The 72,089-nt window shown below is 43.9% G+C and overlaps 5 protein-coding genes across 5 annotated transcripts; 1 reads left to right on the top strand and 4 right to left on the bottom strand.

Moving 5' to 3' along the window:
• Positions 1–6,127: 6,127 nt before the first annotated feature.
• On the bottom strand, positions 6,128–7,087 carry LOC308271880 (olfactory receptor 13C7-like; the record flags this gene model as incomplete). The annotated part of the gene is made up of 1 exon (XM_080708516.1): positions 6,128–7,087. The coding sequence occupies one exon, from the start codon at positions 7,085–7,087 to the stop codon at positions 6,128–6,130; it is 960 nt and encodes a 319-aa protein (XP_080564642.1).
• Positions 7,088–31,492: 24,405 nt separating this feature from the next.
• On the bottom strand, positions 31,493–32,452 carry LOC308272670 (olfactory receptor 13C7; the record flags this gene model as incomplete). The annotated part of the gene is made up of 1 exon (XM_080709556.1): positions 31,493–32,452. One exon carries the CDS (start codon positions 32,450–32,452, stop codon positions 31,493–31,495), a length of 960 nt encoding a protein of 319 aa, XP_080565682.1.
• Positions 32,453–39,937: 7,485 nt separating this feature from the next.
• LOC308272558 (olfactory receptor 13C7-like) lies at positions 39,938–40,894 on the bottom strand (the record flags this gene model as incomplete). The annotated part of the gene is made up of 1 exon (XM_080709429.1): positions 39,938–40,894. The coding sequence occupies one exon, from the start codon at positions 40,892–40,894 to the stop codon at positions 39,938–39,940; it is 957 nt and encodes a 318-aa protein (XP_080565555.1).
• An 8,510-nt stretch (positions 40,895–49,404) lies between these two features.
• Positions 49,405–50,361, bottom strand: LOC308272393 (olfactory receptor 13C7-like; the record flags this gene model as incomplete). Its single annotated transcript, XM_080709171.1, has 1 exon — positions 49,405–50,361. One exon carries the CDS (start codon positions 50,359–50,361, stop codon positions 49,405–49,407), a length of 957 nt encoding a protein of 318 aa, XP_080565297.1.
• A 12,805-nt stretch (positions 50,362–63,166) lies between these two features.
• Positions 63,167–64,126, top strand: LOC308272483 (olfactory receptor 13C7-like; the record flags this gene model as incomplete). Its single annotated transcript, XM_080709325.1, has 1 exon — positions 63,167–64,126. One exon carries the CDS (start codon positions 63,167–63,169, stop codon positions 64,124–64,126), a length of 960 nt encoding a protein of 319 aa, XP_080565451.1.
• Between the last annotated feature and the right edge of the window lie 7,963 nt (positions 64,127–72,089).

Below are 72,089 nucleotides of genomic sequence, written 5' to 3'. Positions count from 1 at the left end.
CTGAGGATTGTATCTGCAGGCTTTTTGCTGCAGGCAGAGGAGGCCTATGGAAGAGCCCTGCACAGGCCTGTTCTGGGATCCCCGGGATACCTCTCAGCTGGATGCCTCCTTGTGGGGAGGACGACTGTCCTGCTGGATCTCGCTTCATGGGCCTCTCTTGCAGGGTGGAGCTCCTGCTTCTTCTGTCCACTTCTTCCTGTTTCTTGGTCTACTATCTTGATTTGGTGAGCATGTTTCTGAACAGCTCCTAAAAAGGGTGTATTGTATATGCATTTTTGAGACCTTGTGTTTCTGAACATATAAATTTATTCTCCCTAGTAGATGACGGGTATTTTTTCTTTTTTCCAAAGACACAGATTTGCTTAGGAAAGCAGTTTACACATTCAAATGTGAAATTTGAAAGAAAATGTGAGTCATTTTTCCCAAAAAGAGACAGACTGGCTGGATGACTGATATTTTGTTGGGTATAATAGGGTCTTCCAGGAAAGCAAAAACAAATAGTGTGTGTGTGTGTGTGTGTTGCATGTATACATATATAAGTGTGTGTGTTTTACATGTATACATATACAAGTGTGTGTGTATGCATATAGATATATGTAAAGTAAATAACTGGCTCATGTGATTTGGAGGCTGACAAATCATCATCTGCACCATCAGCAAGCTGGAGACACCAGAGAGCCGGTGGTATAGTTCCAGTCTGAAAGCCAGAGAAATAAAACAAATGTCCCAGCTCAAAGGCAGGAGGAGTTCCTTCTTACTCATCCTTTTTGTTCTATTCAGGCCTTCAGATGTTTGGAGGAACCCCACCCACGATTGGAAGGGCAGTGTGCTTTACTCATTCCATGGATTCAGATATTAATCTTACCCAGAAACACATATCCATTAAAATATTTGTCCAAGTGAACTTCTTGCAACTCTACCCGTGTACTTCTTGCCTGTCACTACCCAGTGCCTCATTGCTGGCCTCTGATCTGCTGCAGTGAGGTCAGAAACAAGGGGAAGAGAAGGACCCACACCATTGCCTGGGCCCTAAGACTCTTGGGCACTCTCAGCGGAGCCCTTGGTGCTGGAAAGCCTGACCTACTCTGGACAGCTGTGTCCCATGGAAGCATTTGACACCTCACTGTGTTGGTGATGAGTTTCCCAGAGATGGCTGTCTTCTTGGTGGGGAAGATGTGTTGTTTTTTTTTTTTCAAACTTCTCTGGAATAAGGAGATAGTACCTGGAAGAAGAAAATTCAGGTATAAATCAATGAGGGTAAGTAAGAACTCTATAGCTCTTAATTTGAATTGTATATATGTATGAATAATGTATTTGATCAGAATCTAAGTATGTTCGGTCTAAATGTAAATAGAATCATGGTTTTCCCAATAAAGCACTGCTAGCCAGTTCCACCCTGTAGGACATCATAGAGTGCGCTTTCCCAAACACAGATGGCAGAGCCCCCTACACCATAGCGATTGTGGTACCTCTGCTTTGCCAAGTTACTCGATTTCCTCTACTATTTCTTCTGCCTTTGCTCTTGCCAAATTTTCCCTGGCAAGTAATTTCCCCCAGCATTAGCTTTTGTGGCATTTCCAAAAATTCTTTTGTTGTTTCCACGTCAGCACTTGCTGGCTCACCACTCACTCTCACTTTAGGTGATTCTTGACTTGTTTAAACTACCAGGTGCTAGCAATGAACTCAACATCATGGTCAGACCTAGCCTTTTGTTTTCTCTCTCTCTCTTTCTTCCTCTCTTTCTCCTTCCTTCCTTCCTTCCTTCCTTCCTTCCTTCCTTCCTTCCTTCCTTCCTTCCTTTCTCCTTTCTTTCTTTTTGTTACTGGAGATTGAACCTCAGCTAAGTTTCTGAGGATAGTCTCAAATTTTCAATCCTCCCGTCTCAGCCTCCCAAGTACTGGGATTACAAGCGTGCGCCACTATGCCCAGCCATGTCTGGTCTTCGGTTCCGTTCATTAGAAGTTTCTTGGTGTACACTCCATAACGTCTTCCTCCTCACATCTTAGTTAAGCTCATCACCTTCAGTGAAACAGCTTTTGTCACTTCGTTCTTGTTCTTCAAGATCATGGCTGTGGTGGATGGACGCGCCTGAGGGGGAGCAACAACCATCACTGATTTTGTGCCATCATAGTCCTTAGTCACTTTTGGTGACTTTTTGTTTACAGGATAATCATTGATATGGCCTTATACTGGGAAGATAAGCCATGGATTTTCTGTGCTTAGGGGATATAATAAATAAAGCAACATGAAATTAAACGAAGCAGAGTAGAAAATGATGCAATCAAGACACATGACAAACGCAAGCTGTATGGTCCATTGTTGTTGTAAAAAGACATACTCTTTATAGTAAACTTCTCTTATAAGTAGGTGTGTGCCCTAAAATAACAATAGAAAATATGGTATATTATATATATGAATCATTAAGAGAGTAATTTATTATCATTTTCAAGTAGTATGTATTGCATATAATTGCATGTGCCATTTATTTATTTATTTATTTATTATTTATTTATTTATTTATTTATTTTTGCAGTACTAGGGATAGAAGCCAGGGGCATTCTACCTCTAAGCTACACCCCCAGCCCTATTTTTTTTTAAATTTTTTTTGAAACAGGATCTCACTGGGTTGCAAAGGGCCTCACTAAGTAGCAGCTGAGGCTGTCTGCAAACCACGATCTCCTGTCTCAGCCTCCCAAATGCTGGGATTACAAGCGTGCGCCACCACGCCGGTCTGCTCCATCTTTATATGACTGGCAGTACAATAGGTTTGTTTATACCAGCATCACTGTAGACATGCAAGTGGTGCATTTCACTATGATGTTATAACTGCTATGATGTCAACAAGTAATAGAAATTTTCAGCTCCATTATAATTTTATAGGGCCGCTGTCATATACGTGGTACATAACTGACTGAGGTGTTGTTATGTGGCATATAACTATGTATGTATGTGTATATATATATATACATATATACATTTGTATATATATATATATGTATATAGGTAAACTGTATCACACAACTTAAATATATATTTCATGTATTTTTCCCTAGTTTTTCTCAGTGAGAAAGCCTAGGAATGATGACAAATTCAGAAACACTCCTAGCACCCAGATTATGGTTTCTAAATATCATTCTCCACTAAAGAAAGCAAGTTCTTAGAAAAAAAAATGGCTCTTTCCAGGTCTGCAGAGAAAGTGTGAATGTTGAGACTGGACCATCTTGAAATACCATGAAGTAGGGAAGTCATCATAGATACTGAGGTCTCAGGAGCCATGAGCTCATAATAATAGCAACATGAAGACTCCCTAGATCTAATCACTAATTTATGGAAACCACAGTTATCACAGAGCTTTAGTCAGCAAAAGGTAGACCCTATGAAACTTTATAGTGTTTCATAGTGGAAAACTACTTCTTACAAGAAATATAACTTAAAAGAGATGGTAGTGATGGGAGGAACAGAGGAAACAGAAAGAAAGAGAGAGAGAGAGAAGAGAAACTTAGATTAAAAAAGACTAATCATAATGTATAGTTTTATTCAGATCCTGGTTCAATTAAACAAATTAAAATAAAGCATGTATAAGCCTTTTTTGGAAATACAAATGTGGAATAATTGAAATCAAGAGTCATTGTTGAAGCCAGGCGTGATGGCACATGCTTGTGATCCCAGTTCTTGGGAGGCTGAGACAGGAGGATCACAGGTTCGAAGCCAGCCTTAACAACTTAGCAAGGCCCTCTGCAACTTAGTGAGACTCTGTTTCTAAATAAATAAAATCAGGCCGGGAGTTTAGCTCAGAGGTAAATGCCTATGGGTTCAATCCCTGGTGCCACACACAAACACACACACACACACACACACACACACACACACACACACACAAATCATTGTTGAGTTTTAGATGTGATAATGATAATTTATTTCTATTTTTACAAGAGTGTAAGTTACTTTTACAGGTAGATGTTGAATTATTCATTTATTTGCTTATGTTGGTGGTACTGGGGTTTGAACCCAGGGGCATTCTGCCTCTGAGCCACACCCTAAGACCTATTTTATAGATTCTGAAAAGCAAACAAGGTGTTAGTTGATAGCTGACGTTTGCCTGGTGCCACAGTTTAGGTTCCTCAGAAAGCAGGCTCTGAGACATAGCAGGCTGTAGGGGCAACACTTGTGGAGGGGAAGTGGAGGGAAAGGAGGCAACCCTGGATTGAGAGAGATATTGGACAGTGACATAGTCTCAACACAGGCCTCATTCAGTCCCATGGGGAGCCATGATGCTGGAATGTCTCTTCACAGTTGTCCCGAGTGGAGGCAAGACATTTAAATGCCTGGTCTGTCACTCACTGCTGCTTCCAGGAAGGGAGCATGACCCTGGGAGTCAGCTCAGCTAATTCCCCTTTTTAGCTAGTTCCCAGGGATGACTGACAGCTGGCAGGCATCCACTGGCAGTTCTTCCAGCAGCAGAAGGAACATGCCCTTGGTCCTGCAGAAGGATCCAGGTAGTGAACTAGGCACAGTTCTTTACTTCAAAACTTGCAAAATGAAAGCTGGGCGTGGTGGCACATGCTTGTGATCCCAGCATTTGGGAGGCTGAGACAAGATGACTGTGGTTTGAGCACAGCCTCAGATACTACTTTGCAACTCAGTGAGACCCTGTTTCAAAATAAAGAATAAAAAATAGGACTGCTCCTAGGTTCCATCCCAGGGACTGCAACAAAACAAAACAAAACAAAACAACCCCCCCCCACACACACACACACAAACAGAAAACAAAAAACAAACATTGCAAAATAAAGTATATTGACAGGAATTTTGGCTCTGTAAGGATATTTATTTTTAAAATTGACCTTGGTTTATAAGTTGGAATTGATCCAGAGTTGGTGCCGTCCTCTTAGCCATGGGCTCTGAAGGCTGTGAATGGGCTGTCTGCTCAAAGGGGAAAGACACATTCACACCAGGGAGAGATGATCACACTGGGTTTGACATGGTTAAACAGGAAAATGCACCTGAGCTCCTGCAGCCTGGAGACTATTTCAGGGGTCACAGGGGTCACAGAGGCAGTGACTCCTGTTCCTCCCATATTGTGCAAATGAGCTCTGTGGGGCTGTAAAGAATGCCTAGCCATGTCTCAGTCAGGAGGAGCTGGGCGCCCAAGCAAGGCAGGCCCAGAGCTGATGCTTCCCTGAGAATTTTTTGCTCGCAGTATCTGGGCCCCTTTGTGTGTCTCTGAAGGAAGAGAGCCTCGCACACTTTACTCTGGGCCTCCTGTCAGCTCACTGTGTGCTGGATCATCCTGTCAGCTTCCCTGTTCCCCTCAGTCAACTGCTTTGCTCCAGGCCACGGCTCCCATCCCTCCTGGTCCCCTTCTGCCACCTGAGATTCAGCTTCCTCATCCTGGTGGCAGTCTTCCCTCCATGGCTCCTCCCTCAGCTCTCTATACTACAAGGCTGGACCATATATTTAAAAGAGACTTAGTGAGAGCAGGAAAGCCAAAGTTGAAACTGGAGTCCAGCTGTGAGGCTCTCGGGCTGGATTTTCTTTGTGGGTACTATAGGATCTGGTCTACTTGCTCTTAAAGGAAGTACATGGATTCTACCTGGTCCCACAGTCTCAATTCCTCAGAGTCCAAGGGAAAGGAAAAAGACCAACTTCTCACCTTCAATCTAAACCCTGTCTCCAATAAAAACAAAACTTAAATATGTGTAATTATAGCCACAGTGAAGACTGTTATTTGTACTATGTCCTGATTGTAGTATATGATTCAGAATGATTCCGTATTTTCCTCACAGTGTTTTTAGTGCTTCATTTCAAAAGTAGATTGGTGACTTTACTTTTTTTTTTTTTTTATAAGAGTAAGGTATGCTAAGCACCTGCCCATTGCAAACAGGGACAAGCTTCTTCCAAAAGCAAATTCAGATTTGTACAGTGAAAAACCAGTGCCCCACTTTCATTCCTAAAAACACACTCCTGTCAGGTTTTAGGTCTCACCATTTCACTGTGCCCAGTAATAGCTAAAGCTCTCAACTCGTGTAATTCAATTTTCTGGTGACCACTATTTACGTACATCTTCTTTGGAGCGCAGGTTCATGGATGAAGGGTAAAGGACTACAGAAACATCTGTCCTCCACCATCACTGGGTGACAGGTTTCCGACTCACCAGGTTCCTCACAGCAGCCTTCACGTCCTTGTTCCTCAGGCTGTAGATGATGGGGTTCAGCATGGGGGTCACCACCCCATAGAAGAGGGAGATGAGCTTGTCTGCAAGGTCCTGCTTGTCCGCCCCCAGCGGGTCCTTGGACTTGGGCTTCCCGTACATGAAGAGGATGGTCCCGTAGAAGACGACCACGACTGTGAGGTGGGCAGAGCAGGTGGAGAAGGCCTTTTTCCTCCCCTCAGCTGAGGGGATCCTCAGGATGGTGGCAAGGATGAAGACATAGGAGAAACAGATGAACAGGACTGGAACTCCTAAAAAGATCACGTTGGCCACTGCCATGCTGATCACGTTGATGGAGATGTCAGCACAGGCCAACTTGAGGACTGCCAGGATCTCACAGGTGAAGTGGTTGATGACATTGTCTCCACAGAAAGGCAGTCGCATTGCTAAGGATGTCTGCACTGTGGCAGTGATGCTCCCAGCCACCCAGGAGCCAGCGGCCATGGGCACGTAGGCAGCCTTGCTCATGACCACCGGGTACCGAAGGGGGTTGCAGATGGCCACGTAGCGATCAAAGGCCATCATGCTCAGGAGCACACACTCAGTGGCCCCCATGGCAAAGGACAGAAACATCTGCACGGCACAGCCTGAGAAGGAGATGGTTTTCCTGGGGGTCAGGAAGCTGTCGAGAATGAGGGGGACTGAGGAGGAGGTGTAGCAGATGTCCAGGAAGGAGAGGTTCCCCAGGAAGAAGTACATGGGCGTGTGCAGGTGGGAGTCCAGGGTGGTCACCAGGATGAGGACACTGTTGCCCAGCAGGATGACCAGGTACATGAGCAGGATGAGCACAAAGAACGCTTTCTCCAGGCTTGGGTGGGCTGAGAGGCCCAGGAGAATGAACCCCGTCACGGGCGCGGTCTCATTGGATCTGACCATGGCGTCTTCTGGGTCACGTGCAGGAACTCAGAAGGTCACCTTCATGATTCTCTGACACCTAAAGTGCCTGGGGAGGCAGTGAGAAAACCCCTCCTTGCTAAGCAGTGGAAGAACAGCTTTGCCAATCTGCAGGAGTGAGTTCTCTTTGTTGGTCTGAATCAGATAAAGGCATTTGATCAATGTCTCCTTCGTGGTATCTGGCCATTCCAGAGAGAGGTTTGAAATGTCACTGACTAAATTTATTTTCCTAATCTTATGCAAAACAGGCATCATGCATTTAGTTCAAGTCATACCATGTGTGGGCAAATGATTTTATTCAGTTTTGTTAAGAAATATTGTATTTCATTTGAATTTTTGAGTCTAGCACTGGCAGGAAATCTAGTGCTCTTTGCCCTCAATTCCTAACCATTCCTCTCTAAAGCACTTTTAGAGGTTGCTTTCTTCTTCTTTTCTGGTTCTCTTTCATGACATCTAGGACCCTGAGTTATTCACTCATTTCTCACTCACTTGCCAAACTCTTCTGGGACACTTACTGAAAGAAATGGCATTCACTAATGCCTAGGAATCACTAAGTCTCCTTCCCTCGCTGGGCTTTCTTTCATCTAATATTCACTCTGGAATAGCTTATTATTAGAGATACAGCATCGCAGGGCCTAAATGATCTGACCACTGACATAGCTCTCCCTTTTTCCTTGAAGATGCCCCTATGCCATTTGGTCACCAGATATGAAGCCAGGGATGGAACTGGGCCCACAAGAGTGTCTATATCCTTCCTTCCTTCCTTCCTTCCTTCCTTCCTTCCTTCCTTCCTTCCTTCCTTCCTTCTGTCCTTCCTTCCTTCTCTTTTCCTTCCTTCCTTCTTTTCTTCCTTCCTTCCTTTCTTTCTTTACCTCTACCTTTCTTTGCCTCTTTCTTTACCTCCCTCCTTACCGCATCCTTCCTTCCTTCCTTCCTTCCCTTCTCTTTTCTTTCTTTCTTTCCTTCTTTCTTTTTTCTTCCTTTCTTTCTTTCTTTCACGGCACTTGGGATGGTACCCAGGGTCATTCTACCTCTGAGCTATACCCCAGCCCTATTTTTTATTCTTTATTTTGAAAAAAGGTCTCACTGAGCTGCAAAGGGCCTCACTAAGTAGCTAAAGCTCACTGTGAACCAGAATCCTCCTGTCTTAGCCTCCGGAGTGCTGGGATTACAAGCATGTGCCACTACGCCCGGCTTCTATATTCTTTCAAAAGTACTCTCTTACCTTTTCATAAATATGTTGATAAAGAAAATCACTTCACTGAGCTCTGGAAATAACCCAGAAGCCCCAAACAAGCAATATGTTGGAAAGCAGCAGCCGAAGGAATTTGGTCCTGGGATTAGTGGAAGTTGTCTTTTCTTAGTTTTGTGCTTGGGTGAAATCCACAAAGGACCATTCACTGCATATACTAAGAAATTTAAGCCCCACTCTTCCACAGGGATTATTCTAGTCCCACAAGTGATTTAAAGTTTTGAAACTGAAGTGGCAAAGTTAAGAAACTTTCTATTCATCTGGGATCATGTCCCCAAGACCCAATTATTCTGAGGTCCCTCCAGAAATACCTTTTTCTCTTCGTCCTTCTCTTCCTATCTATTCCGCTGAAATATAGGAAAGCACTAGAGAGGGTGATCACCTTGGCCCAATCAGTGAGAACTCTCACCAGAGCACATGACAGACCTAGGAAAACCCATTGCACAGGACATACCCTTGCAGTTCAGTGCCCTCGGCCATTTCCAAACTCAGAAGTTAATAGGAGCAAGTGATCTCAAAGGTCCATTCTTATCTGGATGCCACAAAATAGATGGTAAGCTCCTGCTGCAGTCCAGGCTTTGAATCGGCATTAGAAGGATCATAAGTGAATCTGATCCTGGGTCCTGCCTCTAGAGTGTCACATTCGTAGCAGTTGTGGGTTTGAAAAAGACTGGTTGATCACAGAAGTGGTGTCCTGTTGTTTGAAGTCTTTGCCTGTGTGTAAGTACAGGAGTGCTCTGTACCTGTGCTCTGCTTAGAGCATGGCTGGATACCCACTGAGGTCTGGTAACCTCCACCTCTTAGGCCCAGAGCTAAGAGCTGTGACTACCCCGGCAGCAACCAGAAGCATCTTCAGCTTGGACCATTATTTTCTGATATGCTCTAGTTTCTTAACCACATTCTAGTTTTCCCCTTCACATTTAATTTTAATTCTAGCAATGATGAGTGGTACGTGTATTGACTTCTCAGTCCATGTAGATCTTTGGTGTGCAAGAGAAACCTATCTAGCATCAAAAATAAATGAAAACTTGGAAAATTCCTTCTATCTCTTCTACAAATTAAACACTTTTGCCTTGTGCATTGGCTTCAAAGAAACCTTAGAAAAATACATGCCACATTCATTATTGTAAATCATTATGCCACGCTTCACTAAATTTTCCTGTGATGTCTATTATACATACAGAAGAATGTAAGAAGCATATGTTTATGGTTTAGGGAAGAAAAATAAAATACACACTGTGTGTTCCCTTCTCAGGTTAAGAATTAGATAGTGTTCCAGTACCTTAGTTAGTCACTATCCTTCTCCATCTTTTCTTTTTTTTTTAATTCAGTAATGGGAATGAAACCCAGGGGCATTCTACTTCCTAGCTACATACCCAGCCCTGTTTTTTATTCCTTATTTTGAAAAGAAACAGGGTCTCACTGAATTGCAAAGGCCCTCACTAAGTAGCTGAGGCTGTCCACGAACCATGATCCTCCTGTCTCAGCCTCTCAAATGCTGGGATTACAAGTGTGCACCACCACGCTCGATTTCTCTCTCTTTTCCTTCTAGTCTTTCAGGAACATCTCTTATTTACATCTTGAATTATTTTATTTATTTATTTATTTATTTATTTATTTATTTATTTATTTATTTATTTTGGAGTACTGGGTATAGAACCCAGGGGCATTCTACCTCCATCTTTATCTCTGCTTTTGGCTTCCAGGTTTCTGACTTTTGTCCCCACTGTGGAGTCCCATGGGTGAAGGGAGGGACCCGACCTATCATTCTGGCCTTTTGGTTATAATGGGTGAAGACTGAGCCAATAACTACTTCCTGCTATCAGAGCGCATCGTAGGGGGCTCCTTGGCCAGTTGAGGTCAGGTCATTCAGAAGTGGGCAGATGGGAGAATGGCTGCAGCAGGAATTGATTGAAGGTTACCCTGGACAGCTCGGTAATGCACATTTGAATGAATTTTACCAGACAAGGAGCTAAGAAAGAAAAGGCAAATCATGAGAATGGCAAATCATGAGAATGGGTCCTAGGAGGGGAAGAAGCCCAGAAGCTACTGGCCCTTGGAACCCTTCCAGATATGATGTAGACTGTCAGTATTGTGTGCTTAGATTCTCGCTTAACTTGGTAAGAGTTTAGATATTTTCCTCCATTAGACCAGATGTATTAATATAATGGCAGCATTTTTCCTGAGAGACATAAACCACCCTTGTCAGCAGTTTTCTTCATTAGACCAGATTCATTAATGTAATAGCAACATTTTCCCTGAGAAAGACACACACCACCCTTTTCAGCAGTGAGTAAGTATGGGTCAGTCTTGTCAATTGGAAAACATGCTATTGGGTCAGGAGCATCAGTAACAGATTTTAGAGAGTTTAATACTTATGTCTGGCATCCAGAGAGGGTCCGGTATCCAGAGAGGGAGTGCACTGTACTATGTAAGCTAAGGATACTGTAGTGTTATCTACCCACATTTTTTTTTTACTTATGTTTATACTTATGTAAGCATACTTAGTTTCTTTTTTCTGCAGTTTTTCTTTCCTTTAGTTCCATACATTTGTTTGTGCATTATAGTCTCACATCATAGGATAGTTCACACTGATGGTGACATACTTTCCCACAGCGCTTAGTTATATATTATAAATATCTTCTACATTAGGAAATATAATTTCCCAGACTTTAATAACTGAATGTTTTCTCTTTATGGATGTCCATAGTCTCTTCAAAAAGTGGATAAGACTAAACCCTAAAGCTGAATTGGAGAGCCAAAGATGTGTTCATTTGAGGCTTTTAAAGTATTAATGAATTTCCCCTAAGAGAGTATGTGCCACATGTCAGTCACTGGATTAGCTGCATCCGGGCTGTTTGGGCTGGCATTCTTACTTTGTATTATTAAAAATTTTTGAGGAAAAAAAAAGAAGAAAAAAGAAAAAGCACCACATTTAAATTCCACTAGTAAGTAGACTTTTTTTCTTCTTTTGCTGTACTGGGGATGTAACCCAGGAGCATTCTACCTCTGAGAGATTCCCCTAGTCCTATTTTTTTATTCTTTATTTTGAAACAGGATCTTACTGAGTTACAAAGGGCCTAAGTAGGTGAGGCTGGCTTCAAACCTATGCAATCCTTCTGTCTCAGCCTTCCAAATACTGGGATTACAAGCATGCGCCACCACACTCAGCTGTCAGTGGGACTTTTAAAACTTTGATTTTATTTTATGTACAGGTCTTCCCTAATATTTGTTTGGCTCTTTCTCTACACACACACACACACACACACACACACACACACACACACACACGCAATGTGAACTTGTTCTGAAGTCCCACCCTGTGCACATCATGTGTTCCGAGGATGATGTCACAATGGCCAGGTCCATTCTACTCAGTTGGTCCGTAATGAGTGGGATGAAGGAGAGCTTTCTAAGTCTCTCAAGCTCCTCCACTCCTGGGATCAGGCTCTACAGAGCTCTGAATGGGCCATTTTCTACATGGGTACCCTTGCAGGCCCCGCATGGGCTGAGATGGCTTAGGTGCAACCGGTGGGATGTTTCATGGGTTGCTGCTTGTGTGAACTCTGCTTGTCACTGCCTACACCTGGGGACTAGAGAGTGACCACCATGGACTGGGGGGTGGTGTCTATTGGGTTCAGGCCTTGTGCAGGCCTTGCAGGGTGGGGTGGGGTGGGCGCTTGGCAATAGAGTGGAGACAAGACTGGAGTCCATGGCAGGAAAGAACACAAAAAGAGGGCATTGGGCGGGGTGGGGTAGGGAACAACTGCAGCTGAGCTGCCTGGGACTTGGCTGGGCGCTGGGTGGGGGAGCTGTGCGCTGACACCTGGCCCTGGTGGAGGTGGAAAAACCACTGTGTGACACTGAGGAGTGGTGTCCATGGCCACATCCTTGTCACATGAATGTGGGCGTCAGGTCATGTACACAGCGGGCTTGATGGTGGGAAGAGGGTGAGGGAGGAAGAGGAGGGCGACAGGGAGGAGAGGGAGGGGGAGGAAGAGGGGGAGAACAGGGAGGTGAGAGGGAGGGGCAGGAGGGAGATGGGGTCCAGAATGGGGAACAGGAGGTGTGGAACAAGGTGTGGAAGGAGGAACAGAAGGAGGGAAAGGAGGGGGAGGAGGAAGAAGAGGAGGGGGAGGGTGCTGAGGGATAGAAGGAAGAGGGGGAGGAGGACAGGGAAGAGGAGAGGGATGGGGAGAAGGAAGAGGAGGAGAAGGGGGAGGGCAAGTAGGGGGAGGAGAAGGGGAGGAGGAGGAGGTGGGAGGAAGGGCTGAAGGCGAGGGTTCTGGGCACTGCTCCTCACTGCAGCCAGCAGCACCCTGAGCAATCCATCACATCATATTCTCAAAGTGTATAATCAAGTGCCTGGTGAATGGGGGCATATCTGTAATCCAAGCTACTTGGAAAACTGAGGCAGAAGGATTTTTTAGTTTGAAGCTAGCCTCAGCAACTTGGCAAGACCCTGTGTTTAACAAAATAATATTAAATATGACAGTTTTGTGTAATAGTCCTGTTACAATTGTTTTATAAATTGTATGAACTACTGTATGAACTTTGACTCAGATTCAAATGTAAGTAACATTCACCATATTAAAAAAAAACATGTGTTTTTCTTCCACATGAGTTTGTCAGGGTCTATTTTCTGCAGCTTGCAGCTTGAAATAAACCTCTTTAGGTCCTATCACGACTTAATTGTGTCTCAGTCCAAAGTCAGCTGAAGATGAGAAAGTGAATCCCCAAACTGACTTCAAATACCCAAATAGTGCTGATCTCACTAGAGAGTAAGGATCTGTGGGCTCTGTAAACAAGGGCAGCATATTTACCATCAATGAGAAATTCTGAACTAGAATTTCTGACAAAATGTTTAAAGTCACTTTGCATATAAGTTAGTTTATATTAAATTTTAAAAATCTGATTTCAATGATATCAAGTAAGTTATTACTATTCTTAATGTCTTTAAAGCTCAGGGCAATTTGTCTGTGTAAAGTGTTATGGTATGGGCTCTGAAACTGTAACAGTATGAGATGTAGCCATGGGTTCTTGTTCTTAGCTATTTTAGCAAAGAATAGCCTGAACTTTCTTTTGCTGTAAGCTTAAGCAAGTTTATTATTACAAAGATGGAAAGATAGGACAGAGTTAAAGCAGGGCATTAAAGGAATAAATGCAGTGAAGTAACTTGAAAATAAGTGAAGTTTTTAGATACAAAACAATTTTTATAAAGAATTTTATCCTGTATCTTTGCTTACCCAGTCATCTTCTTACCCGACTAGATCCACCCCTTCTCTGGGGCAAGACTTCTGATGTGCGGATTCCTTCCTGTAGGCCTGCCCTGTGTCTGGTACAGACTCTAAGCCTTTTGTTATGCCTTTAAAATGCAAAAGGACCTGGGATGTCTCTATTGTTGTTCTTGCAGTGTGTGTGTGTGTGTGGGGGGGGACTCTGCAAGGTTCCTTCTCTGCCCCAGTGCCTGCCTGCACCCAAGCTCTGACTTACTAAGACAAGAGCTGTTTTCAAATACATTTTGAAACCATTTCCCAATACCACCACGATTCCCCACTTTAACTTTCTGACACCTTTCAGGCCAAAGGTAAACATGGGTATTTTTTTTTTATTTTTACAGCTCTTATAAACAATTAATACAGGCTTACTCCCCATCAATCCCCCCTATTATTACTACCTGCATGCACCCATAGCAAAGGAATAAGGACGCCGAAACTTCTGTCATTAACTTTTTCCATGCTGAGAAACAATGGAGTAGGGCCCCAGCTTTAGGGTGCATGTACGCAGTTTGGCTTTGAGGGAGTCAGACGGGTGAGTGTCTAGAGTCTCTGTGGCCATCCAAGGTGCTTCTGGAAGATGATCATCTGGGATACTATCTGGAGCATCATCAAGTTCCAGATGAAGACCAGCTTAACCACATGATATAGAAACCATAAGCCAAATATAAGTATGAATAGAATGGCCTCCAGAGGTCTACAATGAGGTAGGCTTAATAGAAACATACTGTAAGTCTTTTAACTAATTTTGATATAAAACCATGTTTATCACATATGCAAACAAACATCCCACAAATGCTTTAAGACTTGCCTCAACACTCTGATTTTTATCCTAGTCTTTTCTTTTCCCATATAGGATAATCTTAGGATAAACTTTACACAAAATGCTTTCTTATTTTTACAAAATTTCCTTTCTTTGTATCCTTCTTCCACCAAAAACTTTACACCCATACACCTTCTACATCTGTCTCTTGTTCCTGAATACAAGCTAACCCCAAAACAATACCATTTTACCAACATTTAGAAACTCATTTTAAAAGACTTAAGTGTTACTTTAAACCTTATGAAGTTAAGAGCATTTTAAAGCATTACATTTTACATTTACCCAACTTAATAACTGAATTACAGATAACCACAGAAAATTAAGACATTGGATAAGCATCACTAGCACCTTAAAACATTAATCCTGCAAAATGAATAAAACTAAAGGCAATGCATATTGTATTTGATCACATAACTTAATAACTGTATTGTAGATTACCAAAGAAAACCAAGACATCAGATAAGCTATTGGGTCAGGAGCATCAGTAACAGATTTTAGAGAGTTTAATAATATGGCTATCTGGCATACAGAGAGGGAGAGCACCGTACTATATAAAACAAGTGGGTCTGCTGAAATAAAAGCATTAAAGAGAATTATGCTGAGAAAAACAGAGCTTAGTGAGCCCCAACACTGTACAGGAGACTTTGTCATGAGGCTGTTGTAATGGAGCCCTTTTCAGGCAAGTAAGGTGATGCCATTTGGGGTCCCCAGCAGTTTGGCTGCAGTAGGTATGGTGAGGATCTCTGTAAAAGGCCCAGTCCACCGTGGTTGGAGGTGTTGTGGTTGAAGTGACTCGAGGAAGACTTGGTCTCCTGGCTTAAGGGTCTTGACTGCTGAGTGTGGAGCTGCTGCTTCAATCCCAGGTTGGGGAACATATCAGTCAGGAGGTGCCTGAGAAAAGACAAGTAAGGGAGATAGGAAGCCAAAGAGGGCCATCCAAAGGGAGAGCATGATTAAGCAAAAAATGGTGCCCATACAGCAATTCAAAGGGGCTCATGAAGGCGGGGCTTCGAGGAGTGTCCCGTACGTGGGCCAGAGCCAGGGATCGGAGTTCAGGCCACGACACCCGCAGCTCCAGGGAACGTTTTGTTAGATGTTTTTAAAGAATCCCATTCATTTTTTCTACCTGTTGTGATGACTGTGGTCAATATGGGATGTGGAGCTTCCAAGAAATTCCAAGTGCTTTTGCCACCTGTTGAGTAACCATAGAAATAAAAGCTGGTCCATTTTCAGACTGTAAGGAAATAGGGAGTCCAAACCAAGGGATGATATCCAAGCATAGAACATTGGCCACCATGCTGTCTGTCTAGTTTTTTGAGGGAAAAACCTCTACCCAATCTATTAGGATGTCTACCATGGTAAGAAGATATTTTAGTTTTTTATGAGAAGGCATATGGATAAAATCAACTTGCCAGTCTTGTCCTGGCAAATGTCCTCTTATTTGGTTGGTAGGAAAAGAGGTGTGAAGGCCTCATTGTGGAGAAACAGCAGCACAAGTAGAACAGGAGGCACTGACTTTACTAATTAGCTGTTGCAGGAGAGGAGAATAAAACAAAGGGTTTAAAAAATGTTTAAGTGCCTATTTTGGAGGTTTGGCTTCCCATAATTGGTCTGCGGGCAAAAACAAAGAAGAGGAAACAGGAATCCCTATTTTCCTGTTCAACATTTGGGAACAGGGGTCTAGAGGGCGGGAGAGACATCTCACTTCCTTCCCGAGACCAAAAGACGACCTGGTCTTCCGGCGGGCAACTCTGACATGGCCACACATTTTGATAACAGAGAGGCCAGAGGAAAGAAGCCATAAGGCAGAAAGCCAGAACACGCTGGCAAAGGGAAGGGAAGGGAAGCTTACCCTGTCTGAAAGAAAGCTATCAGTCAAATTGAGGGTTGGATTGGAGTAGAGGGTTAGCTCAGAAAGTCTGGGACTCAAGGAGTGGTATAGCAACAACAACAACAACAAAAAAAAAAATAGAAAAAAAATTTTTATAAATCCTCCCAGGTTTTGTCCACCACATATAATGTTGAAATTGAGTTGGGGGTCTCAAAGGAGGCAAACACCAGCCAAGTTATTAAAGGTCTTTTTAATCAACCTGGTGCCTTTGGGCAAAGTCTGCCGACCGTGGGGAAAGAGATCAGTGACCTAGCAGCAGAATCGCGTGGTCAGCAGAGTCACACTGCAGAGAGGAAATGAGGATATTTATGTAGCCAGGTCTTGGGGTGGGGCTAGTGGCCAGTCTCCTCACAACATCTGGAGTCTCAAGGCATCTGGAGTCGGCCCCAAGATGTCTGGAGTCTCAAAATGTCCGGAGTCTCGTGACATCTTCACTTCTAGCTTCTAGGTTTCCGCCTCCTGTCCCTGCTGCGGGGTTCATTGGAGGAAAGGAGAGACCCAACCTATCAGTAGTCATACTTCTTAATGGAGTACGAGATAGTGGAGGCATACATACACACATCACCCAATTAGACCTTACCCAATTCCTGCCCCATTCCTTACCCTGCCCCTTCTCATGTTTGACTTAGTGATTGACTTTGATATGTTTGTGAATGTACATTATGAACATTACAGAGTTTCCCTCTCCCCCTCCCATCTCCTCAGTCACCTTATTTGTTCATCTGTAGTATCTTCTTCATCTAGAGTTCCTGCTATGACCCATTTTCTCCCGATCTTAAGGAAAGCTACTATTTAAGGGAAGACTCATCTGAGTCTATGAATTCATGGTTGCCACGGCCCTCCCTTGGAGTCTGCGTGTGTGACCCTGCACGCATGACGTGGCAAACCTCAAGGAGGAAAAGCCCTGAGGGAGTGTTGTCCCTGGTCAAACTACTCCTTGCTCTTAGATGTTCTTTCATAGCTATTGTTCTTTTGGTAATGATTCTATTAACTTTCCACACAACTTGCTCCGGTGATGTAAAATCAGGACTGTGGGAGAAACTGAGTCCGTGGAAGATAAATTTTCTGGTAATATATGTCTGGGCCCTTAGACTCCCCCTGCCTTGCTCCAAGGTATAATAAAATCTAGTCAGAGCTTAGGTGCTGTTCAAGCATTCAGGCTGCAGCGATTACAATGCAGAGTTCCTCTCTATCTTTGCCCTTGATTCTAATCATTAACCTATAGTAAAAGCCTTAAGAGTCAACTGAAGCCATTAGCCCTAAAACTACAAGAAAGGCAACCAGTGCCTCTGTTTACCTCCTCTCCTCTGTGTCCAGCCTGGATATAGGAAAGGTAAACTTTGTGTGCAGCTTCAAAGCACCTTAGTTGATGAGCAGCCAATACTGCCCAATACAATAGAGCCGAGGGCCAGGTAGATTCTTGACCCTTGCACTTAGTACGTGCACTGTCCGGAGACAAAGAGGTACCACCTGGCTAAGGGATAAGTATGTCAGAACAAAAGACAGATATAATAAGTGTGCAGGTATGAAGTTTTGATGGAGATAAAGAAAGGAAATCTTGTGAGAATAAGAAAGCATTTTGTATGAAGTAAAGTTTATCCTAAGATTGTCCCAAATGGGAAAAAGAAAGGACCAGGATAAAAAACAGGAAGGTTAAAAAAGCAAGTTGCAGAAAGGTTTGTGGTATATGATGAAGATAGATTATTAAAAGAGGAGTAGGTTTCTAATAAGCCTACCGCTTGTGTATTCCCAAGAAGAAAGTGCTCAGCAGCAGGTAGAGGCTAGAGGAGTACATCTGACAATTAAATCTAAAAACTTCATGTTGCTTTTTGGGCCCTGTCTGCTAAAATGTATTGTGAGTGTTGTCTCATAGGACTGAAGCTTTCAGACATCAGATGGTGTTGCAGACAGGACCAGACAGACATCCATCGCAGTCCTTTGGATCATCATAGATGCACATGACACGGACCCATCGGATTCCCCCATGCCAACTATATGCATGAATGTTACTCTAAAGCTGGGACCCCCGACTTCGTCCCCGTCCAGCTCAAAGAAGTTACTAGACAGAGGAAGACATGGACTAAGCCCTAGGAACGGAAGATTCTGAAAGGGTTAAAGGAGATTCTAAAGGCTGAATTCTCCAAAAGACTCTGGGTATGACTCCTGTCCTTTTTGGAATTTGCCCTCTGAGGCCGCCCATTTGCAAGGCCAAGGGGCTGGCCTTAATCACAAGATCCGGGGTTAATCTTAATTACAAGACCAGTGTCCTTTTGCCTTGCTTACATGTCCTTCACTATTGTTCTTTGGTGTTTACACTTTTCTACTAGGAATCTCACTGGGGAAGGATATAAAAAACTTGGTTTTGGAAAATAAACTTGGTCAGTTGCACGAGAGGCAATTGTCCGTGTCCAGTCATTTCAGATTTCTCTCTCTCAAGTCCTGGAGACTGATCTCTACAGTTTGGGCCGTGAACAAGGACTTGAAGGAGTTTATTTCATTAAGAGGAGGAATCACTGCAGAAAAGCCTCTGCAGAACGAAGCCGAGCCCTTTGCCCATCTTCCAAGAAATCTGTCCTAACGGGTTTCAGTGCCGGCCGAACTGGTCCATTGCACATGGTTTTAATATCCCCTTCTGGGTAAATCAGGGAGGACTATAGGGTGGCCCTCCCTGGCCTCTCTGGTCCTTCTGGCACCAAACATCAGCAGAGAAAGTGGGTTGTTTTCTGCTTCTAATCTTTCCCTTTGGTCCCTTCCTAATCTCAGGAACAGGTCAAAGCAGAATAGTCTGGCATGGAATAAGTGCCCTCTAATAACAAGACCTGGAGAGAGAAGAGAGAATTTTATCAGTGTATGGTCAAGATAAGACAAGAACAGGAAAGAATGTGGGCCTAGCTGTCTGGGGAGTAAGTCTGTCTGAGGATTGTATCTGCAGGCTTTTTGCTGCAGGCAGAGGAGGCCTATGGAAGAGCCCTGCACAGGCCTGTCCTGGGATCCCCAGGATACCTTTCAGCTGGATGCCTTCTTGTGGGGAGGACGACTGTCCTGCTGGATCTCACTTCATGGGCCTCTCTTGCAAGGTGGAGCTTCTGTCTCTTCTGTCCACTTCTTCCCATTTCTTATTCTACTCACTTGCTTTGGTGGAGTATGTTTCTGAACAGCCCTTGAGAAGGATGTATTTTATATGCATTTTTGAGACGTTGTGTTTCTGAACATATAAATTTATTCTCCCTAGATGACTGATATTTTTTTCTTTTTCTTTTTTCCAAAGACACAGATTTGTTTAGGAAAGCAGTTTACACATTCAAATGTGAAATTTGAAAGAAAATATGAGTCATTTTTTCCAGAAAGAGACAGACTGGCTTGATGATTGATATTTTGGTGGGTACATTAGAGTCTTCCAGGAAAGCAAAAACAAATTGTGTGTGTGTGTGTGTGTGTGTGTGTGTGTGTGTGTGTGTTTTGCATGTAAACATGTATAAGTGTGTGTATATGCATATACTCATATGTAAAGTAAGTATCTGGCTCATGTGATTTGGAGGCTGACATATCTTTACCTGTACTGTCAGCAAGCTGGAGACACCAGAGATACGATGATGTAATTACAGTCTGAAAGCCAGAAAAAACAAACTAATGTCCCAGCTCAAAGGCAGCAGGAGTTCCTTCATAGTCATCCTTTTTGTTCTACTTAGACCTTCATCTGCTTGGAGGAACCCACCCACGATTGGAAGGGCAGTGTGCTTTACTCATTCCATGGATTCAGATATTAATCTCACCCAGAAACACATATCCATTAAAATATTTGTCCAAGTGTCCTTGTTACAACTCTACCCATGTCCTTCTTGCCTGTCACTACCCAGTGCCCCATTGCTGGCCTCTGCTCTGCTGCAGTGAGGTCAGAAACAAGGGGAAGAGAAGGACCCACAACACTGCCACTCCCACAAGGGCACTCTCAGCGGAGCCCTTGGTGCTGGAAAGCCTGACCTACTCTGGACAGCTGTGTCCCATGGAACCATTTGACACCTCACTGTGTTGGTGATGGGTTTCCCCTGGGATGGCTGTCTTCTCAGTAGGGAGGATGTTGTGTTTTTTTTTTTTTTTTCAAACTTCTCTGGAATAAGGAGATAGTACCTGGAAGAAGAAATTTCAGGTATAAATCAATGAGGGCAAGTAAAAATTCTATAGCTCTTAATTTGAATTGTATATATGTATGAATGATGTATTTGACCAAGATCTAAGTATGTTTGGTCTAAATATAAAAAGAATCATGGTTTGCTTAACAAAGCATTGTTCACCAGTTCCATCCTGGCAAGTAATTTCCCCCACCATTAGCTTTTGTAGCATTTCCAAAAATTCTTTAGTTGTCTTCCATGTGAGCACTTGATGGCTCACCACTCACTCTCGCTGTATGTGATTCTTGACTTGTTTCAGCTATCTGGTGCTAGCAGTGAACTCAACATCACAGTCAGGCCCAGCCTTTTGTTTTGTCTCTCTTTCTTCCTCTCTTTCTTTTTTTTTTTCCTCCTTCATTTTTTTCTCCTTTCTTTCTTTTTGGTACAGGGGAGTGAACCCGGGGCACTCTACCTTCGAGCTACACTCCCAGCCCTTTTTATTTCTTAATTTTGAAATAAGAAAGCAAGCTGGGCGTGGTGGCACATGCTTGCAATCCCAGCATCTGGGAGGCTGAGACTGGAGGATCGAGGTTCGCAGACAGCCTCAGCTACTTAGTGAGGCTCTCTGCAACTTAGTGAGACCCTGTTTCAAAATAAAGAATAAAAAATAGGGCAGGGGGTATAGCTCAGAGGTTGACGCCCATAGGTTGATGCCCACACCTACAAAAAAAAAAAAAAGAAGAAAGAAAGAAAGAAAGAAAGAAAGAAAGAAAGAAAGAAAGAAAGAAGGAAGCCTCAGCTAAATTGATGAGGGTAGTCTCAAACTTGCAATCCTCCCCTCTCAACTTATTATTATCAGTACTGGGATTACAAGCATGCGCCACCATGCTCGGCTATGTCTGGTCTTCGGTTCCGTTCATTAGAAGTTTCTTGGTGTACACTCCATAACTTCTTTCTCCTCACATCTTAGTTAAGCTCATCACCTTCAGTGAAACAGCTTTTGTCACTTTGTTTTTGTTCTTCAAGATCATGGCTGTGGGACTTCCGGGAAGATGGCGACGGAGAAAAGTGGGGCTTACGAGCCCCGCTAACAACCAATCTCTATTACCACAAAATCAGCGCCTTTCATAGCCAGAAAACACCATCAGCAGAGAAAAAAAAAGTAATTTCAAGGGACAGAGAAAAAGAGGGCTGGAAAAACGAGACACCAGAAACCAGACCGCAGTGCTGCAGCCAGAACCGCAGCGCTAAGCGGTGGGTGCCATTTTCCCTTGCAGCACCAGGCTCCAGAGAGGAGGGGAACTCATAACGGAGCTCTGAACCAGAGAGGAGATACGCCGGCCTCATGCCCAAGGATGTGGCAACAGCGCCTTACTGCCGGTGGCTGCGGCGACCTCACCGGACAGCACCAGACCAATGCACTCAAAAGCCCACCAGGCTCCAGAGAGGAGCGGAGAACAGCGAGCTGAGGTGAGCCGCTGTGGATCAGCTGGGAGGAATTCAGCAGATTTCTTGGCGCAGGGAGCATCTAAAGCTCCCAGAGGCTGGGCTCAGCGCACCCTGCAGGGACTCAGAGCAGAGCTCAAAAACAGAAGAGAAATACGCCAGCTTCACGGCCGAGGGCATGACAGCGGCGCCATATTGTCATCGGCAGCAGCAGCAGTGAATTCACCAAGTCTACGACAGCTCCATCTGCGCACTCAACAACAGTGAGTCAAATTGTGGTCCCTAGAGGAGAAATCCCAGTACTCTACTCCCAGGGACTTTACCCAGTGGGGGAGTGGCAGTGGCAGAGATATCACACCATAGGAGAACGCCCAACCTGGCACCCCCCATGGTCTAAAGCAGCCTTGATTGACTGCCAGAATCTGAGACTCTGCAATACAACCCAGTAAAGGAGTAGTGGTGACTGAGATACCACAGACTCGAGATCCAGAGCACCTTAAGTGAAGTCGTAGTGACCCAAGGGAAGAACCCAGAGAAGGCACAAACTTCCTAAATCATGGGAAAGAGGAATAACACTGGAGCAGTGAATGCCCACAACCCCACAACATCAGAACCTGATAAAACAGAAATTCAGAGATTTATGGAAGATCAAATCAGAAAAATAACTGTAGAAATAATAGAGGTGTTTCGAAAAGAATTCAGAGAAAGCAAAAGATAGATAAAGGATGCAATTAATGAAGTAAAGGCCTCAATTCAAAGTACAAACAACCGATTAGACCACATGGAGAACAGAATCTCGCTCCTAGAAGATGATCAATCAAAAAATGAACGCATAGTTTCTAATCTAGAAAAAAATATCCGACAGCAGGAATATGACATTGAAGAAATATGGGCCCATTTTAAGAGAGCTAACCTAAGAATAATTGGAATAGAAGAGGGAAAAGAAGGTGAAAGCAAAGGGATCGACAATCTCTTCAAGGAAGTAATAGCAGAAAATTTTCTAAATGTGGAGCAAGAGGTTGATACACAGATCCAGGAAACTTATAGAACTCCCTTTAGAGAAGTTCAGAGAAGAGGATCCCCACGCCACATAATTGTCAAAATGACCAATGTGGAAGCCAAGCAGAGAATCTTAAAGGCAACAAAAACAAAGGGCCAAGTGACATTCAGAGGCAAACCAATTAGAATCACTCCAGACTTCCCAAACCAAGTCATGAGAGCCAGAAGGGCTTGGAGTAACATATTCCAAACTCTGAAAGAAAACAACTTCCAGCCAAAAATTTCCTACGTAGCAAAACTTTCTATCAAATTAGATGGGGAAATAAGAAGCTTCCACGACAAACAGAAACTGAAGGAATTTATGTCTTCAAAACCAGCACTAGAGAAAATACTCAAAGAGATTAACTACAAAGAAGAAATAGGTAACACACACCAGAACCAGAGAAACAAGATTTTCCATCCAACAGACAACTAAGATTGGTTATCTGTGGAGATTCATTATTTATGTTAGTCTCTTACCTATCTCTAAATTGTATTGTTTGCCTTTATTGTTGTTAATTTTTAGTATGTCTAGTTGGAATATTAATATACCTTCAGATATAGCACTTGGAAATATTTTATCCCATTCTATCAGTAACTTTTAACTCTGTTTACATTGTCTTTAGATATACAATATTTTTTAATTTTATTTATTTATTTATTTATTTATTTATTTATTTATTTATTTTGGTGGTACTGGGGTTCCTGGAAGCCCTTCTACATCCGGGCTACACTCCCAGACCTATTTTATACTTTTTTATATTTGGAAACAGGGTCTCTTAAGCCAGCGCGGCTGGCTTTGAACCTGCGCGATCCTCCTGTCTCCACCTCCCAAGCACGGGGATTACAAGTGCGCACCACCACGCCTGGCTATTTTTTTTATTTTTTAGGGAGTTTATTTACCCTTTTGATGCCTGTGCCATTGAAATCATATCCAAGAAATCACTGCCAATTTCAATGTTGTGAGGTTTTATGACCCAGATTTTCTTCTAAAAGTTTATAGTATTAAGATTTATATTAAGCCTTTTATCTATTTTGAGTTAATATTTGTATATGTGTTAGGTAAGGGTCCAATTTTATTCTTTTTCATGTAATTATTATTTTTCAACAATATTTAGTTAAAAGATTAGTATTTCCTCCACCAAATGTTCATGAAAACCTTGTCAAAAATAACTTGACAATATAGGGAAGAATTTATCTCTAGGCTTTTATTTAACTCCAATGGTTTGTATATCTGCCTTTAGAACAGTACTACACTGTTTCAATTTTGTAGCTTTATATGGTTTGAAATCAGAAAATATACATCTTCTAGCTTTGTTCTTCGAGATTATTTTGGGTATCTAGAGTCCATATTCCATATCAGGATAAATTTTTTCTGAAAAATAAATAAATGTATGATAGTTTCACCTAAAAAAAAAAAAAAGAAAAAAAGATTCTCTGGTAAGAAAGAAAGCAGAAGATGGCGACGGAGAAAAGCGGGGCTTAAGAGCCCCACTAACAACCAATCTCCATTACCACAAAATCAGCACCTTTCATAGCCAGAAAACACCATCACCAGAGAAACAAAAAAATCACCAGGATCCAGAGAGAAAGCGGACTGAGAACAGAGCTCAGAGCCACAGAGGAGATACACCGGCCTCACGCCCGAGGACGTGGCAGCAGCGCCATACTGCCGGCGGCAATGGCGAATTCACCGGACGGCTACAGCAAGCCGAGGTGAGCCACTGTGGAACAGCCAGGCGGGATCTTTCGGCGCAGGGAACATCTAAAGCTCCCAGTGGCTGAGCTCAGCACATGCTGCAGGGACTCAGAATGGAACTCAAAACCAGAGAAGAAAAAATATGCCAGCCTCACGGCCGAGGATGTGGCAGCGGCGCCATATTGCCACCGGCGGCAGCAGCAGTGAATTCACCGAGTCCAGTACAGCTACATCTGCGTATTCAAAAACAGTGAGTCAAATTGCGGGCCACCGAGGAGAAATCCCAGTACTTTACTCCCTGGGACTTGACCCAGTGGGGGAGTGGCGGTGGCAGATTTATCACACCATAGGAGAACCTGCAACCTGGCACCCCCCATAGTCTAAAGCAGCCTCTATCGACTCCCTGGGTCGGAGACTCTGTGATACAACCCAGTAGTGGGTTCAGAGATACTACAGACTCGAGATCCAGAGCACCTTAAGCAAAGTCATAGTGACCCAAGGGAAGAACCCAGAGAAGGCACAAACTTCCTAAATCATGGGAAAGAGGAATAACACTGGAGCAATGAATGCCCACAACCCCACAACATCAGAACCCGATAAAACAGAAAATCAGAGATTTCTAGAAGATCAAATCAGGAAAATAACTGTAGAAATAATAGAGGTGCTTCGAAAAGAATTCAGAGAGAGCCAAAAAGAGATAAAGGATGCAATTAATGAAGTAAAGGCCTCAATTCAAAGCACAAACAACCAATTAGACCACATGGAGAACAGAATCTCACTCTTAGAAGATGATCATTCCAAAAATGAACGCATAGTTTCTAATCTAGGAAAAATATCCGAAGCAGGAATCTGATATTGAAGAAATATGGGCCCATTTTAAGAGAGCTAACCTAAGAATAATTGGAATAGAGGAGGGAAAAGAAAGTGAAACCAAAGGGATCAACAATCTCTTCAAGGAAGTAATAGCAGAAAATTTTCCAAACATAGAGCAAGAGGTTGATACACAGGTCCAGGAAACTTATAGAACTCCCTTTAGAGAGGATCAGAGAAGAGGATCCCCATGCCACATAATTGTCAAAATGACCAATGTGGAAGCTAAGCAGAGAATCTTAAAGGCAACAAAAACAAAGGGCCAAGTGACATTCAGAGGCAAACCAATTAGAATCACTCCAGACTTCCCAAACCAAGTCATGAGAGCCAGAAGGGCTTGGAGTAACATATTCCAAACTCTGAAAGAAAACAACTTCCAGCCAAAAATTTCCTACCCAGCAAACCCAGCAAAACTTTCTATCAAATTAGATGGAGAAATAAGAAGCTTCCATGACAAACAGAAACTGAAGGAATTTATGTCTTCAAAACCAGCACTAGAGAAAATACTCAAAGAGATTAACTACAAAGAAGAAATAGGTAACACACACCAGAACCAGAGAAACAAGATTTTCCATCCAACAGACAACTAAGATTGGTTATCTGTGGAGATTCATTATTTATGTTAGTCTTTTACCTATCTCTAAATTGTATTGTTTGCCTTTATTGTTGTTAATTTTTAGTATGTCTAGTTGGAATATTAATATACCTTCAGATATAGCATTTGGAAATATTTTATCCCATTCTATTAGTAACTTTTAACTCTGTTTACATTGTCTTTGGATATACAATATTTTTTTATTTTTTAGGGAGTTTGTATACTCTTCTGTTGCCTGTGCCATTGAAATCATATCCAAGAAATCACTGCCAATTTCAATGTTGTGAGGTTTTATAACCCAGATTTTTTTCTAAAAGTTTATAGTCTTAAGATTTATATTTAGGTCTTTTATCTATTTTGAGTTAATATTTGTATATGGAATTAGGTAAGGGTCCAATTTTATTCTTTTCCATGTAAGTATTATTTTTCAACAATATATAGTTAAAAGATTATTATTTCCACCACCAAATGTTCGTGGAAGCCTTGTCAAAAATAACTTGACAATATAGGGAAGAATTTAGCTCTAGGCTTTTATTTAACTCCAATGGTTTATATATCTTCCTTTAGAACAGTACTGCACTGTTTCAATTATTGTAGCTTTATATGGTTTGAAATCAGAAACTATACATCTTCTAGCTTTGTTCTTTTTCAAGATCGTTTTGGGTATCTAGAGTTCATATTCCATATTAGGATAGATTTTTTTTCTGAAAAATAAATATATAAATATATGATAGTTTCACCTAAAAAAATAGGAATAAATATTCGCTGGTAAGAAAGAAAGCAAAAAGAAATATTGAAATGTTATCTTTAAGTCATCAAAAGCTTGGTATCAGACAAATGAAACTGTTATGTGAAATTATCATTTTTAATTTTGGATAAATTGCCATAATACTAGATGTCAACCACTAAGCCAAGCATGGGAAGGAGGGATGGGGAGAGAATGGGGTGGGGATCGGGTGGGGGCTGACTGGGCAATGTGTACATGTATGTCTACAAAAGTTTGTATCCCACTAAGATGTATGAATAAAGTGCACCAATAAAAAAATAAATAAATAAAATAAAATAAAACAAAATTAAATACAAAAAAATAAATAAAAAATAAAAATGTTTTAGATACTAAAAAAAAAGAAAGCAAAAAGAAATATTGAAATTTTATCTTTAAGTCATCAAAAGCTTGGTATCAGACAAATGAAATTGTTATGTGAGATTGTCATTGTTAATACTGGATAAATTGCTATAAAACCAGATGTCAACCACTAAGCCAAGCATGGGAAGGAGGGATGGGGAGGGGATGGGGTGGGGATCGGGTAGGGGCTAACTGGGCGATGTGTGCATGTATGTCTACAAAAGTATTTTCTTTATACCATTATGATATATGAATACATTGCACCAATAAAAAATAAATTTTTAAAAAAGGCAAAAAAAAAAAGATCATGGCTGTGGTGGATGGATGTGCCTGAGGCAGAGCAACAACCATCACTGATTTTGTGCCATCATAGTCCTTAGTCACTTTTGGTGACTTTTTGTTTACAGGATAATCGTTGATATGGCCTTTTACTGGGAACATAAGTCATGGATTTTGTGTGTTTAGGGGACATAATAAATAAAGTAACATGAAATTAAATGAAGCACAGTAGAAAAAGATGCAATCAAGACACATGACAAACCCAAGCTCTATGGTCCATTGTTGTTGTAAAAAGACATACTATCTATAGTAAACTTCTTTTATAATTTGATGTAAATAACATTAGAAAATATAGTATATTAAACATATGAATCACTAAAATAGGCATTTATTATCATTTTCAAGTAGCATGTACTGTATATAATTGGATGTGCTATTTATTTATTTACTTACTTACTTACTTATTTTGCTGTACTGGGAATGAAACCCAGGGTCATTCTACCTCCAAGCTATACCCGCAGCCCTATTTTTTATTCTTTATTTTGAAACAGGATCTCACTGAGTTGCAAAGGGTTTCACTAAGTAGTAGCTGAGGCTGTCTGCAAACCACAATCCTCCTGTCTCAGCCTCCCAAATGCTGGTATTACAAGCGTGCGCCACCACGCCAGGCTGCTCCATCTTTATATGACTGGCAGTGCAAGAGGTTTGTTTATACCAGCATCACTGTAGACATGAAAGTGGTGCATTTCACTATGATGTTATAACTGCTGTGATGTCACCAAGTAATAGGAATTTGTCATCATTTTATAGGACCACTGTCAAATGTGTACATCACTGACTGAAGAGTTGTTCTGTGGCATTTAATTATGTATGTGTGTGTGTGTGTCTCTGTGTGTGTGTGTATTCACATACATTTGTATGTATACATATCTGTATATAGGTAAAATGTATCACATACCTTAAATATACATTTCATGTATTTTTTCCCTAGTTCATCTCTGAACTTTCTGAGAAAGCCTAGAAATGATAACAAAATCAGAACCACCCCTAGCACCCAGATTATGGTTTCTAAATATCATTCTCCACTAAAACAACCAAGTTCTTAGAAAAAAAATGGCTCTTCCCAGGTCTGCAGAGAAAGTGTGAATGTTGAGAATGGACCATCTTGAAGTACCATGAAGTAGGGAAGTCATCATAGATACTGAGGAGCCATGAGCTCATAATAATAGCAACATGAAGACTCCCAAGTCCCTAGATCTAATCACTAATTTGTGAAAACCACAGTTATCACAGAGCTTTTGTCAGCAAAAGGGAGAATATGGGGAAACTTTATAGTGTTTCAAAGTGAAAAACTACTTCTTGCAAGAAATCTAACTTAAAAGAGATGGTAGTGATGGGAGGAACAGAGGAAGCAGAAAGGAGAAAGAGAGAGAGGAAAGAAACTTAGACTAAAAGAGACCAATCATAACGTATAGTTTTATTCAGATCCTGGTTCAATTAAACAAATTAAAATAAAGCATTTATAAGCCTTTTTTGGAAATACAAATGTTGGATAATTGAAATCAAGAATCACTGTTGAAGCCGGGCATGGTGGCACATGCTTGTGATCCGAGTACTTGGGACAGGAGGATCACAGGTTCAAAGCCACCCTTGAAAACTCAGTGAGGCCCTCTACAAGTTAGTGAGACTCTGTTTCCAAATAAATAAAATCAGCCTGTGAGTTTAGCTCAGAGGTAAATGCCTCTTAGTTCAATACACACACACACACACACACACACACACACACACACACACACAGAGAGAATCATTGTTGAGTTTTAGATGTGATAATGATAATTAATTTCTATTTTTACAAGAGTGTAAGTTACTTTTACAGGTAGATGTTGAATTATTCATTTATTTACTTATGTTGGTGGTACTGGGGTTTGAACCCAGGGGCATTCTGCCTCTGAGCCACACCCTAAGACCTATTTTATAGATTCTGAAAAGCAAACATAGGTGTTAGTTGATAGCTGACGTTTGCCTGGTGCCACAGTTTAGGTTCCTCAGAAAGCAGGCTCTGAGACATAGCAGGCTGTAGGGGCAACACTTGTGGAGGGGAAGTGGAGGGGAAGGAGGCAACCCTGGATTGAGAGAGATATTGGACAGTGACATAGTCTCAACACAGGCCTCATTCAGTCCCACGGGGAGCCATGATGCTGGAATGTCTCTTCACAGTTGTCCCGAGTGGAGGCAAGACATTTAAATGCCTGGTCTGTCACTCACTGCTGCTTCCAGGAAGGGAGCATGACCCTGGGATTCAGCTCAGCTAATTCCCCTTTTTAGCTAGTTCCCAGGATGACTGACAGCTGGCAGGCATCCACTGGCAGCTCTTTTAGCAGCAGAAGGAACATGCCCTTGGTCCTGCAGAAGGATCCAGGTAGAGAACTAGGCACAGTTCTTTACTTCAAAACTTGCAAAATGAAAGCTGGGCGTGGTGGCACATGCTTGTGATCCCAGCATTCGGGAGGCTGAGACAAGATGACTGTGGTTTGAGCACAGCCTCAGCTACTACTCACTGAGTCACTTTGCAACTCAGTGAGACTGTTTCAAAATAAAGAATAAAAAATAGGGCTGCCCCTGGGTTCCATCCCAAGGACCACAAACAAAACAAAACAAAACAAAACCTTGCAAAATAAAGTATATTGACAGGAAATTTGGCTCTGTAAGGATATTTTTAAAATCAATCTTGGTTTATAAAGTTGAAATTGATCCAGAATTTGTGCCGTGGGCTCTGAAGGCTGTGAAATAGGCTCTATGTTCAAGGAAAAAACATTCCCACCAGGGAGAGATGATCACACTGGGTTTGACATGGTTAAACAGGAAAATGCACCTGAGCTCCTGCAGCCTGGAGACTATTTCAGGGGTCACAGGGGTCACAGAGGCAGTGACTCCTGTTCTGCCCATATCGTGCCAATGAGCTCTGTGGGGCTGTAAAGAATGCCTAGCCATGTCTCAAGTCAGGAGGAGCTGGACACCCAAGCAAGGCAGGCCCAGAGCTGATGCTTCCCTGAGAATTTTTTGCTCGCAGTATCTGGGCCCCTTTGTGTGTCTCTGAAGGAAGAGAGCCTCGCACACTTTACTCTGGGCCTCCTGTCAGCTCACTGTGTGCTGGATCATCCTGTCAGCTTCCCTGTTCCCCTCAGTCAACTGCTTTGCTCCAGGCCACGGCTCCCATCCCTCCTGGTCCCCTTCTGCCACCTGAGATTCAGCTTCCTCATCCTGGTGGCAGTCTTCCCTCCATGGCTCCTCCCTCAGCTCTCTATACTACAAGGCTGGACCATATATTTAAAAGAGACTTAGTGAGAGCAGGAAAGCCAAAGTTGAAACTGGAGTCCAGCTGTGAGGCTCTCGGGCTGGATTTCTTTGTGGGTGCTATAGGATCTGGTCTACTTGCTCTTAAAGGAAGTACCTGGATTCTACCTGGTCCCACAGCCCCAACTCCTCAGAGTTCCAGGAAAAAAAAGACCAAATTCTCACCTCCAATCTCAGCCCTGTCTCCCAGAAAAACAAAATTTAAAGATGTGTAATATAGCCACAGTGAAGACTGTTATTTGTACTATGTCCCAGTCATAGTATATGATTCAAAATGATGCTAAATTTGCCCCACAATGACTTTAGTGCTTCCTCTCAAAAGTAGATTGGTGGCTTTACTTTTTTATAACAGTAGGGTATGCTAAGCACCTGCCCATTGCAAACAGGGACAAGCTTCTTCCAAAAACAAATTCAGATTTGTACAGTGAAAAATCAGTGCCCAACTTTCATTCCTCAAGACACACTCCCGGCAGGTTTTAGGTCTTACCATTTCACTGTGCCCAGTAATAGCTAAAGCTCTCAACTCGTGTAATTCAATTTTCTGGTGACCACTATTTACGTACATCTTCTTTGGAGCGCAGATTCATGGATGAAGGGTAAAGGACTACAGAAACATCTGTCCTCCACCATCACTGGGTGACAGGTTTCTGACTTACCAGGTTCCTCACAGCGGCCTTCACGTCCTTGTTCCTCAGGCTGTAGATGATGGGGTTCAGCATGGGGGTCACCACCCCATAGAAGAGGGAGATGAGCTTGTCTGCAAGGTCCTGCTTGTCCGCCCCCAGCGGGTCCTTGGACTTGGGCTTCCCGTACATGAAGAGGATGGTCCCGTAGAAGACGACCACGACTGTGAGGTGGGCAGAGCAGGTGGAGAAGGCCTTTTTCCTCCCCTCGGCTGATGGGATCCTTAGGATGGTGGCAAGGATGAAGACGTAGGAGAAAGAGATGAACAGGACTGGGATTCCTAAGAAGATCACATTTGTCACCGCCATGCTGATCACGTTGATGGAGATGTCAGCACAGGCCAACTTGAGGACTGCCAGGATCTCACAGGTGAAGTGGTTGATGACATTGTCTCCACAGAAGGGCAGTCTCATCGCAAGGGATGTTTGAACCATGGAGGCAACACTCCCAGCTGCCCAGGAGCCGGCGGCCATGGGCACGTAGGCAGCCTTGCTCATGACCACCGGGTACCGAAGGGGGTTGCAGATGGCCACGTAGCGATCAAAGGCCATCATGCTCAGGAGCACACACTCAGTGGCTCCCATGGCAAAGGACAGACACATCTGCACGGCACAGGCTGCAAAGGAGATGGTTTTCCTGGGGGTCAGGAAGCTGTCAAGAATGAGGGGGACTGAAGAGGTGGTGTAGCAGATGTCCAGGAAGGAGAGGTTCCCCAGGAAGAAGTACATGGGCGTGTGTAGGTGGGAGTCCAGAGTGGTCACCAGGATGAGGACTCCATTGCCCAGCAGGATGACCAGGTACATGAGCAGAATAAGCACAAAGAATGCTTTCTCCAGCCTTGGGTGGGCTGAGAGGCCCAGGAGAACAAACTCTGACACAGAGGCTGTCTGGTTAGCACTTTCCATGGTGAGTCTCCTCTGGCAACTGAAGGAAGACACTCAAAGGTCAAAACTTAATATTCTTTGTCTTACATAGGGCCAGGACATCTGACCTAGAGTCGCAGTCGGGCTAAGTGGTTTTAAAACAGTTCTGAAAAATTATAGTATCTACTTCTTTCCAAGGAAAAGGAGCAATAAAATTGTAAATTACTTTGGAGCCATAAGATACTAAATTTACAAAGTTTAAAATGATGAGTTTGATAACTTAATGCATTTGATAAGCAACAAAGATACACAAAGCATTCACTTTAGTGCTGTTATATTCTGTATGGCAATTCATGTCTTTGATCAGAAAGGTGATTTTATGTTTGCTCCATGTTCCACCTTCAGAGGAGCACTGTGCCTGATATTAATGGCATTAGTTGTAAATCACTTTATGATTATTTCTTCTCTCCAGATCATTCCCACAGAAAACCCTCCTGTTGTCCCCCAAGACCTTCTTTTTTCTGGGTGACACCGGCCCCAGGGACCATCCATGTATACATCCACCCATCAATTTATCCATTCATCCTATCCATTCATTAATTTATCCATAATTTCTGAACTTGCCAAAGTCACTTGCCAAAGTATTTGTTGGTCAGCCAGTATGTAGGCATGACAATTTCTGTGAGTGCCAGAAGACTGGGCTTCATGGGATTCAGAACCTGAAAGGAGGGAGGGGAAGCATATTCAGTAGAGACCAGAGTATCCAAAAGGGCAGCCTGGGTATTGGTGGGAACAGGAGGCATAGAAGTCTACCTTGGTGGCATACAATCCAATAAAGTCTGACATTGTGAAATTACCAATGCCAATCTCAATATCATGTACCAGGAAAGGGAGGAAGAGGGGAGTGGTGGGCGAAGCTCACCAAGTGCTGTGTGCATGTATGTCTCTACTCACTATGAAGTGAATTATGATGTGTGACTACAAAGCACCAATAAAAAGCATTTCAAAAAAATGATCCAGGCGTGGTGGCGCACACTTGTAATCCCAGCATTTGGGAGGCTGAGACAGGAGGATCGCGGTTTGCGGGCAGCCTCAGATACTTCTTAGCAAGGACTACTACTTTGTAGTCTCACTTTGCAACTCAGTGAGACCCTGTTTTATTTATTTATTTATTATTTATTTATTTATTTATTTATTTATTTATTTATTTAATTTTGGTGGTACTGGGGTTCCTGGAAGCCCTTCTGCCTCCGGGCTACACTCCCAGACCTATTTTTACAGTTTTATTTCGGAAACAGGGTCTCCTAAGCCAGCGCGGCTAGCTTCGAACCTGCGCGATCCTCCTGTCTCTGCCTCCCAGGCCCGGGGATTACAAGCGTGCGCCACCACGCCCGGAGTAACCTTATGTTTTGGAAATTGTGATGTGTTTCTAATAGTTTGACTCTAGTGTTTCATGAAGATAAACAGCTCTGGCCCCAGAAACCCACACTTCCCAACCTTTGGAAGTCTCATTCTCTTAGGCAACAGGAGCAATGCTTCTTTTTTATTTTATTTTTCATCATTCTACTAAGTTTTCCTTCTTTCTGGATGAGTCTTAGAGCTTTTTGGCTGATCTGCTAATTATGTCACCCAGACTTAGACTCTTGACACTGATTACACTCCCCAAATAATCTAGTCCCAACTTTTCTCTTGTTCTAGATTCTCTTCTGCACAACACAACAAACGCTCTTCAGTTTTAGCTTGATCTCTTCTGGTGACGAAAAGCTCACTACATTCCCAAACAGCCTGCTTCATATTTGCAGAGCTCTGGAGTATCAGAAAATTCTACTGAACGAAGCCAGCAGCCTTTTGAGTTTCTCTCATTCTTGTGATGGAGGTTCAGTCTCCTTCTGGAATTGCCTGGCTTTGTGCAGGTCACCAGGAGAGGCTCTGAAACCATGGGGCCATCTCACTTCTGGGGAAGTCTCTGAAGTTGGGTGAATCCATGAACTGAGACTGAAAAGTTCCATGGGCTTTCGGCCATCTACATTCTTCTGACCCAAGAAGAGGTTGTGCATGGCCCTCAATCTTTGTGATACCACTGAAATTATTTCACATCTTCCCCAAACCCTTTGGAAAATCAGAAATGTTACTGTGCTAATAAAAGGTGGAGCATGCCTTTTATAAGAACCTTACTTACCTTAATAAGGAACCAACTGAGAAAGGTACTCTAGAGCTTAGGAAGAGTACAAGGACCAGAAATAGCAACTAGTTTGAAAGGCCTCAGCTGCGACGACACTTCTGGTTTAAAGGAAAAGAGTGGACGTTAGTTCTTCTTTCTTGGTCTTGGTTTTGTCTGGGGCAAAAATCTCCAAATGATCAACCAGCTCACACAGAAGGCAATTTGAAGCCAGTGCTGTGACTGGAACCATTGTGTTCCCTGAAGTGATTAAACGTTTGGAAACTTTTTGTACTTCTGGGACAATGTCCCCAAGATCCAATTAGAGTGAAGCACTTCAAGAAGACGTCTCTTCCTTATTTCTTTGTTCCACACTGAAACCACCAAAGAACAGCAGGGAAAGCATTTCTGTGTCCTGCATGAAGTTTGCAGACTTCAAACTGACAACAATTCTTGAAAATAAAAAAAGCTGGGGAGCCACTCCCTAGGAGAACCCCAAGATGGGAAGAGATGCGTGGGCCAGGTGTCGCACAGGGGAGGCCGCGGAGTGCAGCACACAAAGTAGTGGAGCAGAGTGCTACTTACAGATCCCAGACCAAGAGGACAGCGGGCCTCGCAGGGTCCACGGGAAGACATGGACATACGTGGTCAACCAGTTAGTGGGGAACAAGAGAGAGAGAGAGAGAAAGTGAGGAACCTATGAGCCAAAGCCTTTAGTGGGGTCCAGGCCATCCCCAAGCAGGTTTCCTATGGGGAGTTGCAGCGGATAGCTTTAGAGCAAGCAGGCACAAGTCCCACTGCGACTGAGAGGTGGTCACGGGCGGGACATATCTGTACAGTCTGCGCAGGGGGTGGGGATCTGGGGGGCAAGTCAAATAGGTTGTCCTAGAGGGAAACCATCACCATAAGATGGCTGTGTAGGGCAGAAATATAGATTGATCATGTTAAGGTACCAGGGAAAAGGCAGAGAACTGGAAACTTTGTTAAGAGCGCCATACTTATGATATAGCAAAGCCAGATCTGTATTCAAAATGGATGCCAAGAGAGCATAAAATTATAAGAATTTACTAGAATCCCTTTTTATTTTAGTTTCTATTAATCTTTTATTGGTGGTTGTAATTACCGTATATCATAGTGAGATCCCATCAGCTGATCTCTTTCCCTCCCCATTTCCTTCCTCCTCCCCCTGCTCCTCCCCAGCTCCTTACTCTACTCCCTACTCTGCTCTACAGCTTCGCCACTTGACTGCTCTGCTCATTCTCATAAGGTTCCTTTTCTTTTCTATTTTCTTCCCAGCTTCCACATGAGAGAAAACATAGAGCCCTTGGTTTTCTGTGTCAGGATGTAGGGTCAATTAATTAGTTAGTTCATTTTTGTGGTACTGGAGATTGAACCCAGAGGCATCCTATTCGGAGCTACGCCCTGGCCATTTTGTTTGCTGGTTTGTTTTGAAACAGGGTCTTGCTAGGTTGCTGAAAGTCTCACTGAGTTGTTGAGGCTGTTCTCGAACCAGGGATCCCCCTGTTTCAGCATATGCTACCACACCCAGCCTAGAATCCTTTGAAATACTGACCAGTATTCCCTTTTTTTAACGTTCCAGTTTGTCCATTCTTTTTGTTGATGAACATCTGGGCTGTTTCCAGTTTGAGCTATTATGAATAAAGTTATTATGAACATTCTCATACAAGTATTTTGATATCTTTGTTTATGTGTTTGTTTGTTGTTTATTTATTTTAGTGGTGCTGGGAAGGGAACCCAGGGGCATTCTGCCTTTGAGCTACACTGATAAATAAAACACAATAGGGCTGGGGGTGTAGCCTGGAAGTAGAAGCCCCTGTGTTCAATCCCAAGTAACCCCCCCCCCAAAAAAAAGGTTTAATTATTTCTCCTGACAAAATTAATTCTCTTCCAGGAACTAGGATCCTTAGGTAGGCCAGCAAGAGTTGCTGGAAGGGAAGCACAATCTCCAATAGGCCACTAAATGCTTATTCTTGCCACCATCCAGAATCGATGTTTTTTACCTATGGGCATAAAGCTGACATAGAGTTAGGATCCACATACTACTCCATTCTCACAGGGTAGTATCTCTCAGCTAGCCCTTAGATGTGCTTTTAAAAGGCCATTATGTCACTCTGGGCCAAATACTTCTGGAAGGTGCCGTATATGGAAGAATGGTCCATCATCAGGAGCTCACAGATTTATCTGCTTTACCAAATGAGTCCCTTGTTCTGACAAGTTATCAGGCAGGATCCCATGGCATTAGATCAAACCTTCTGTGAGCTGCCAGATGCCAATGTTGGCTAAAACCCTGCAAAGGGAAGGGCAACCCATATCCTCAAGACTGTCGATTTCAATCAACGTGAATTACTGCCCCTTTCAGAATGGAAATGGTGTAAGGCAATCAATTTACCATCAAGTGGCTAATTAGTCTCTTCTAATGAAGGTTGATTCCTGCTGCTGACAGTTTAGACATTCAGATGCAGAAGTAGCCACATCAAACTTTGTAAGAGAGAGCCTCTGCTGTTTGCCCCACAGAGTGTCTCCTGAAACCATAGCCACTCTGTTCATGGTACTAAAGACAGATGTTGGATGACATCAACTAATTGGTTGTGAGCCTCGTGGGGAAGATGGAAAGCTCTGAAGATGGACCCGATACATGGACAACTAAGGAGGCAGGAGAAACCAGGCTCAGCTTCAAGTACTGAAATATTGCTGTAGGAGAGAGTGAACATCACTCTGTTCTCTTCAAGGAACTGTCCCACCTGACAAGGGAGCCGCAGAGCCAGAGAAATGTATAGGTGGGGTGACCTGAAATATCTAGAACTTCCCACAGAATGAATATGCCTGAGACTTTTCAAAAGAGGGAGGGCACATCTGTAGTCATGCAACTTTAAGTTGGGAGGGCAAGGATTCAAACCTAAATCTCCTGGACATGATCCAGATTTACAGATGATAGAATCCACAGGGGCAAAAGCCACTGTGGCAGGAAGGGAGTCATTGATTACAAGAAGCACTGTGCATTGAGGTCAAAATAATTGTTTCAGAACTGATTTCTCCAAGACGTATATATGCACAATAGCATGGCATTCTTTCTATGTGGCACATGAAAGAGATTATCTATTTTTTATGTTAGTGATAATAATAGATGTGACTTTTATTGTCCACCCCCCAAGAAAGCAGCTTAATCTAGATTCGTGAAAAATAGAATCTAGTATTAGGATATCAAGTTGTCCTTTAGAAGCAAACATTCAGGAATGTGAATGTGGCCATGTCTTAAGAAAAACAGAAACGAAGAACTGGGAACACAGAAGAATGCCCCCCATCATCTCTTGCTCCCCTTTCTTTTCCCTTTGCAGTCCACATAGTAAAACATGATTCCTCATAGCCCCCAAGTTTGCATGTTATTGATCTAGTGACTCACTCTCTGGGGACTAATGACAATTACCAAATCCTGGAAGAAAGAACTGGTTTGGTTTAGGTAGGGTCAGTGTCACCAAGTAAAAACATAAGCGCTTGGCCCCAGGGATGGGGAGAGGGATGATTAGAGAAAATGTCTAGAGAAACAGGACTGTTGGTTCATAGAAAATCCACCTGAAAGGGTGATAATAAATCTGAACTGACTTAGTGAAATGTAGTATGGAACTCTGTCTTCAAGTGTCTAAGACTTCTGGAGTCATTATTGAACATATTTTATTAATGATAAAAATGTTCCCTTATTAATTGGAAGGTTACCCTTTGCCAGCCACTGTGGATTTCTTGCATATACACATACTAATCCTGATGACAACCTCAAGGGGTCGTTTAGTTATTTCCATTTGACAAATAAGGAATTCAAGCATCTTCAGGATTAAGTAATTCCTCTGACACGCCTGAAGTTGCATAGGGTGATGTGCTCCATATTAGTCTGGTTCAAAAAGCCCATGCTCTTAACCAAAAGGGTAATTATAAGTAGATATGAGCAATTGTTACCAGTGTCCAAGCTAAGATCCTATAGAGACAGAGAAAACTGAGCCTGACCATTGGGGTCTGGATGGCAGCAAGTGTTAACTGTAGGGAAATGAAGGGCTTCTGAATATAAAATTCACAGGGTAATAACGATTAACCTAAATGGAGAAAGCTACAGGTTTTCTTCTTAATGTATATTATCTAGAGTTTGATTTGTATCGACAAACTTCCTAGAGAATTTGGGTAAGAATTGACGTGCTCTGTGTATAGTAAGAGAAGAAAAAGTTACCCCAAGTCACTGCTGGGTTATGAACCATGAATGAACTAAGAGAAACGTTCGAGCCCCTGTGAGTCAAAGGGGTTAAATGCTGTCACTTGGCATGTATCTTGGTGTCTGTAATTTTTCAAAATGGCAGCTTGGTTTTCAGTTTGGACACCAGTTAAGCAACTTTTCCACAGTTGTGCACTCCTGGTTATATAGTAGAAAAGAAAACAACATAAATAGCACATACACAGCTGGACTTGGTGGTGCATGCCTATGATCCCAGTATTTGGGAAGCTGAGACAGGAGGATCACAGGTTCAAGGACAGCTTCAGCAAGTAGTGAGACTCTCATCAACCTAGCAAGACCCTGTTTCAAAATAAAAAATAAATAATAGGGCTGGGGTGTAGTTCAGAGGCAGTACACCCCTGGGTTCCATCTCCACTAGCAAAAAATAAAAGGAGGAAAATAGCACATATACATCCCAACTAGTGTGCCCATGAACAAAAAGAGAAGCACATCTTTCACAAAGTTTTTAATTACTTATTTTGTCATAATAACAATAAATTTTAATTATCACTTATCCTTGCTTCTAGTTTATTTAAAAAATATATACCTTTATCGGTTCATTGTAATCTTACAACATAATGAAGTTCATAGTGTTAGGGACATACATACATACATACATACATACATACATACAGTACCTGGTGAGCTTTGCTCAGATACCACCCCACTCCCTCCCCTTCCCTGTACATGATATTGAGATTGAAATTGAGATTGGTGTTGATAATTCCACATAGGTATATCATGTCCATTGAAGTGTTTACTTCATCAAATTTCCCTCTCCTCACCCACCTCTCTCTCCTTTATCCCTTTGACCACTCCACTGGGGTTTCTCCTCCTTTATCTGGAGTCCCTCTTGTGTCCCAATTTCTCCCTAGCTTCTAAATATGAGAGAAAATACATGGCCTCCTCTTCATTCTAAAGAGTTGATGTTTTATCCTCAGTCACACAAGAAAGCCCCATCCTAGCACACATGAGTTTGGAAACTGTTTGGAGCCATTAAGCAAGTCTATGCCTATCAAGTGGCCATTTCCCAGGGAACCTCAGCACACTTGACCACAAGACACACTGGAATCTCATCATAAGACTCTCTTCATCACTGGGTGAAGCGTTTCTGACTCACCAAGTTCTTTACAGCAGCCTTCACGTCCTTGTTCCTCAAGCTGTAGATGATGGGGTTCAGCATGGGGGTCAACACTCCATAAAATAGGGAGATAAGTTTATCTGAAACATCCTGCTTGTCTCCCCCCAAGGGGTCCTTTGATTTGGGCTTTGCATACATGAAAAGAATAGTCCCATAGAAAATGACTACCACAGTAAGATGGGCAGAGCAGGTGGAGAAGGCCTTTTTCCTCCCCTCAGCTGAGGGGATCCTCAGGATGGTGGTGAGGATGAACATGTAGGAGACAAAGATGAACAGAACAGGGACCCCCAGGAAGATCACGTTGGCCAGCCCCATGCTGATCACGTTGATGGAGATGTCAGCACAGGCCAGCTTCAGGACTGCCAGGATCTCACAGGTGAAGTGGTTGATGACATTGTCCCCACAGAAGGGCAGTTGTACTGCAAGAGAGATCTGCACCAAGGAGTTGACCCCACCAGCCACCCAGGAGCTGACAGCCATGGGCACGTAGGCAGCCTTGCTCATGACCACCGGGTACCGAAGGGGGTTGCAGATGGCCACGTAGCGATCAAAGGCCATCATGCCCAGAAGCACACACTCAGTGGCCCCCATGGAAAAGGACAGAAACATCTGCACAGTACAGCCTGAGAAGGAGATGGTTTTCCTGGGAGTGAGGAAACCATCCAGGACCAGAGGAATGGAGGAAGTGGTATAGCAGATGTCTAGGAAGGAGAGGTTCCCCAAGAAGAAATACATGGGCGTGTGCAGGTGGGAGTCCAGGATGGTCACCAGGATGAGGACGCCATTGCCCAGCAGGATGACCAGGTACATCAGCAGGATGAGCACAAAGAACGTTTTCTCCAGCCTTGGCTGATCTGACAGCCCCAGCAAGACAAATTCGGCCATAACGGATTGGTTAGCCACTTCCATTTTAAATACTCTCTTCCATTCTTAGGACAACTGAGGACAGCATCAAACACTCATTTATAGGTATCAGTATGTGGGTCTTACAGTGAAATACTTCTAGAACTTGTAATTAAATTTACTCTTTGAAATGCCAACAAATAATTCAATTGATCAAATAATTGAATTGATCAGAATTCAAACAGTAAAACCCACTGTCTACTGAAGTTACGTTAAAAGTCAGACTATATCAAATCAAGGCAGGAAAAGCATCCCTAGAAACCTAATCAAGCATGACCTATGAAGGAGTTGTGGTCATCCCAAGAAAGTTAACACACTTGAAGGAAGTGGCATGGGCATCCCTTGATGAGGGCCACGTGAAAACGATACAAAGGAACCTTGAGTGTGTTGCTCGGTTCTGGAACTGACCAGGGAAGTAGGCTCCCCTGCTCCCTGAATTGTCCCTGTAGTATGCTTGGGGGTTTCCAGCTACCACACCCAGTGATACTGGCCACTGATACCATCTCACTCTCTCCTTTGGTCCAAAGCTATGCTTGTTTCATAATTTTCTAATCTTAATTCAGCACCACATGGAGTCCTACCTGGAGAGGATATGATGACAAAGGCCAGGAAGACTCAGGTCTGTCTAGAATGTGTACTGGTCACTTTACTTCTTGTGAGTTTGGAAGTCTTCCTGGTTTCACTGTCAATAAGGAGTTTCTGGTCCACAGGGAACGGGGAGCCTTACAGAAGCACTTCCACATCCTTTCCCCCATCCACAGTCCAGAGTACTATAGTTTCCCCAGTTTGCTCCAGGCCTCTGAAGGAGCAGAAATAAAACAGAACAAGCCAGGCGTGGTGGCGCACACTTGTAATTCCAGTACTTGGGAGGCTGAGACAAGAGGATCGCAGGTTTGCGGCCAGCCTCAGCTACTTAGTGAGGCCCTCTGCAACTTAGTGAGACCCTGATTCAAATTAAAGAATAAAAAATAGGGCTTGGAGTGTAGCTCGGAGATAGAATGCCCCTGGTTTCAGTCCCCAGTACTGCAAACAAACAAACAAACAAACAAACAAAACAGAAGCCATCAAGAACAGGTGTTCCTCATACCTCCCGATATAACTTTGACTGGCCTCTGCACTTTTGGAGCTGTTTTCTATGTTACAGATCCTAACTCAGGCCCTACTATATCTGGGTTGACCAGTAGGACCACCGTAATGCCATAAGCCACTTTTCAAAGCAAAGTAGACCATGTGACCCAGCCTTGCAAAGGGCTTGCTCAAAGGAGGCACCACATATAGAAGGGACTTTGGTCACTGTAAGCCCAGTGCATTAGAGAAAACCTGTAGCCCTGACTTCTCATATTAAAGACGAGGAAACTGAGGCTCAGAGAGGACCACCGGCAGCCGAGAAGGACCGAGTAGCTCTCCACCTTCTCCAGGCCCCTTGCCTCAACACTCTGATTATATTCTTGCTCTTCCATTTGTTACAGGGCAGGTCTACTGAGGACGAAAGGACAAATTATGAAGTGTTGATCATCCTCGCTCTCCCAAGGACACTTATGAAAATAGAGGTATCACACCTTTCTCCATGATGTCTAACTCATGGGAGTGTGGTGAGTGGTGCCCCTTGAGTGTGGTGAGTGGTGCCCCTTGGCCCTACACATTGGGTCTGTGATCATTACACTCTTGCTAGTGGGGGAAGACTGGGTGAGTTTGAAGCTGTCCTCGTGTAAAAATTGGAGGAGATGAACTGTTGGCATCAGGAATATTTGGGGCAAAGAGACCCGTTTTGGGGTGTATTCGTACTACTGACTACAGAATCTAAGACTTGAATAACTTGTTGCCAAATAATTTGTCTTGCCTCCTTCTTGTCTATTGTATGTCTGCCTTTCAGGAAACATATGATTTCGTTTTCCCCTTGAACACCTTGAGTTGTATGGAGTTCACAGCTCCTATTCTTTCATCAGGCAGCCTTGATTATTAGAAAGTTTGTCCCTACAGTGGCACACATCTGTGTTCCCAGTACTTGGGAGGCTGAGACAGGAGGAACTCAGGTCCAAGACCAGCCTCAGCAACTTAGCAAGACTTTCAGAAACCTAGAAAGACCCTGTTTCAAATTTTTAAAAAATTTAAAAAAGGATGCCAGGCATGGTGGCACACACTTATAATCCCAGCATTTGAGAGTATCACAGTTTGCAGACTGCCTCAGCTATTTAGTGAGGCCCTTTGCAACTCAGTGAGACCCTGTTTCAAAATAAAGAATAGGAGATAGGGCTGGGGGTATAGCTTAGAGGTAGAATGTCCCTGGGTTTCATGCCCAGTACCACAAAAAAGGTGGGGCTCAAAGGCAAAATGCCTCTGGGTTCAACCCTCAGTACCACAAAAAAAAAGGGGGAAAATTTTTTAAGAGACATGGAAGCTGGGATCAAGTTCCCACCCTTGGTTTCTGCTTGTCCTGAGGTCCCCACCTCTGGTCTTCTCCTTACCTACCTGAAGAAGGTTTTGGCCACCAAGAGAAATGGTCTATGTCTTCTATGTCCATTGAAGATACCCCCATGATGGGGAAAGGAGTTCCCCCAGAAAAGGCTCATGGCACAGAGAATACTGGAAGCCGAAAGACATCTTCTTGGTTGGAGAGGCTGGTTGTTTCAACTGCCCACTTCAACCATCCCTGGTCCAGTCCTATCTTTTGGAGAAAAATACACTAAATTCTGTTTATCTATCTTAAACCCAGAGGTCCCTTCAAATTACACAGTGGGGTCAAGGAAATGCAGGGATGGCCATAGCCAGAGAGGCTTTAGCTGCTCATTTTGCTGAGCTCCTCCATGCCCCTGAGATTAGAAGAAGGAGGACGTGCGTCGCTGCCCTGATGCTCCTGGCTGCCGCGCCTGACCTGCATGATCATGTCCCTTCTGCTCTTGGCCCCTCATCCTGCACTCCAGAGGTTCTACCGAGAACTCACTTAGAGCTCTAGTTGTCTTGGGGCCATTTTGAATCCCAGAAGCAATTTAAAGTTTAGTGAAAGGCCTCACAGGAGTTTAGGGCTTATGTCCCATAAACCCAATTAGACAAGTGTCAGACAGCTCTATGTAACTTAATTTTCACCATAAAGGAATGCTCCTTAGAGGAGGAAGTTTCCACCCTTGCTTGCTGGCCTTCCTTGAAGTGGCGGTGATAATTAGGGTCTGACTGCCCTGGCCACGCTGCTGTCTGCCAAATGGGGCTCTACCTCTTGTCTTTGCAAAGTCAAGTGTCAAACCAAGAGGGCGTAGATTGGTCAGAGTCCAGAGAGACACACGGTCATCCAAATGCTCCCCCACATAGCGGCCTTCCTGGCAATCCCTCAGCAACTCTCCAGAGCTGACCAGACCTGGCCTGCATTTGAAAACAGGAAGCGAGAGATGTGTGCCATGGGCCAGCGCCAGGCCCTGGGGAGAGAGCAGAAATGACCACAAGGTCAGGGCCTGTCACCAACCACGGTTCCAGGTGGCAGCCACACTCTGTGAGATGATTGTCAAGTGCCCTGAAATTTTAGGGGAGATCAGAAGCAGGGAAGAATCAGAAAAGGAAGGTCAGAGAGAAGAGTGTGATGGGAGCCAGTGTGAAAGACCTTTCAGGAGAAGACATTATGGGCCCAAGAGGCAGAGCGGGGATAAAGAGAAGTCTGAACCAGGGCAGAATTTTAAAAGTAAGAGACACAGAATAAACCAGATACTGTGGCACACACCTGCAATCTCATCTACTTGGAAGGTTAAGCCAGGAGGATGGCAAGTTCAAGGTCAACCTGGGCACCTTAGTGAGACTCTGTAGCACAATAAAATTTTTAAAAGAACTGAAGATATAGCTCAGTGGTAGAGCACCCACGGGTCCAATCCCTGGTACTCCAAAACAAAACAAACAAACAAGGTGGGAACAGGATGGGAGTGTGTTTAAGATAGCATAGACATGGTGGTGCATGCCTGTAATCCCAGTACTTAGTAGGCTGAGATGGGAGGATCGCAGGTTTGAGGCCAGCCTCAGAAATGTAGTAAGACCCTGTTTTCAAATAAAAAATAAAATAGGGTAATAGGGTTGGTGGTGTAGCTTGGAGGTAGAATGCCCCTAGATTCAGTCCCTGGCACCAAAAAAAAAAAAAAAAGCTCATAGGAAACTGGAGACTGAAGGGATGTTTTATCAAAATATCCTTCAACTATCCCCTTATTCTGTGTCAAGTACAATAATGGTTACTGAGGATAAGGAGATTAATAAGAAATCGTTCCTATAATTGAGGAGTGTGTAGGTTAGTGGACATAGGGGTTTGGTTTATAGTGGGATGATGTCAGTAGCGGTTACCATGATTTGAGAACAGCAGAAATATTTTTAACCAGTTTCCCTTTAATTGGATACCCCATTAACACTACCCATTTCTTCTGCAAAACATGTAGACCAGTACCCACGTCAAGCTGCAGGCTGCCCAAAACATCTGCTGCCAAACTAGCTAGGAATAGCACCAAACAAGAGGCCACTGTGGCCGGGTGTGGTGGCCCACATCTGTAATCCTAGCTCGGGAGGCTGAAACAGAAGGATTGCAAGTTGGAGGCCAGCCTGAGAATCCTGGTGAGATCCTGTCTCAAAGTAAAAAATAAAAAGACACGAGAATGTAGCTCAGTGGTAGAGTGCCCCTGGATTCAATCCCCAGCATCACACACACATACACACATACACACAAGCACAGTTATGCTTGTTCCCTAGCCTATATCTAATTCCAAAACATTTCCATCACTACGAAATAAAATCCTAGATCCCTAAGTAGTTTCTCCCTTAACCTCAACCTGACAACCACCAATATGGATTCTGATTTTGTCACACTCACCAGCATTTCATGGACCTGGACCAAATCTTTTGGCTAAACCCGAGTCAGAATGGTAGCCCAGCGTAGAGCTACATGGCAGGGCCAGGCAGATAAGGAAGGGGCTTGAGCCAATGTTGCAAATGGCCATACACATAAATATAGGTGGGTTAAAATGTGCCGCTCCATATGTTTTCTTTCTCCAAGGGCATTCCTGCATTTTGCAATATGAACTTCCTTTAGCGAATGCTTCTTCCCCTACTTCAGCTACATGGAACAAAAGGAAGGCACCTTCCTAAACAGGCACCACCATTCCATTTGAGCCCATTTGAGCTTTAATTGGCCCAGCTTGGAAACTCACCCCAAGCCAAGTCAATCGCACATCTCTGGGATTATTCATTTGGAATCCTCTTTATCCATTAGATAGTAAACCAGGGCTGAAGCGAAAGCCATGAGTTTCAGACTTGTTGGAGACCCTACTGCCAGCCTCATGGCAGACGCCTACTTGAGAATGAAGCAGAGGCATGGAGACTTCAGTGAGACAGAGAATTTGCAACATGGATGAGCCTGGAGGACATCAAGGGAAATAAGCCAGGTACGGAAAGGCAAACACTGCATGATCTCACTCATATGTGGAGCCTAAAAAAGTCAAATCCATAGAAACAGAGAATAAAATGGTAGTTACCAGAGGCCGGGAAGTGAGCATCTGGGGAGTGTAGCCCGGAGGCAGCAGACCCTTGGGTTCCATCCCCAGTAACACACACACACACACACACACACACACACACACACACACACGTTATCTATCACACAGTAGGTGTGAATACTTTAAGCCAACGGGGAGTGCATTTGCAGCTTGAATCCCAAAAAGGAAGAGACTTTTCCAGAGTCATCGGACACTACTTCCCCATTGCTTCAGTAGAGCACAGAACAAAGATCATCTAAAGGACGTGAGGGCAGAGAAGAAAGCTGCAGGGCTGGTGAGAGAGTAACAAGATCAGGCCTCAGGCAGAAGTGGCAGGTCACCGACATTGTTCTAAGACCTGCTAATCAGGAATCTTTGGTGGCACCAAATAGAGAATCTTTAAAGGAAGCCTCAACTGGGATCAGGGAAGTGAGATTTAGTATGGAATATGGTCACGTCTAATGAGGGGCCAGGAAATAGATGGAAAGTCAGTCTCTCCTCCCTTACCCCCATTCTCCTCCTCTTCCTCTTCCTCCTCCTTTTCCTTCTCCTCCTTCTCCTCCTCTTCCTCCTGTTCCTCTTCCTCCTTCTTCTCCTCCTCCTCCTCTTCCTCTTCTTCCTCCTCCTCTTCTTCCTCCTCCTTCTTCTCCTCTTCCTCCTCCTCCTTCTCCTCTTCCTCCTTCTCCTTCTTTTCCTCCTCTTCCAAAAGTGGATGAGGAAGAGACAGGACACAGGTGGTAAGTTTTGGATTGGGGTCTGATGTCTATCAAAAGTGACCAATAAGTAAGGACTGAGCTAAAAGGAAGGAGGATGCTTCGCTAAAAAAAAAAAAAAAAAAAAAAAAAAAAAGACCCTGCGTATCAAGTAGCCCTCACCCTCAGTGATCAGGAGATGTAAGTTGGCAGAAAGTTCTCTAAGCATCTTTGTCACTGACAGACACCATTGCCCACGTTTCTGTGTGGAACTTCGCTGCAGGGTGTGGATTCAGCCAGTCTTCTCCAGGATTTTGTCGTTTCCATAAAGATTGAAAATGAATCGCTGAATCCCTCTTGCTGAGACTTCTGCAGCACAAGCTTCCTTGGCCTCAGGCTAAAGGCTCGCATGTTTTAGACTTTCTGTTAGGGAAAAAGTTTTCCCCCACCTGAGCCCTCGGCCCCTCCACAGAAGTCTACCAGCACACAGGTCTCACTTCTCTGAGCACAGGGTGGGGGCAAGAGAAAGTTGCAAGGTAATTGGGAAAGACACCTGTGTGTCTTGTTGAGCACCTACGTGCTTACTGCCTTCCCAGGTGCTACAGGCAGACATTACCTGCAACTGCCAGGTCCCTTCTAAGAAAGACCGTCCTAGGCCTGGGCACCCCTGCTTTTGGTACTCCTCGCACACGTTGTGTCAAAATGAACCTATATTCCACTTTAATTTTGTGGTAAATTCGAAATGATTTTTCTATTTCTGTTATTAAAATTATTTGGCTTACAAGTGACTCACTTAATTCACAATTCTGATTTCTCAATATTAATGATGAAAATACAGGAATTCTTATAAAGTGAAAGTACTTAATCTATAGATTTATTTATTTATTTATGTACTTATTTATTTTGGTACTGGGGATTGAGTCCAGGGGCATTCTACCTTGGAGGTACACCCCCAGGCCCCCCTCCTTATAATTTTGAAACAGGGTCTTTTTAGGTTCCTGAGATTCTTACTACATTCCTGAGGCTACCTCTAACCTGCAATCCTCCTGCCTCAGCCTCCCAAGCACTGGGATTATGGGCATGCTGCACTATACCTGGTTTATTTTTTATTTTGAAACAGAGTCTCCTTAAGTTGCTGAGAGTCTTACTAAGTTGCTGAGGCTGACCTCGAACCCAGGATCATCTTGTGTCAACCTCCCAAGTACTAGCATTATAGATATGCACCACATACCTGGTTCCTACACATTGTTCTAAAATGACGTATAGATGCAAAAATTTATCCACTGTTGAGAATAATATAACATGCTCTTTTGTAGGTATGTAAATAAACACAAGATATTTATGGTTTTGTTTTGGTTTGTTTCTTGTATCCGAGAGCCAACATGTTTTCCAGACCTCCTTTATGAAAAAGCCATAGACCTGACTAGTGAGTCCTCACGCCCTGCTTACTCTGTTTAAAGTTAAAACATTCATAAATATGAATTAAGGTTCCATTTATCGAGGTGAAAATGAAAGCATTTTAATTTAGTGAACACTTTTTAAGGAGCAATTTTCACTCTAAACAAAAGGAATTCAGGGAGTTCCTTTCTTGGGTGTACAGGCAACATCTGAGCACTCATTACCATGATGTGCACAAGACAGGCCATTCACACATTTGTACTAAGCTTATTGTTCCCTGTCCAAGGCTGAGTGTTATGACGCTCACGGAGATGGAAAGATTTTCATGTAGAATGTTTACTGGCAAGAGCTCTTCCAGTCAACACCGGTGTGGCAGGTGAAGAAAGCCAGTCTGGGCAGAGGGAGAAGGCGAGACGCCACAGGGAAGCTCTCCAGCTAGGATGGTTCTTTATCCATGTCCCCAACTGGGGCAATGCTACTGGCATTGGCTAATCATCAGATGTGTGCTGGCCCTGAGGAGGGAATGTAACTGGTGAGGTAGCTCTGTTTAGCCCAGGACAGCCTGCAAAGACTGAACTACATACTGCCAGCTACCCAGATGTCTGGCAGCTGGAATGATGAGTGCTTCAGCCCTAGGTGGGGATGGAGATCTGGGCAGCACATCACAGCATCACTGCACACTCTTAACCAACTCTTATCAAAGTTTAACATGCATGCAAATCACCTTAAATGAAGATTCCAACTCAGTCTGCAGTGGACCCCCAGATTTTATATGCTGAATAAGCTCCCACATGATGCTGAGATTTCTGGTCCATGGGCTACACTGTGAGTGGCATGGTTTCAAAGGCCACTTGCCCATCACCTGGCCTTGCTCTGCACTGAGATTCTCCAGTGTGAGGCACCAAAGTACACAGATCACAGAATGTATCCCTCATCACTTAGTGAGGCAGTTCTGAACCACAAGGTCCCTCACAGCGGCCTTCACATCCTTGTTCCTCAGGCTGTAGATGATGGGGTTCAGCATGGGGGTCAGAAGTCCATAGAAGAGGGAGATGAGCTTGTCTGCAAGGTCCTGCTTGTCCGCCCCCAGTGGGTCCTTGGACTTGGGCTTCCCGTACATGAAGAGGATGGTCCCGTAGAAGATGACCACCACAGTGATGTGGGCAGAGCAGGTGGAGAAGGCCTTTCGCCGTCCCTCAGCTGAGGGGATCCTCAGGATGGTGGTGAGGATGAACATGTAGGAGACAAAAATGAACAGAACAGGGACCCCCAGGAAGATCACGTTGGCCACCCCCATGCTGATCACATTGATGGAGATGTCAGCACAGGCCAGCTTCAGGACTGCCAGGATCTCACAGATGAAGTGGTTGATGACATTGTCCCCACAGAAGGGCAGTTGTACTGCAAGAGAGATCTGCACCAAGGAGTTGACCCCACCAGCCACCCAGGAGCTGACAGCCATGGGCACGTAGGCAGCCTTGCTCATGACCACCGGGTACCGAAGGGGGTTGCAGATGGCCACGTAGCGATCAAAGGCCATCATGCCTAGAAGCACACACTCAGTGGCCCCCATGGCAAAGGACAGAAACATCTGCACAGCACAGCCTGAGAAGGAAATGGTTTTCCTGGGAGTGAGGAAACCATCCAGGACCAGCGGGACTGAGGAGGTGGTGTAGCAGATGTCTAGGAAGGAGAGGTTCCCCAAGAAGAAGTACATGGGCGTGTGCAGGTGGGAGTCCAGGATGGTCACCAGGATGAGGACGCCATTGCCCAGCAGGATGACCAGGTACATGGACAGGATGAGCACAAAGAACGTTTTCTCCAGCTTGGGATGAGCCGAGAGGCCCAGCAAGACAAATTCTGTCACCATGGACTGGTTGAATGCTTCCATTTCAGGCTCACTCACTTTCACACCTAGGAATACTAAAGGCAGACAATTCATGTTCACTGTTTGGCCTGCATGAGTCAGGACCTGGGGATCACAGTATGGTGATTTTCAAGTTATAAGCAAACCTACCCTCTGAGGTTCAACTCTAAAGCTACATTATCTAAAAGCCAGGCTGTGTTGCAGAACTTGAGAATCTAATAAATTTTGTTTTCATTTATAAAGAAAGTTATAAATTAAATATAATAAATATATAAATTAAATATAAATATGTAAATTAAATATAAATATATAAATTAAATATAAATATATAAATTAAATATATAAATAATTTTATTATAAATTTAAAAACAAGTTGTTGGTAACATGATTACCTTTAAAGCATTGATTTGATTTTTCATTTACAATATTACCATTAATCTTAAACAGTAAACATATTAAACATCTATAAAATGTGTAGCTTTTTTCTTTTCTTTTAGATTTTTTTTTTCAGTACTGAGGATGGAACCCAGGGGCATTCTACCTCCAAGCTACGGCCTCAGCCCTATTTTTTTATTCTTTATTTTTAAACAGGGTCTCACTGAGTTGCAAAGGCCTCACTAAGTAGCTGAGGCTGTCCTCAAACCATGATCCTCCTGTTTCAGCCTCCTGAATGCTGGGATTACAAGCGTGTACCACCACACTCTGCTAGCTTTTTCCTTTTTGAAAAATAGAAATAAATAAAGCAGTTAAGATACTCATAACTTCTAGCTAAACAGTATCAACTTCATTTCATAGCATTGTTAAGTAGAAAACATTTTCAATTAAAATGGTATACAATTTACAAAAGTAGAGTGATTATGTAATGTAAAACACTCTTCTCCAATATTAAGAATGTGTGTGTCTATATATACATTTTTCTTTATAAGTTTCACAAGCAACCCTTATTCAAGTACTTTTTTCATGTTTTCTTGAAATATCCAATGAAATTTAATAAAATGAATGACGTTTATGTCTAATCAATGATAATATACATAAAATGATGCCGTATGTCCACATACTTTCTGGAGACTCAGGGGCCTCTGAATAATTCTGACCCTGTGTGTAGTTGAAGACCTTGGGCCATCACAGCCCAGTGACCCTGGCCATTGAGGTCACATCACCTACTATGCTGGAGCTGGTTCCCCCTCACCCAGCAGATTTCTATTATAATTTGATTTCCCCTACAAACAGTCTTATAAGGAGAGAATGTACTAGCTTGAACACCATATTTCTCATCCTTAACAGTTTTATTTATTGATCAGTGTCTGGTTTATACCTCACTGTTTTGTGAGTTTTGTTATTATAAATCAATTCATCTGATCTTTATTCTCTTCTCTGCAAAATCCGACCAAATTGATTTTGTGGAACCTATAGCATGGAGTCCCCACAGAAGTTTCCAGGAATCTGGTCTGGAGAAGATGTATGTGTTTCTTTCTGTAATCACACTTGACTTCCTGCATTTCTGTGGCTCTCAGACTTGGCCAGAGGAAAATAATCTCACCTGAGTGTTGGAGCCCACTCCAAATTCACATGCCCAGCTTGGTTTGGATGGGGTCTCAGTCACACCAACCTCAAATTTGGAGAGAAAAGCCGGACATGGTGGCTCATGCTTGTAATTCCAGCATGTGGGAGGCTGAGACAGGAGGATCGCAGTTTGAGGACAGCCTCAGCTACTTAATGAGGCCCTCTGCAACTCAGTGAGACCCTTTTTCAAAATAAGGAATAAAAAAACAGGGCTGGGGGTGTAGCTCGGAAGTAGAATGCCCCTGGGTTCCATGCCTAGTACTGCAAAAATAAATAAATAAATAAATAAATAAATAAATAAATAAATAAATAAATAAAATTGGGGAGAAATGTTATCCGGTACATTCGGAGGGTACACAGGCATGCTTATTTGCTAATCTACTCAACCCCCCAGAACCAAACTGCATTGTGGATGATCACAATTGCTTCCAAAGAAACTCAGGAACCACAATGTCCTCTGGCGCTGCCATGGGGTGCCCTAAGTGACACAGAGCTCGCTGCCTCACAGCTACCCAAGTGCTGGACTTCCGGGTCCTTCCTCTGCACATTGCCTTGGCAATGTTTCTTATTTGTGTGTTTATTTGTTTTAAAAAATAAAATTTCCTATGTATGCTTCTGATGTAAACCAGTCTTTAAAATCACTGACCTATTTCAGCCCTACTCAGCATAAAGGAAAAGAAACCAAGCTCAGCCAGGCGTGGTGGCGCACACTTGTAATCCCCGTGCTTGGGACCCTGTTTCCAAATAAAATATAAAATAGGTCTGGGAGTGTAGCCCGGGGGTAGAAGGGTTCCATCCCCACACCACCAAAAAAAGAAAGGAAGAAAGGAAGAAAGGAAGAAAGGAAGAAAGGAAGAAAGGAAGAAAGGAAGAAAGAAAGAAAGAAAGAAAGGAAGGAAGAAAGGGAGGGGGGAACCAAGCTCAGGGAAGGCTTTGTGAAATTGCATCTAGACCTGACCTGCAGAAGGGGAGCTTTTTTCTCATTGGTAATGATACAGTGTCCAGAAGAAGTTATCTCAAATATCAGGGTTAAGGGATGAGGCAGGATCTGAGGCTCGGCAGGATTCTCTGATATTAAACCACTTTAGCTCCCCGCACCCCGCAGCGCCGTCGCTGGGACCCCCTCTGCGAATGCTCAGCTTCTGCTTGAACGTTTTGAACAAGGAGTCCCTAGGCAATGCCACTGTCAGGAAGCCTGGGTTGTTGGAGTTGTTCAGGGAACTGGACTCTGCCTTTTCTAACGTCTCCCTTCCTCCGCGGAGCCTGAGTCTGCCTTCTGACTTTGCCACAGCTGCAGCCTTTGGAGCTTTGGAAATAGGGGCCTGTCACCTGACCTCACCTACTCTCCACCCCCTCCTCGAGCTCTCTCTGCGTGCAGCCTCTCCTACCCCAAATGGTGACCCGACACTCATCCAGTTTGGGGTCCAGCCTAGGCTACATCTATTGCTTGCAGGAAGGCGGGCCAGTGGACATGGTCACCTGCCCATCTGGGTGCTACCTAGCCACAACCAAGCAGGCCATACAGGGCATGTCTCTCAGAGCCGCCCCCACAACACCTGCCGATGAGGCATTTGCTCCTTAACTATTGTCCCACTTCCTGGTGTCTCAAAATGACCCTGCATGTGGAAAGGTCCAGGGTGTAGCCACAGCCCCAGGAGCCCTTGCCTGACCTTGAGGCTCAGTGAGACCAGGAGACAAGAGCTGGCTCGCAAGCCTGAGGCTCAGCCAGGAGCCCCAACCTGAGGGAGGCTGTACCCAGGCCAAGCTAGCAAGCCATGCCCAGCTGCTGTGCCTGGCACCTATCCTCTCTGCTCCATGCTACTCTCCACGGGGCTCCATAAAGTCTCTCTCAGGAACTTAGGGCCAGGTTGCTTTGGGACCAAGTCCTATCCCAGAAGCAATTTAAAGTTTGGTGAGCGGCTCAGAGATTAAACTTCACCCCATAGACCCAATTAGGCAATATGTGTAAATCTGCTGAAAGCTCCCCTCTCACTATAAGAAAACTTTGGTTCAGAAAGTTTTCAAGTGCCAGATGATCAGAATTCTCCTGGGCTTTGAGCACAGTGAATGATCCAAGGGGGCTCTGACACTGACCCTCAAATCATCTAGAAGGGAAGAAGAGCCAGGTCTCAGTAATCCAAACATTGCAACCACCCAGGAATCTTCTCCCATTTACCCAGTGACCAGATCTGTTGGTCAGTCTGTTGGTCTCTCTGTCTGTCTCTCTCTCCTACCAACTTTCCCATCACTCCAAACAATTTCTATGCTACAAACATATCATATGTATCTGGCACCAGAGAGTTAGGGTGGATGGGGGACATAATGACCAGAAATGGGTCTTTGTCTTCAGTGAATGCCCAGCAGAGTGGACCTATCTGTAGACCAACATAGGACTGAGAGTACCACAAAGCTGTCCAGGAGGTGGGACCCAGCAGGACTGTGTGAAACTAGCCCTAGGTGAAAATAACAGATATGGAGGACATGGTGGCCCTGGGAGACATTTAGAATTAAGAAATTGTAGGATTTAGAAAGAGATCTGGGACAAAAGATACAGGAAAGTAATGAATCAATATGGCTAAGATACTTTGCTGGGTTCAGGACATGCTGCCCCCAAATTTGGTGTCTTGGCATACTGAATATTTTAAGCTGAAGGAATTTGAGAAAAAGTGGTAGAGTTTGGTTCTGGAATGCCCCCAAAGGCCCAAGTATTTAAGGCTTTTTCCCACTGTGGCACTATTGGAAGTCGATAGACACTTCAAAGGTAGGGCCTAGTAGGAGGTCTTCTCCTCACCGGGCTTGTCCTTGAAGGGGATAATGGGGCCAAGATTTTTTGCTTTCTATCTTTTGCATCCTGGACATGAGGTGAACAGCTTGAGGTGCCATCAGCCCAAAAGCAGCAGGGACAACTGACCATGGACTGAAACTTCCAAAATTGTAAGCCAAACAAGCCCTTCCTAATTATAATACCTGATAGTAATAGAAAGCTCACTAACACAAGCAACAAGTCCAAGGAGGTTTCTCTGACCTTCCCCTGTTGCTCTCATCAGACATAGGTTATAAAACCTAAGGATTTCTCGGACCTCTTCTGAAGCAGGTTATAAGACCCCCATGTGAGAGGTGTCCTTTTTATACCTAAAACAAGAGGACACGCTTATCTCCAAAGACACAGAGACACCAAAAGTAATCTTAGCAAATAGGCCTGGCTATTTCCCCTAGTTTATTATACTTATCACATTCTTTTCTACCCTGTCATATTTCTCCACTATTTTCCATTCTTCAGAACCCTACTAAAAAGAATACTTGAGTTTAACGAATTCTTTTGGTCTTCATTTTTTAATGAAGGTTCTTATATCAGGTAAAATTTATATTGAATAATATTTTATGCTTTGTGTGTGTGTGTGTGTGGTACTGGGGATTGAACCCAGGGGCATTCTACTTCCAACCTATATCCCCAGACTTATTTTATTTTTATTTGGAAACAGGATCTGGCTAGGTTGATGAGTCTCACTACTTGCTGATGCTGTCCTCGAACCTTCAATCCTCCTGTCTCAACATCCTACGTACTGGAATTACAAATGTGCGCCACCACACCCAGAGTATGCTTTTTTTTCTTATTGATCTGTCTTTTGTTAGAAGGGCCCCAGTCAATGAACCTAAGATGGTTATAAAGAAAAGATATTTTCCCTTCCCTGCACACTATATCTTGGAAACTGAAAGAAAGCTGTAAAGACAAGAAGAGGAGCCTGTCTCAAATTTTGGGTTGCTTCTGACATTTTGAAAGATGGATTTAGTTCCATCTTTCTACAAATGGATAGCCAGTTCTCCAGGGGGACTCCAGATAATGGAGGGGAAACCTCAGCAAAGCTAGAATTGAAGGGTAGGAGAAGAAGAAGGCTGAGGTTGATTAATGGAGGAGCTACATTCAAATATATGTAAAAGTATGAATGTAGCATGGTCAACCTGGACACTTATTGTTGGGAGGAGGAGAAAGGGGAAGCAGCGGGGGTGGGGAAGGGTATCAAGCACTGTCTAAATGTATGTATTTTAATATGAGCCACATAAAAATTAAAGATATTAATAAGAGTTGCCATTAATTTATAACTGTTTTCCAAACCTCATCTTATTTAATGCTTCCTACCCTATGAAGCAAGGATGGGGGTGTGCTACCATGATATAACAAAAATATATGCATTTGTTCTTCATCCTCAGTTCCTGGCATAGAGCTCCTAAGACCTTTATAATTTCCTGAATGATGGGAGTGAGAGGAATGTTTTTTGTTATTCATTATAAACATTTTTCAACCATACCTACCTGAGTTTATGCTGATAAAGTACCACTTTGTGGGCCCCTAGCTAAGTTAGGGATGAGAGCTGTGCCAGAGGAACAGATCGTGTGATTGGAGGGTTGAACGAATTGTGTGATTGGGGAAGATTTGGCCCCACCCCATGACTGCAGGGAGGAAAGTCAGTTGGAGAACAAAGCAATCACCAATGGCCAATGATTTAATCGATGTGCCTTAAGAAGACCCACACTAAAGGGCTTCGGAAAGCTTCTTGGTTGGTGAATGCATGGAGGTGCTGGGAGGGTGGCACCCCCAGAGAGGGCAGAGTCTCCCCATCCCTTTCTCTATTCTTTGTTCTATGCAGCTCTTCTATGTAACTGTTTCTGGCTTGTATCTTTCATAAACTGGTAAATGAAAATCAAGTTTCCCTGAGGTTTGTTTGTCTGTGTTTTGTTTTTGTTATTGTTGTTGTTGTTTTGTGTATGTGTCTATTAGTAGAGATTGAACCCACTGGCATTCTGTCTCCAAGCTCTATTCCCACCCCTTTTTTCAGTTTTATTATTTTTTGTTTAGAAACAGGGTCTCGCTAGGTTGCTGAAAGCCTCACTACATTTCGGAGGCTATGCTCAAACCTGCAACCCTCCTGTCTCAGCCTCCCAAGTACTGGGATTACAAGCGTGTGCCACCATACCTGGCTCCCTGAGTTTTGTGAGACTTTCTAGCAAATTACTGACCCTGAGGAAGGGGTTGCAGGAACACCTCTACCTTTATAGCTGGTGGCTCAGTCTAGTAATTGGTGTCTGAAGTGGTGGCACTCTTGTGGGATTGAGCTCTTAACATGCAGGATTTGTGTCAACTCCAGGAAGTTAGTGTCAGAATTAAATTGTAGGATGCCCAGTTGGTGTCCAGAGAGCTAGAGAATCAGTTCCGGTGGGGGGAGGGGCACCCCACACATTTGATGTCAGAAGTGTTGTGAGTAAAACAGAGCCTCGTAGTAGATGGACACTTGGATTGTGAGCAGGTGGAGAGACCCTCCTACATTGCTCTCTAGCTCCCATTCCTGATGTCGAAAACCTCTGAGTGCCAGGAGCCTTCACTCTTCACATATAACTTCCTTAAGGGCTGGAGGATGTCAAGGGGCTCATGGAAGAACAGTGGTATAGCTGGGCCTCAAAGATGGACAAGGGGCCACCACGTCAGAATCTGAGTGGCTCCTGCGGGCCTCTGGGCGGGGCCATGTGCTCCAGCTCTAGGGGCTCCTAGACTCAATCGCGCTGGCCTGTGGCTCTTGCTCCAGCTGGGAGGATTTGCCTCCCCTCTCCTCCCTATGCCCAGGCCTCAGCTGCCATGGGCCAGGCTTCTGTTCCTGCCACCCGCTTCCATTCCTGTGTCACCCGCTTTCTCCTCCCTCTGCTACCTGCCTTACATCAACTGCTACAGCCTTGAGTTTTGAGTTCAAACTCCCTGTGAGGTCCTGAAGAGCCTACATGTTGAATGCCCCCAGCTCAGGTAGCCACCTGGCCCGGCCACCAGCCCTGGTGGTCAGGGCACCCGTGGTACAGAGCAGGGGAACAATGAACGGAGCCTTCTCAGAGAGAGACCTGGCAAATCAGGAGAGCGAGGCTTCCTAGGATGGAGCTGCAAAGGAGTATTGTTTGGATGAGCAGCATTCCGACATCAGGAATTACACACCCAGCTGGGATACCTGTGTGAGGACTTTCTCTGCCATGAGGAGGTGTCCTGTCCACACATGTCCTCAGGACGCCACAATAAACACAGCTCTGCTCATCCTTGGCAAATCATATTCACACACACACACACACACACACACACACACACACACACACACAGAATGAGGGGATTTCTGAGCACAAAGCGCTCTCTTGACCACCAGTCAAAACCCAAATATCCACCAGCTGTCTGACAGCTGGAAGTGGAGCTGGGATTGGTGAGCCAGTCAGAGTTGGCTCTACACACCTCGGATATTCTCCAGAAAGTCTGCTCCCTGCCTCCTCTGGGCTCCCCTGCAGCCAGGCATTCCGGCCCAGCACTGCCCTCCTCTTGGGTGACCACCTTTTCTTGTCCCTCTCTAGCCATTAGAGAGTGCACGTCCAGAAGACAGGGCCCCGGGGTCCTCTGCACAGCCACACGGCTCTGCCTTCTCTGGACTGCACCCTTAATAAGCATTTGCTGAGTAAGGGAATGTGCTCATCCCCTGAGCCTGTCCCTGTCCTGGGTCACACTCTGTCTGTGGCTCCACAGGGTCCAGGAGTGCCTGGGCAGATGATAGGAAGCTGAAAGGACAGTCACTTAGTTGAATGCCCGGTGCGGATTGAGAGAGAACACTGCAGGCTGTTTCAAGGTGCCTAATGTGACAAGCTAACTATTTAGAGAGAGAGAATGAGTCTTTCACTGAGAATCCTTCCCCCCAAACCACTGCATAAGCACACTGGGGGTGGAGTGGGGCTTGGCCACAACATAGCTCAAAAAAGTAGGGGTCGCTGGGCGTGGGGGCGCACGCTTGTAATCCCGGCGCTTGGGAGGTGGAGACAGGAGGATTGCGCAGGTTCGAAGCCAGCCTCGCTGGCTTAAGAGAGGCTGTTTCCAAATAAAAATATAAAAATAGGTCTGGGAGTGTAGCCCAGAGGTAGAAGGGTTTTCAGGAACCCCAGTACCACAGAAAAAAGTAGGGGGTCTGGATGAATCACATAATCACTGACCAGCAGGATCTTGGACTCTGTTGACGGGATTATGCTGTTCAGAGAGAAAGAAGGGAGTCATGAAAAGAAGGGAGGAAGAAAGGAGGGGAGGAAGGAGGGAGAAGGATGGGAGCGAGGAAGGAAAGCAAAGACAGAAGAACAAACAGAAGAGAGCAGCGGATAGCAAACTTCCAGCAGTGCCCTTCTACGTAATTGGATCTTGGGGATGTTTTCCCAGAAGGATAGAAAGTTTCTAAACGAAGCACGACTCACCCTCCAAACATTAAATGACTTGAGGGACCAAAGGGTCCCAAAGAAAAAGTGGAATTTAAATTGACTTCTTGGGGCGATGGCCGGTCCTTGGGAGATGCTGCCCCGAGCACAGGAGGACGGCGGAGGGGAGAGGGCCAGCTGAACCCTCAGCTGTCACAGCTCTGAGCCCTCACCCTGGCGCTTAAGTGTGGCCGTTTCTGCCACGCGGCCTTTTTCCAATGCTTGGGAAATCAAACGTTCTTGCTCTCCATGTTTCTGACAAGGGTAAGTGCAAGTTTTGAAAAAGCCCTACAAAAATTTTCTTAAGTACAGCTGCATCTCTCTCATTGGCCTTGGTGGTAATGGAATAGGGGCTCGAGGAAGGGAGAGATGAAGCGCTTTTGTTTGGTTTGGCGTTATTCTCACAGAATCAAAAAGACTCATCAAGCTGCAAGAGTCTCTAAGACAGCTAGGTGTGGTGTTGCGTGCCTGTAATCCTAGTACTTGGGAGGCTGAGAGAGGAGGACCACAGGTTTGCAGCCAGCTTTGACAACTTAGTGAGGCCCTCTGCAACTTAGTGAGACCCGGTTTCAAAATAAAAAATAAAATAGGGCTGGGGTGTGACTCAGAAGTAGAATGCTCTTGGGTTCAACCCCTAGTAGCACAAAAAAAAAAAAAGAAAAGAAAAGAAAAGAAAGTTTCTAAGCTCAACTGCCTTGTCTCACCCCATCACTGGACTCCACAGCTAATCGTCTTCTTTTCTCAGTCATTTGTCACTTCTTGATTAAAACTGTTGGGTTCTTTCTCATCTCACAGAATCCAAAGACAATAACAACGAGCCGTAAACCAGGCACGGTGGTGCACACCTATAATCCCAGTACTTGGGAGACTGAGACAGGAGAACCGCAGGTTGGAGGACAGCCTCGGCAACGCAGTGAAACTCTCAGCAAGCTAGAGAGAACCTGTTGAAAACAAAAAATAAATAAAAGGCTGGGGCATAGCTCAAAGGTAGAACATCCCTGGATTCGATCCCTGGTATATCACACACACACACACACACACACACACACACACACACACACACACACACACTGAGCCATGTGTCTAGATCCAGTGATGATAACGTAGAGGGAATATTTTCTTTGCATGACCCAGGTTCCTGGGAGAGGCATGCAGACTGGAAAACACATACTTCACAGGGGCAGTGTGTCCTGGGAACCCGGGCCATCTTTGGGCTTGAGACCATTCTCAGTATCAGCCTTTGTAGTCAATTCCTAGATGATGCATTTGCCACTAAGAGATGTAGTTGTTCTTAAGGCTGTAGGACAAAATAGGGAGATTGATTCTCATTTATCTTCATGCTGAAACCAAACGATTCCTGTGTATTTGGAGGGTGGCCATGCAGAAGAGAGAAGGCCAGATTGAAGATCATGTTGAAGTTGAAAGGAGGCAGATTTAAGATTAATATCAAAGGGTAAATACTTCAAAATGAATCCAGCCTTGCTGGGAGGTAAAGGGCCCCTTCTTAATTACAGACAGTCAAACCCAGACCCCAGGCCTGCCAGGAATGCCATAAGGAGGTTTTCACATTGGCAAAGGAGAGATTGTTAACTAGACCCGAGGCCCACTGTGAGCACTAGAGTGACTATTATGGCTGATAGTGATAGTGATGATGATGATGTTCTGATTATGTGTTTGTGTGACTATTTACCCCACTAGATTTTGAGCTCTCCAAGGTCAGAGGCTGTGTCTTTCATTACTGAGTCGCCAACACTTAGAAGAATTATGGCTGGACTATAGTAGATGTCCAAAAAGTGTCTATTTACTGAATTGAATTATTATGGCACTGACTTGGTCCCAGGCATTATGTGCTAAGTACCAACAAAGGAGTGTCTCAGGGCTTCCCAGGCATGAAGTGCCCCTGCCACAACTGAGGAAGGGCTAGGTCAGTGACAGCTCTTGCAGAGACGGCCATCTGGGAAGTCCATGCATAGTTTAGATTCAATGCAAATAAAACCAAAACCTCAGCATTCTCAAAGTTGCAAACAAATTTTTTTACTTGTCCAGAACAAATCCTAGTTTTGAGAGCCCTTAGACTTTCAAGAAGAGAGGTAAGCAGGGCATGGTGGCACATGCTTGTAATCCCAGCATTTGGGAGGCTGAGACAGGAGGATCTCAGTTTGCAGATAGCCTCAACTACTACTTAATGAGGCCTTATGCAACTCAGTGAAACCCTGTTTCAAAATAAAGAGTAAAAAATAGGGCTGGGGTTGTAGCTCGGAGGTAGAATGCCCCTGGGTCCCATTCCCAGTACCGAAAAAAAAAAAAAAAAAAAAAAAGAGGTAAGCTTCCCAGAAATAAGAGATTCCAGGGCAGGACTAGGGCTCTGCAAATAGTCTCAGAAACAAGCCCTGGCTCTGGTGCAGGCAGACAGAGAATGAAGACAGGAAGAAAGATTCCATCAGAACTCTCATACAGCTAGGCCACCATGCAAGGGCCCCTCACAGCCCCAAGATTACAGAAGGATAGAAAAAGATCAGCACAGGATGTCAAGACTGTGGCACTGTGGTGTCAAGGTGACCTGAGATGATTCTCTAAGCAGATGTCACCAGAGATGTCCTCTTGGTTCCCAAGTGCCCAAAGAAAAGGCTACTTTAATTTTCTGGGATTTTTGTTTCTGTTGGTATTCATTTATGTTGTCTTTATCTCCTTGTATACTGTATTTTTTAGTGTGTGTGGTGTGGTGTGGTGTGGTGTGGTGTGGTGTGGTATGTGTGTGTGTGTTTCTGGGGGCTGAATCCAGGGGCATTGTTCTACCTCCAAGTTTCACCCCCAGCCATATTTTTATTTTGAAATAGGTCTCACTAGGTTGATGAGAGTCTCACTACTTGCTGAGGCTATCCTTGAACCTGTGATCCTCCTGTCTCAGCCTCCCAGTACTAGGATTACAGGTGTGCACCACCATGTCCAGCCCGTATTCTTTTTAGTGTGTGCCAGCAATGGCATCTGCAAAAGTATTTGTAGAGATGATTTCAAGACGGAGGTAATGGTATGTTCTTTATTTTTTTTGTGTGTGTGTGGGTCTGGGGATGGAACCCAGGGGCATTTGACCTCCGAGCTATACCCCCTGCCCTATTTTTTATTCTTTATTTTGAAACAGGGTCACTGAGTGGCAGAGGGCCTCACTAAGTAGTTGAGGCTGTCCATGAACCGCGATCCTCAGGTCTCAGCCTCCCAAATGCTGAGATTACAAGCATGTACCACCATGCCCGGCTGATTTTACTTTTTACTTTTGAAACAGGGATTGCTAAATTACTGAGGGCCTCACTAAGTAGCTGAGGCTGTCCACGAACTGCAATCCTCCGGTCTCAGCCTCTCGAATGCTGGGATTACAAGCGTGCGCCACCATGCCCAGCTTGGTATGTTCTTTATGTTTGCTTATATTAGGTGTCCGGAAGCACTGAAAATCTGGGACTAGCTCATCACAATTTCGGAGCTTGAGAAGATTCTAAGCTGGACTACGACACTTGCAAATGCCTGCTTCTTTCCGATTTTCCCTGGTTCCTATGATGCTGCCTCTTGGGGTCCCATCCCAAAGGGAAGAATTTTAAGTAGGCGCCCTGCATCCCCATCTCTACGAGGCTGTCAGTGTTGCTGTAGCCTCTTCCTGAAGCTGCAAATGCCCCTGGACTGCCTTCTCTGTTTCCCCAGAATCATGGCCCTATGATCTCAGACTTACTACCTTTCCAACACTTCCACAGATGTTCTCTGTATCTCGTTCAGTTTTCCTCAGCATAGTCTGCAGAAGGGTTAGTCTAGGTTACCTTGTTGGTTCTTCCTGGAAGCAGAAGTTAAATATTGACTTTTAATATATTTTCCCAAACCTCATACAGATGACTGGATTTTAGGGCTCTTGTCCAGTTGCTCAGCAGAGCAAGTTTTTTCTTTTTCTTTTTTTGCTACCTAGGCCTTTGTAGAGCAAGAGAATACTGATGTTGATCTGAGTTTGTGTAAGTTTCAGAACTGATGTGCCATGGTCAGATCGAATGAGACCGTGCCCGTGACGGGGTTCATTCTCCTGGGCCTCTCAGCCCACCCAAGCCTGGAGAAAGCGTTCTTTGTACTCATCCTGCTCATGTACCTGGTCATCCTGCTGGGCAATGGAGTCCTCATCCTGGTGACCACCCTGGACTCCCACCTACACACGCCCATGTACTTCTTCCTGGGGAACCTCTCCTTCCTAGACATCTGCTACACCTCCTCCTCAGTCCCCCTCATTCTCGACAGCTTCCTGACCCCCAGGAAAACCATCTCCTTCTCAGGCTGCACTGTGCAGATGTTTCTGTCCTTTGCCATGGGGGCCACTGAGTGTGTGCTCCTGAGCATGATGGCCTTTGATCGCTACGTGGCCATCTGCAACCCCCTTCGGTACCCGGTGGTCATGAGGAAGGCTGCCTACGTGCCCATGGCCGCCGGCTCCTGGGTGTCTGGTGTCATCAATTCAATAGTACAGACATCCCTTGCGATGAGACTGCCCTTCTGTGGAGACAATATCATCAACCACTTCACCTGTGAGATCCTGGCAGTCCTCAAGTTGGCCTGTGCTGACATCTCCATCAACGTGATCAGCATGGTTGTGGCTAATATGATCTTCTTAGGAATCCCAGTCCTGTTCATCTCTTTCTCCTACGTCTTCATCCTTGCCACCATCCTAAGGATCCCATCAGCCGAGGGGAGGAAAAAGGCCTTCTCCACCTGCTCTGCCCACCTCACAGTCGTGGTCATTTTCTACGGGACCATCCTCTTCATGTACGGGAAGCCCAAGTCCAAGGACCCGCTGGGGGCGGACAAGCAGGACCTTGCAGACAAGCTCATCTCCCTCTTCTATGGGGTGGTGACCCCCATGCTGAACCCCATCATCTACAGCCTGAGGAACAAGGACGTGAAGGCCGCTGTGAAAAACATGGTAGCCCAAATACACCTAACAGAGTGATGGTCATCAAACCTAAGATTGCCAGAATTTATGACCTCCAAGTATCTCATTGTATTTAAGAGAAAATGTAAGCCAGGGTAGAGCAAGGACTTTTCCAAGGTCTCTGCTATGGACCTTGGGACCAGGACTAATATATATATATATATATATATATATATATATATATATATATATACACACACACACATACATACATACATACATATATATACATACATATATATACACACATACATATATATACACATACATATATATAATTTATTTATATATAATATATAAGCATATTATATATATTTGTTCCATAAGCATGGACACATCATTATAAGATCCTAGAAAGAAAGAACCTTGAAATTTCTGGAGGTGCTGGCTTGTTGTTGGTTCTGTGCCCCAATTCATGGCAACAGGTCAAAACTTTTGATAGGTACCACAAAAGAGTAACTCTACTCAAACTCCGTAAAAATAATGCAGATTCATTAAAAAGTAGGACCAGTCTTAGGCTTGGTCAATCGAGCTCCAAGTCCTGTGCTCTGGAATTATCTTTTCTGTTGGCTTTTCCTCCCATGTACCAGTTTTGTTCCCAGGGTCACCAGATGCTTACTGCAAGCCACAGGGCTGCAGTATTCTGATTCACTTACGGGATGGAAACCATTGGTCCCCAAACCAGTGTGTCCTGACGTTTGCTGTGATGAGACCGATGGGAACTACAAACCAAACACAGTAGCAGGTGGGATAAGATGACAAAGACTGACGCAGACCACAGGGCCCTCCTCAAAGCTGAAGACCAGGTCTGTCTTACTTAAACCCTGTGGCTATTACTATACAAAGGAAAGTCTGGGGTTGTTAAGAACAGGGTAGAGGACAATGGACCTGCGGGGGCGGGGGGTAATCAACAAATGTCCGCCATTTTTTTCTGGGCCTTGGATTTGGAGAAATCCTTGAGATGTAAGTTAGAATGTCCCTTGCTGATAGAGATTGAAGATCCCATCAGCCTGGTTCAACAGGGACTTGGTGTCATACTATTTTGATTAAAGAAAAAAAATGAATATTTTCTGTACAACTGAGTTTTTGTCTTGAGATTCAAACCTGCTTCCAGCGTGATGTTATTACATCTCAGCTCTACAGCTGAGAATAGCCTCTTGATGATTTGGATTTTGTAGTAAACCTTAGCCACTCCCTGGATCTGCAACTTTCATTTCTGCTCATTTAATTTCCTTTTGTCTAAGCCGGGCGTGGTGTCACACGCTTGTAATCCCCGCACTTGAGAGGCTGAGACAGGAGGATCGCACAGGTTCGAAGCCAGCCTCAGCTACTTAGTGAGGCTTTCAGCAACTTAGTGAGACCCTGTTTCCAAATAAAATATAAAAAAAAATAGGGCTGGGAATAATTTCCTTTTGTCTATTTTCTCATTTATCTATTTTTTTATATGGGGCCTTAAATGTATTATTGTATCTTAAATCCTTTGAGGGATGATGCTGGCCATAAGTTGAAGAAAGCATACACACCAACAAATAAGCAAACAAGCAAAAAAAAAAAAAAAAAAAAAAAAGGCCATGGGCTGGCTGCTCTCTCTCAGCCTCAGAAGTCCTCCTCTGCTGTAAATCAATTTTAGTTGAGCTGGCCTAAGGTCCTTACAGGGCTGACCTTCTCCAGTCCTGTGGCTGGTGCTGTGGCTTGGGACATTGTTTGAACGTGCACCCCCCACCAAAGGTTCACTAGTTCAAAGCTTGGTCCCTAGCGTCAGTGTTGAGAGGTGGAGGACTCTTCAAGAGGGTGAGGCCTCATGGGAGTTGCTGGGGCCACGGGAGGAGGGGGAAGAGGATTATCCTTGGAAGAGATTCGTTCTTGGGAGACCCCAGTTAGGATGGGCTGTCATAAAAAGAGCAAGCCTAGCCCCCGAATCTCTCTGGCTTCCTGTCTCACTGAACTATTGTGAGGCAGTCTTTCACAGGCCCCCTCACCAGAAACCACAGATGGGGCTGCCCAATCTTGGACTTTTAGCCTTCAAAACTGTGATCTCAACAAATCTCTTTTCTCTATGAAATATCAAGCCACAGGTGCCCAGGTCCAGCCTCGGCCAGTCCAGGGGTCTTGAAGGAGGCGTAGGGTCGGCGTAATTGAAGAATGAGAGACACCATACTTAGTAGCAGGGGGAAGGCATCTCCGCCTGTGCCCTAGAATATACTTTATTTATACATGAATCTAACAAATTACAGCAAGCCACAGCATACATATTTTGCTTTTCATTTAGTTTTTTTTTAAACCACATTACACATACATTGTTTTTTATTTAGTTTTTCATTAACCTTAATTCCATGTAGGAGGCACACCTTGAAGCTACCTGTTTTTCCTGTTTTTTGTTTTTTGTATGCTTTTACACGGAAATATTTGGTATTAACAACTTTTGGCAAAACATGTCCTTAATACACCTAGATACAAACAACTTTTAGCAATACATATTTTTAATATATCTAGGTGCATTTTGCACTTTATTTGAAACAATTCAACCTGCCTCAATGAGCTCATATTCCAATTCCCAAAAATATCCAAATTAATATCATACAAATCATTCTGGTTACCTAGCCACAAACATCAATTTTATTCTAATTATTAAACTAACTAACAATGGAGCTCTGCAAAGCACGTTCAAACCTAAAGCTAAACCGAAAATACAGAAAACAAGGGGCTTTTCCATTAAAAGGAATACAAAGATTTTAAAAGATCTTTAAGGGGCACAAAACATTTTACTTTTAGCCGGGCGTGGTGGCGCACGCTTGTAATCCCGGCGCTTGGGAGGCAGAGATAGGAGGATAGCGCGGGTTCGAAGCCAGCCGCGCGTGCTGGCTTAGGAGACCCTGTTTCCAAATAAAAATGTAAAAATAGGTCTGGGAGTGTAGCCCGGAGGTAGAAGGGCTTCCAGGAACCCCAGTACCACCAAAAAAAAAACAAAATTTACTTTTATATTTTAAAATATTAAATATACAATTTATTTTCTTAAATTTTTATGATCTTTAATCAAAAACACCAGAAAGGGGATGGGGGTGAAGGCTCTGCCTAGCCAATTTCTCCATCACACAAAATAAACTTTAACTAAACTTATCCTTAACTGCTAAATGCTAAACTTACGATTTCTACTTCTAAAATTAGCTGTTAATTTTATTTTTATTTTTGACTACTAGGTATTCTATAACTTATTTTGACCCAACCACCAAATTTATACTAAACTTATTCTATTTTTTAGCATACAATGCCTACATCTAATTTCCTATAATACCTATTAAGTTATATCAAGAAAACTCTTTTGTCTTAGTGAGCAGGCACCAAGAAGGTCCCTGCCTGCCCAACCCTCTATAGGAACGGCAGAGTCCTGACATCAAGCCATTTTCCAGTAATATTAACTCTGTGTTTTCCAGTGATCATCACTCCTTACAGGAAAGTGGAGGATGGTTGGAGGTGGAAAAGTATTCTGATTAGTGCTAGCCCCCTGAGGGGGATACTATAGTCGACCCCCTAACTTATAAGCAGTCATATGGAGGGCCCTGCACAGTAGGTATAATTTGCCTGAAGTTAACCTTTTCCTTTCATGACTAAAACCTTAAATGAGTTAGGTGTTGTAAGCAAAGGAGCAAGGAGCCTTTTTCTTTGTAGCTTTTTGAAAGTTCTCTCATGGTCATATTCTTCTTAATGCTATTCCCAGCACAAATCTTAGGGCATTTTCCAATCACATTCACATCAATTTTCAGATTCTTATAAAACATCAGTCCTCAATCAAAGCAATATTCAAATTTCATTAATATTATCATTATTATAACTAAAATCAAGAGGAATAATGGCTTCAGTTTTGCCAGTCTTCCAGCCCTGCAGAATTCTCTTTCCAGTTGCGGCCCTGTCATACAGCAGGAATGGCGCCGCCTCCGCCACACAGGTATTTCATTATAGCAATGGCAAATGGACTCTGATACCTGGTACGAAACTAAAGATGGAGAATTGAGGCTACATAAAAGGCACCTTGACCTGTGCTGCCTGCACAGGTCCCCTAGATTTGTTACGTGTGTCACATGACCAGTCCAGGATACAGTAATCATAATTATTTCCATGTATGTGCTTGGATTTATTTGAATATAAATTCCTGTAAGCAGATCTCATGTCCTGTGTTATAGACACTCCCAAAGGTAAGTCTTTGCTGTTTGGCAATTGCAGCTCTAGGAATCTGCTCACCAAATTCTTGATGGTGGAAAAGGTCCCTTTCATGTAGAGTCACTTATAAAATACCAAACTTCATGCAAAGATGAGGACTTCTGTGGACTTTCTGGAAGGAGTAAAGAGAAAGCCACCCTCCGCTGAACTTCTCTTTGAACATGGAATGATGAGAGGGGATCTGCTAGAACTCCCTTCCCTGAAATCTTTAAAATGAGGACCTTGTTTTGGGGATTCACTGAACTAATCACAATTCTGTTCTCCTCATCACTGAGAGATGATATGGAGCTCTTCCAAGAAGAGGAAAGCAAGTGGAAACAGGATGGGATGGTCTGGGGCTTTTTTTCTTTTTCCTTCCTTTTCTTTTCTCTTTCTTTCCTTATTTATTTATTTATTTATTTATTTATTTATTTATTTATTTATTTATTTGCGGGTCTGGGGATGGAACCCAGAGGCATTTGACCTCCGAGCTACATCCCCTGCCCAGTTTTTTATTCTTTATTTTGAAACAGGGTCTCACCAAGTTGCAGAGGGCCTCACTAAGTAGCTAAGGCTGTCCGCAAACTGAGATCCTCCAGTCTCAGCCTCCCAAATGCTAGGATTACAAGCGTGCACCACCACACCTGGCTTCCTTCTTTCTTTTTAAACTGGGGGTGAAACCCAGAGCATTCTATCTCTGAGTCACACCTCCCAGCCTTTTTTTTTTTTTTTTTTTTTTTTTTTTGGTAGTACTGTGGATGGAACCCAGAGGCTTTCTACATCTGGGCTATACTCCCAGACCTTTTTTATATTTTATTTGGAAACAGGGTCTCACTAAGTTGCTGAAAGCCTCACTAAGTAGCTGAGGCTGGCTTCGAACCTGTGTGATCCTCCTGTCTCAGCCTCCCAAGCACAGGGATTACAAGCGTGTGCCACCACGCTTGGCCACCTCCCAGCCTTTTAAAAATTTTTTATTTTAAAACAGGGTCTCTTTAGCCGGGCATGGTAGTGCACACTTATAATTCCAGCATTTGGGAGGCTGAGACAGGAGGATCACTAAGTAGCGGCCAGCCTCAGCTACTTAGGTCCTTTGCAACTCAGTGAGACCCTGTTTCAAAATAAAGAATAAAAAATAGGACTGGGGATGTAGCTCTGAGGTATAATGGCCCCTGGGTTCCATCCCTAGTACCACCAAAACAAAAAACAAAACAAACAAACATACAAACAAAAACAAGGTCTCTAAGTTGCTGAGGGTCTAAGTTGCCGAGGCTGACTTCAAACCTGAGATCCTCCTGTCTCAGCGTCCCAGGTACTAGGATTATGGGCCACCATGCCTGGCTGGTCTGGGCTCTTTGCTGGTGTCCCTTTGCATCTGCCATTCTCTAGGTCATCATCTGCCTCTGCTTTTACCTTTCTTTTTTAGTCCTGGCCTCTTCTGACTTCCCATGTTAACATCGTAGTTAGGAGCAAATCTTACAAATGGTTATTTTTTCCAGTTTTATTGAGGTATAACTGACAAGTAAAACTGCATATATTTGCCAGGCATGGTGGCACACACTTGTAATCCCCACGCTTGGGAGGCTGAGACAGGAAGATCGCTCAGGAGACCCTGTTTCCAAATTAAAAAAAAAAAGTATAAAACTGCACATATTTAAGATATAAAACATGACATTATATCATATACATGGTGAAATTATTTTCATCATCAAGCTAACATACCCACCACCTTACTATTTTGCTTACTATCCATATATTTCTATCCATGCATGTGATAAGTCCACCTAAGATGTACTCTCTTAGCAGACTTCAAGCATATGATTAAATATTATTAGCTACAGTCACCGCTCAGTACATTAGATCTGCAGAACGTATTCAACCTGCTTAACTCAACATGTGTGCCCTTTGGCCAACATCTCCCAATTCCTCCTATAACACCCATGCTAGTTCTCTGTTTCTATGACTTCTATCAACTTTTTTAGATTTTACACATGAATGAGATTATTATTTTTCCTTCTGTGTCTGGCATACTTCACTTAGTACAATGTACTCTAAGTTCATCCACGTCACAGATGACAAGATTTCTTCCTTTTTAAGGCTGAATAGTATTCCATTTTGTATATGTGTGGATTTACATATACATACTACTTTTTCCTTATCCACTCATCTGTTGACAGACACTTCGGTTAATTCTCTATTTTGACTATTGTGGATCATGCTGCAAAGAACACAGAAGTGCAGACAGCTCTTCGACACTCTGCTTTTGTTACCCACTTTAGAAGTGGGGTTACCGGATCACATGGTAGATCTCTTTTCAATTTATTTGAGGATCTTCCATACTGTTCTTCGTAATGGTTGTACCCATTTAACTTTCCTACTAATGATTAGCAATATGATAGAGGGCCAGGCGTGGTGGCACACGTCTGTAATCCCAGTACTTGGGAGGCTGAGACAGGAGGCTCACAGGCTCAAAGCCAGCCTCGGCAAATTAGCGAGGCCCTGTTTCCAAGAAAAGAAAAAAATAGGCTAAGGGTATAGAATGCCCCTGGGTTCAATGCCCAGCAACACACACACACACACACACACACACGCACGCACGCACGCACGCATACACACACACACACACATGCACACATCAAACAAACAAAATACAAACACACACATACAGTAGAATGGAAATAAGGATTATAACACTTTGCTTCCTCCAAAACAGTTTTTGAATTTTCTTGTTGTCTAGGCTCCCATGGTTTAGGTTCAGACAGTCTCAATTCTACTAAGACTTCTGTTGTTGAATCCTATGTGATTCCCCTAACAAATCCAAATATAGAGTAAGGAAAGAGAGAGAGAGAGAGAGAGAGAGAGAGAGAGAGAGAGAGAGAGAGAGAGAGAGAGAGAGAGAATTTGATCTTGCTCAAGTGATCTTTGTTCTTGTAACTGAAAGAACAAAACTAAACAGGTTGTGAAGAAAGCTCCTTGAGGGGCCGGTGGCTCTCAGCTGTGCTGGCTCCAGACTCAAGACCATCAGGAATCTCAGGGGACACCCTGGGAACCCCATTAAGACTGATGCTTTTTTCCTTTAGGGGTTAAATCTGGAACCCTGAGTGCTGTGGAAAGCCCATTAACAATTTAAATTGAATGATCACAGCAGCTGCTTCTAGAACTCCCAGAAGGAACAAGAGGACTGCTCAGAGAGCAGCTGGGGGCAGGCAGGCAGCCTCCACCAGGTCAGCGCAGCCCCGCCCCTACAGGCCCTCAGGCGGAGGCCCGGAGGCCAGACACCTGCTCTCCAGCACTGGCTCCAGCGCTGTTTGGCACTGCTGAGTGCTTGGTTAAGTCTACATCCCTCTCTGGGCCTCAATTTCTTTGTCTGTAAAATAAGAATGTATAGCCATTCCTCTAACCATATAATATATGTAGAAACAATCTCGGAAACCCCAGATAGGAAGACTCCAAGGCTTGCACCCTCAGCCTGCCGCACGTTGATTAGGAGACCTCCTGTGGCTCCGCCCCCTGAGTTGTTCCCTCCTAGTTCATGAACAACCACTCTGAATCTCTCTTTTCTTTCTTTTTTCCTTTTCCCCCTTGGTGTGTGTGTGTGTGTGTGTGTGTGTGTGTGTGTGTGTGTGTGTGTGTAAGAGACAGAGAGGGAGACAGACAGACAGACAGACAGACAGACAGACAGACAGACATTGGGGATTGAACCCAAAGGTATTCTACCTCTAAGCTACACACCCAGCCCTATTTTATCTTTACTTTGAAACAGGGTCTTGGTAGGTTAATGAGAGTCTCA

Source organism: Muscardinus avellanarius, assembly GCF_963383645.1.
Source record: "Muscardinus avellanarius genome assembly, chromosome: 13".
Lineage (NCBI taxonomy): Eukaryota > Metazoa > Chordata > Mammalia > Rodentia > Gliridae > Muscardinus > Muscardinus avellanarius.
This window is presented reverse-complemented; position numbering and strand designations above follow the sequence as displayed.